The sequence below is a fragment of the Musca vetustissima genome, unplaced genomic scaffold (genome assembly GCF_032173495.1).
Source record: "Musca vetustissima isolate MV318-11 ecotype Yass unplaced genomic scaffold, APGP_CSIRO_Mvet_v1 utg2233, whole genome shotgun sequence".
Classification (NCBI taxonomy): domain Eukaryota; kingdom Metazoa; phylum Arthropoda; class Insecta; order Diptera; family Muscidae; genus Musca; species Musca vetustissima.
In genome coordinates, this window is record NW_026877127.1 from 148984 (window position 1) to 212838 (window position 63855).

At 34.2% G+C, this 63855-nt stretch overlaps 3 protein-coding genes across 3 annotated transcripts in view; 1 reads left to right on the forward strand and 2 right to left on the reverse strand.

Annotated features, from left to right (window-relative positions):
• The window catches only part of LOC133321714 (TM2 domain-containing protein CG10795-like), an 8669-nt gene extending 4302 nt beyond the window's left edge, over nucleotides 1-4367 (reverse strand). Inside the window, exons 1-2 of the mRNA XM_061530796.1 lie at nucleotides 4193-4367; nucleotides 4045-4126 (exon numbers count right to left, since the gene is read on the reverse strand). Of these exons, the coding sequence (XP_061386780.1) occupies nucleotides 4045-4126; nucleotides 4193-4364 (254 nt within the window). The 5' untranslated portion in view covers nucleotides 4365-4367. The remainder of the gene's footprint in view (nucleotides 1-4044; nucleotides 4127-4192) is intronic.
• Nucleotides 4368-4984: 617 nt separating this feature from the next.
• LOC133321711 (peroxisomal leader peptide-processing protease-like) lies at nucleotides 4985-8938 on the forward strand. Its single transcript, XM_061530795.1, has 5 exons — nucleotides 4985-5747; nucleotides 7795-7958; nucleotides 8050-8159; nucleotides 8322-8781; nucleotides 8850-8938. Exons 1-5 carry the CDS (start codon nucleotides 4987-4989, stop codon nucleotides 8936-8938), a joined length of 1584 nt encoding a protein of 527 aa, XP_061386779.1. The 5' UTR covers nucleotides 4985-4986.
• A 28654-nt stretch (nucleotides 8939-37592) lies between these two features.
• LOC133321715 (GTP-binding protein REM 2-like) lies at nucleotides 37593-60674 on the reverse strand. The gene is made up of 5 exons (XM_061530797.1): nucleotides 60632-60674; nucleotides 57793-57881; nucleotides 51972-52152; nucleotides 45837-45970; nucleotides 37593-37766 (listed from the first exon to the last, which is right to left on the reverse strand). Exons 1-5 carry the CDS (start codon nucleotides 60672-60674, stop codon nucleotides 37617-37619), a joined length of 597 nt encoding a protein of 198 aa, XP_061386781.1. The 3' UTR covers nucleotides 37593-37616.
• Between the last annotated feature and the right edge of the window lie 3181 nt (nucleotides 60675-63855).

Below are 63855 nucleotides of genomic sequence, written 5' to 3' on the forward strand. Positions count from 1 at the left end.
TCAATTAGGAATATAATGGTGTGTGTTAAGTTTCCTGAAAATCGGTCCAGATTTAGATATAGCTCCCATATATATTTTCATCCGATTTAATCTGAATGGTGCACCAATGTCCCTATATATCTTTCGATTTGCACCAAAGTTGGCACAGCGTAATGAATTAGTTATAGAATGGTGTGTGTCAAGTTTCCTGAAAATCGGTTCAGATTTAGATATAGCTCCTATATATATTTTCGTCCGATTTAATGTAAATGGTCTACCAAAGTCCCTATATATCTTTCGATTTGCACGAAATTTGGCACTGCGTTATGGATGAGGTCTGGAATGATGTGTGTTAAGTTTCCTGAAATCGTTGAAATCGGTTCAGATTTAGATATAGCTTCTATTTCATCTGTTGAATATGCTCAAAGTGGTGAAGGGTATCATATAGTCGGCCCCGTCCGACTTTACTACTTTCCTTACTGGTTTTTTTTTTTTCAATATACTTCAAAGGTATTAAAAATACCGAAAATCGCACCAAATGCTGGTCTATATATTTCATTCTCCAACCTGGCGTTCTAGTTTTTTTCTCAATATCCTCCGAAGGTAGAATGATTACAACAGATATCTAAAATGGAGAAATCGTTTTAGATTTTCATACCTGTAGGACATAAACTAACCAGTACAGAATATTCCCCCATACTATGGTGGAAGAAGACAACCTCAAAACGAGGAACAAAGCAGTTTATTATTTTAACATAAACAAGTGAAAAAGCGTTGAGTTCGGATAGTTACAAACGGAAAAACAAAAATAATATACGCTCCATACTATGGTGGAGGGTATAAAAGGTGGTCATACATATCAAATACTACTACAAAATATCAAATTACAGCGAAATCGGTAGAAAAACGGGTAAAAATACTGAAATTTTGGGGGTATCGTTATATGGGGCCTACCGCAAAAAGTGGATCTATATTCATTATTTTCAGTGGAGAGATTTAGTACACAATAAGATCCGAATGTTCCAAATACTGATAATTGGGGGTACACTTATATGGGGGCTATGCCTAAAAGTGGACCGATATATCCCATCTCCGAACTTCACCTGCCTGCAGACAAAAGACAACCCTATGTAAACTTTAAATACCCTATCTCAATTCCTTCAGAATATAGCGTTTATTAAAAAGTCTGCGTCAATTTGACCCGCTAAATATATTCATCAAAACAGTCATAATTATTCTATGGTCAGACCCCTTTCTAAGTCTAAAATATCGTTATGTTCGTGGCATAATTATGGTCTCTAGAGCGACCAGAGACACAGACAAGTTGTTGGTCAATTTCATCGTCTAGATTTTACCGTTCAAAAACAATAGTGGTCTTCTTTGGCCAGAAGCCGTACTAAACTTAAAATTTGGCGCTGATAGTTCCATAACCGTGGCCCTATCTTCTCATGTAGGTGATTCACACTCGACATCAAAACACATCCACTAAGGGACTACTTTTCGCAACTAGTAGCAATATTTTCCCGAAAAAGGAAGTCAAAACTGGAACAGACTGAGTGGCTGATGGCCTTGTATGTCGCTATTACGGTTTCTTTGTCTTTTCATTCGGAGGTTCTTGTCAGGGCTTTCAGAACTTTGTCTTTGGTTTGAATTTTGCCTTTAATGTACGCTTCATGTTTGGTGAAATTCAGTAACCAAACACAACACACAGAATCTTGGGGTGTTGGAAGTCGGTATAATCTAATTTTAATCTCTACTGAAGGGTCCAAGAGATCGAAATGGTAGTAGTTGATTTCGACGTCGATATAATTAATTTTCTTTCCTGCATAAAGGTTGAGATGGGAGTTAAGTAGATGTTTTATCTGGAACTGATATCATCGATGTCTAGTCCCGAGGACATAATTGTACCATCGTCTGCATTTGATACAATATTAACGCATTGTGGTGCTGAAGAATGTTTCTCAAGGTAGGGGTTAAAAAATGAATTGTGAGTACACTCCTCCTATTGTACCCTCCTTTTTACTTTAAGAAATTTTGACTTCTTGTCCTGGTATTCCAGGCCTTCAACTACCTATATTTTTATTGCTGATTTTCTGTACTTTCTTGTAGCTATGTGCTAGTAGGTTAGGACCTTGAACATGCCGAAAAATATGTGAGAAAAATATGTGTAATAGTGAGATTTGGCAGACAATGCAAATACAAAATGACAACAAATTCGGTTGAAAAACTTGTCCAAAATTCTCAAAATACCGACTTGGGTGAATAATAAAAATTTTTAGTGCTGCATCACCACAATGCCGTTATGAAAACGCAAAGTACAAAATTGCAACATATTTGATAGGCTAGCCTGAAACTGAGGTCCCTAATAATAATTCCTGACTTCCTTTTATTAACACTCTTCTGAATTACAACGTTTATAAAAAAGGCTCAATAAATTAAACCTTAAACCTTATTCAATAAGAACCAAACATACCAAATTACATCAATGCAGTTGGAAAACGTGTCCAAAATCATAATCAAACCAGTAAGGAAAGTTGTAAAGTCGGACGGGGCCGACTATATGATACCATTCACCACTATGGGTACATTAAACAGGACTATTAACAAGAAATTGGATGAAATAAAATATTTGATATTTATCTAAATGTGAATCTAGCTAGATCTATCCATAAACATCGGACGAAAATATATATGTGGGAGCTTTATCTAAATCTTGACCGATTTCCACGAAACTTGGCAGACATCACTCTAGGCTCAATTCAGTACGTTGTGCCAAATTTCGTGCAAATCGAAAGATATATAGGGACTTAGATGCACCATTTACATGAAATCGGACGAAACTATATATGGGAGCTATATCAAAATCTGGACCGACTTTCACGAAACTTGGCAGACATCAGTCTAGGCTCGATTTAGTACGTTATTCAAATTTCGTGCAAATCGAAAGATATATAGGAACTTTGGTGCACCATTTACATGAAATCGGACGAAACTACATATATGAGAGCTATATCTAAATCTGAACAGATTTTCACGAAACTTGGCAGACATCACTCAAGGCTCGATTTAGTACGTTATGTCAAATTTCGTACAAATCGAAAGATATATAGGGACTTTGGGGCACCATTTACATGAAATCGGACGAAACTATATATGGGAGCTATATCTAAATCTGGACCGATTTTCTTGAAACTTGGCAGACATCATTCTAGACCTAAATGATTAGGTTATACCAAATTTCTTGCAAATCGAAAGATATATAGGGACCGTTTACATTAAATCGGTTAAATATATATATATGGGAGCTATATCTAAATCTGAACCGATTTTTCCCAATTTCAATAGGGTTCGTCCTTGGGCCGAAAAAGTGACCTATGCCAAATTTCATCCAATTCGGATCATAAATGCGACCTGTACTTTGTTTACAATTTAACATGGACAGACAGACGGACGGACATGCATAAATCGACTTAGAAAGTGATTCTATGCATATTCTCAAAAGGAACCATGTGTCTATCTCGTTTCCTTTTGCCTGTTACAAACATATGCACAAAGACATAATACCCTGTACCACAGTGTGGTGAAGGGTATAAAAATACCGAATATTGAGGGATACTGTTATATTGGGCTACCCTGAAAAATATTTATAATTTTTGGTACGGAGATAGGCTATACCATTAGAACCCAAAATGAAAAAAAAAAAATACAGCCAAATAGGTTGGAAAACCTGTACAAAGTCCCCAAAATACTAAATATTGGGGGTACGGTTATATGGGGACTACACCAAAACTTACACCGATTTGCAGTACCAAACATCCTACGAGTACTAGCAATATCTGTGCAAAATTTCAGAACTCTATCTTACAGATTTTCATCTCTATCGTGATTTCAACATACGGACGGACATGCCTAAATCGACATAGAATTTTATTCTAATTATGAAAATGGTGTTACAAACGGAATGATACATTCAATACCGTCCACCTTGTGGTGCAAGGTATAACAAGAACAACCTCTTATTTCCAACACCCATTTTATATGTTCCCAGCACTTGGAGCTACTTACGTCCATTTACAGGGCATCTCCTTGGTAAATGTATTATTATTTGTTCCAATACATTCTATGCCATCTGCGGCTATACACCAAACTGAAAATATTATAGATCATTAATTAACAACAATGAAACCCCCTTTATTAGACATTACATACATACCTTTGGCCAAACCATTTCGTTCACATCCATAGTACTGCTGAGTCTTCGGATCAATTTGATTTCTACCGGGTTCCGGACATAAATATTGACCCATAAGCAGGGTGGTACAGTCATAGGCCACTCCTTGGACCAATGTTATTAATAAAAACACCAAGAATAATAATTTTAACATTTTTTTGTTTATAAAATGTTTCTGACGTTCTGGAACTTGGGTGAATAAATGACCGACCTAATCTAAAAACGTTTGGAACGCTACGAATGGAGTAGACAAGAGAGAATGGTTGGCGCTCGTAATGTTTAGAAATAAGGCATAAAAGAAAGTACAAAAATGGTAATCTCTGTTCAACAGCTGATTTAATTAGAATTGCCAACCTAATTTTATTCCTACAGTTTATTTCTTTGTTATGCTACTTTTTTTACAACACAGAACAAAAACAAAAAAGAAAAAGAAAATAAACAATAGAAAAACCTATTGGTGGACGAAGTGATAAATTAAACAATAATTTACCAACGGAAACAAGCAAAACGGTTCTTGATTAATGCAAAATCAATTCAGCAGATAAGCCAATAGAAAATTAAACGACAAATTCTTATCAAACTTGCGTGACAAGTATGCTGAAGATCGATATACCCCTAGCAGACGAAGTGAAGAAATAATTTTTTAGACTATGGACCTGCCAAATTGAGAGAGATTTGGTCAACATCAAATAATAGGTAAGTAAATGCAGATAAAATAGATAAATCGACAGAATTTACGTTTTCAAATATTTTCAGATACAATTAAGGATAACAAAATGCTTTTAAAAATACGACATGCCCTGCTGGAAGTGGCTAATCATCCGAATGCCAAACAATCTGCCGTGATCATAAATAATGAACTTATAATAACCTCGGGATGCATACTACAGCCCTATGTGCGTCCCATATTACCATTTGTCGCGGATCACAGCAACGAAAATGTTTGTGCCAGCACAAAAATCATACACAAATTACAGCAATGCCGTTTGGTTAATGCCCAAGACGTGGACACAGATGAGGCACAACATTTGAATGCCCTCAACTACCAGGTAACCTTTGATCGTCGTAAACTACCAGCGGCTGTAACAGATTCCAAACACAATTCCAATGTTCCACACATTCTCACCCGATATCGAGCAAAGCTTTTATATATATTTAGCTCGAAAGAGATATCCAGAAATCTACATAAAATGTTAAGTTCTATGAGTTTCCAGGATTCGCAAACAAAAGATCACAATGAAGTGCTACTAACAAGTTTCCTAGTTTTAACAATGCGTCCAACGAGTGTTACGACCACAGCACCGGAAAAATTTGAAAGATTTCTCGAACACATAGCCCATTATTTAAGATATATACATCCGATACGACCATTGGATGATGTCCTAACAATGTGTACCCCATTTGGTTTGGAAAATTTCTATAAAACCATAAGTATTGGAAAAGTGTCGAATGTTATTGGAAAGAGCGGTTCCTTGTTTGTGCTGTCCAATAATTTGCCGCTAGGATGTGAAGGTTCGGCTGTTTTTAATAATAAATTGTAAGTATAGAAATGGAAGAGAAAATACAATATGGAAAGAAATATCATTCAAGGTCAACTCTCTGAAAAATTTAAATTATACCTGTTATATCAAGATTAAGGATCGGACGCGTATTGTTTTGAAATATTTACTAAAAATAGTTTTAGAGGTCCTGACTATTGGAACAAACGAGGATAAATTCCAATTAAAAAATGTTTTGAAAATTTTAGTAAAACAAGCACTAGAGACTTTTATTCCAACAATACCAGAGGGTGGTGAAGGGTATAATAATGTATAAAAATTATTATACCCTTCACCACTCTGTGGTACAGGGTATTATGCCTTTGTGCATATGTTTGTAACAGGCAAAAGAAATCGAGATAGACCCATGGTTCCTTTTGAGAATATGCATAGAATCACTTTCTTAGTCGATTTCTGCATTTCCGTCTATCTGTCCGTCCGTTCGTTAATGTATTTTTGTGAGCAAAATACAGGTCACATTTTTTATCCGATTTGATAAAATGTGGCACAGGTCACTTGTTTGGCCCAAGGACAAAACCTATTGAAATTGGAGCAAATCGGTTTAGATTTAGATATAACTCCCATATATAGTTCTGTCCGCATAAAACTGTTAAGTTTTGTCCGATTGAGACAAAATTTAGCACAGCGTACTGACTTAGGTCCAGGTTGATGTCTGCAAAGTTTTGTTGAAATTGGTTCAGATTTTTTAACTTCGTCCGATTTTATGTAAGTGGTGCACCAAGCTGCCAAGTTTTGTCGGATTGATACAAAAGTTTGCACGGCGTATTTAATTAAGGTAAGATTGATTTATGCGAAGTTTTGTTGAAATCGGTTCAGATTTAGATATAGCTCCCATATATAGTTCCGATTTTATGTAAATGGTGCAATAAACTGCTAAGTCTTGTCCGATGGAGAGAAATTTTTGCAGTTTTGTTGAAATCGGTTCTGATTGTATGGATGGATATTCAAAATTTCAATGGGGCAAATTATTTCCCCTTCTTTTTAAAATTAACTATGCTAGAAAATGGACTTACAAACTTCTTTGAAGGTATTTCATATATTTTTTTTTTTTTTTGGACCAAATCCGACAATTTGAAGTCGATTTACAAATGTCCGCACGATAACTCTCGAAAGAAAGTAACTGATTTCATCCAAACTTTAAGTATCGTAATATTTCTTCCAAAGTTAGTTCAAGTTCGAAGATAAGGAATATTAGTCTACTCCTTCTGGTACTTCTCTCAAAATGTGGTCAAAATTTTGCTGAAAATTAATTTGAACCAAATTTTGCACAACCTTCAATCTTTACCACGCCTAGACCAAGTCCGAAGATGGAACCCATTGGTCCACTCCTTCTGGTACCTCCCCCAACAAAGCGTCAATATTTCAATATTTATAAATTCAATTTGAGACAAACTTTGCACAATCTATTATCTTTACCAATCCCTGATCAAGTCCGAAGATCGGGTCAATTGGTCCACTACTTCTGGTACCTCCTCCACGAATGACCAAAATTTTCAATAACAATAAATCAAATATCAGGCGAAAATAATAGCCGATTTAAAGCTAACTTTTCACAACCTATTATCTTTACCAAGCCTAGATCAGATTTAAAGATGGGACCCATTGGTCCACAAAATTTTTAATATTTGTAAATTCAATATTTGGCGTATGAAATATTCGCTTTGAACCAAACTTTGCACAACATATTGTCTTTACCTAGCCTAGATTCAATCTGAAGGTTAGACCCATTGATCCCCTAATTCTGGCACCTTTCACACTAATTTTATAAGCTTGTAAATTAAACTTGACTTTGCATCCACAGAAAAATTCTAAATTTGGCTATGAGCAGTAAATTGATTTATATTCCGTTCATCATTTTGGAACAGAATGTTTTGGGAAGTAGACATTTTCGACATCCCTCCAAAAAATAATGAGGTCTTCAGAATAAAAAGTCTTGGTAAATTTCTTCGAAATTGGCTTAGATTTGACCTCAAAGAAATCATTAAACCAAATTCTCTTTTTGTGTGCCTTTTCCTTTATTTGCAGACGTTTAATTGGTCTCATCATCAGTACGGCATTCCAGCGCAACAATGAAAATCTACAAATGACAATCGCTGCAAATTTTGCATTTTTATTGCGTGATTTTATGAATCAATTGGGTATAAAAATTACCACAATTACCATACCCCGAGAACCATCTAATTTTGCCTGTAAGTCCATATCATATTTTATGTTATCATAGTGGCTGCAATCTAGTTGCATTATTAATATTTGTTTCGTTTTTGTTTTATCTTATTGCAGGGGAACGTAGCTTGGTGGTAATCGAAGCTAATGGCAATCAGGGCACTGGAACGTTTGTTAAAGTGCAAAATAAAAAATTCATAATTACTTGTTCGCATGTTGTTTTTCAGGTAATAAACTAAGCTATGTATGAGTGTGTTTGTTTAGATATCATATAAATTATTTAAATATATATCTTAATGTCGGTGCGTAGTTTCTTCCACTGGTCATCGCCCTTACAGGCAAAACTCACATAAATAACAATAAAATTTAATCCTTTACCATTTTTCCAGGTCAACTCTACCGTATATTGTCGCGGTGTTGATGGTGAATTTGAATCCGATGTGTTGTGGCGTAATCCCAATTATGATACCGCCTTTGATGTTGCCCTCTTGTCGACACCCTCACACATTCCCTCCCGCTATTGTGTACGTTTGGCACAAACAAAACCCTGTTTGGGACAAACTGTTTACAATGCCGGATTTCCCTACTTTGTTAATTTCAATTTAAAATATGATTTCAATCCGTCAATATTTCAAGGACGTATTATAAAATATACGCCAGCGGCTATAATGTCCGATGGTTGTGTTCAAGCTGGACAAAGTGGTGGTCCTATGTTCGATGAACATGGCAATATAATGGGCGTTTGTGTGTCGAATATTAAAATGGATAATGTCGTTTATCCGAATATCAATAATGCAATACCGATTGTGACAATACGTTCCATATTGGAGGATTATGCGAAAACAAATGGTAGGAGTGTGTGTTTGTTTTATTTGGAGTTGTAATGAAATATATTGGTTTTTATTTGTCTTTTTTAGATATCCATATTTTAAATAATCTGGTGGCAAATCCTGATATACAAAGAGTGTGGGCTTTGAAGCCACCACCTATTATAAGTAAACTGTAATTGGCGTGTGATTTTTTATATAATTGGCGATTGCCGTTCGCCTATTTGCTTTTATAAAATATAAAGCTTGTTATTATAAAACATATTATATTTTTACATATATTTTATACATATTTTTACACCACAAAACTAAAAAATATATACATATGTAACTAAATAAATGTTAAAAAAATTCATTGATGTCAAAATTTCTATTTAAAGTCTCAAAGAAAATTATCGAATTTCCCACAAAATCAGACACCAGCGGGTGTTTGATGTTCTTCTGGGGGAGATACCAGAAGAAGTGGACCTATGGATATCATCTGCGGACTTGCTCTAGACTTTATAAAGATAATAGGTTGTGCAAAGTTTGGTTCAAATCGGACATTCCATTCGTCTAATATTAAAAGTTTTGACCCTTGGTGGAGGAGGTACCAGAAGGAGTGGACCAATGGGTCCCATAATGGACTTGATGTAGACTAGGTAAATATAATAGGTTGTGCAAAGTTTAAATCTAATCAAACATTCCATTCACATGATATTCGATTTAAAAATATTAAAAATGTTGTGGGGGAGATACCAGAAGGAGTGAAGCAATGGATCCCATCTTCGGACTTGATTTAGACTAGGTAAAGATTTTCTGCATCGTATTTGGTTCAAATAAACATGGGGTCTAAAACCAATATTTCGATGAGGCACAATTTTGCCATATTTAAATGTGTATATCCTCATTAGCCATAAGCCTGAGGGTATAAAAACTTTAAACTTTAAATCACCGTCAGGACGGGACACATCAGCATCAGGTAAGTTCCCAACTTAAATTTTTATATACCCCAAATATTCCATTTCCTTAATAGAATCTTACTTATTAAGGTGCCTCGAGGTATAATCCTGTAATAACTGGCAGAAAAATCCTTCATATTGTATCAAATTTAGTACAATTTAGCACCTTACGTGCCCGTGTTCTTCTCTTCACACAAATTCAACTAGTACCATATTTAGTACTTTTCATAACCATAAGTACGAATTTGCGAAACTACCTCAATCTCACACTCTAAAAGTAATTTTAATTTCATATTTCAGGATCTCAGCCATATCCATGCACACAAATTGAAATTGTATCATATTTATTTATTTATTTCAAACTTAACATGTATAACGAAGCCTTTAGGCCAATAAATGTAATACATTATGAAATATTTCATTATAAAAGAAAAGTACATATTCTAACATCCATCAATAAGTGCAATAGGAAGTGTTGTATGTCAAAGCTCAATACAGGTGGCGAACAATTTTTTTATAGAACGTTGTGGGAGCAACACTGAAATTTTTAAGTTCACTGGGTAAAGTGTTATATAACCGTGCCACACGAACAATAAATGAGTTAGCTAATAGATGGTGAACAAACGGAATTTGAAGTTGATTGCGTCTAGTAGATGAACAGAAAACCAATTTATCGACTAAAAACAAGGGACATTGTTGTCTAACTATCTTGAACAAACAAAGAAGCAAGCGAGAATCCACATACGACTTGAAGGAGCATCCAAAAAAATCAATAACATAGGCACTAATATGAACATGAGGATTTAACCTATATACAAAACGTATAATTCGGTTAACTGCAATTTGGACTAAAGGAAAATTACTCAAAGTAGAAGCCCAGTATACTTCAATACAATACAAGAACACAGGTAAGACTAATGCATGGACCAAACGCTTCCTTAAGAAAAACGGCAAGGATAGATCAGTCGCGTAAAGAGCACGAAGAGAAACATGCATTTTGGAAACAACCATATTTATATTGTTATCAAAACTAAGCTTGTTATCAAGCACAACGCCCAAGCAAAGAATCTCAGAGACAAACTCAATACTCGTATTATTGTACCTAACGAAAGCAAAGTCATTAACATATGTTGCAAAAAACATAGATTTCGTCTTGGACGGGTTAATGCTGAGCGAATTATTAGACATCCAAGTGTGCAAGACCCCCATAGCGCTATCAATCTTAGTACTTTTCGTACCCATAAGTACGAATTTCCTAATCAATCTCAATATTTTATGTTGTTTTTATTCCTAATTTCAGTATTTCTGCTCTCCTAACCCGTTTACACAAAAAAGGGAAATATTTGGTACAATTTAGTACTTTTTGTTTCCAAAATTAAGAATTTCCTAAACCATTTACACCAACGGTAATTTTATATCCAAAATTCTGGAGTCCAGCTCTTTCCGTTCACACAAAATCAAATTGTACCAAATTTAGTACCATTTAGTACACGTTAGTACGATGCCTCCCGCTGCAACCATTATTCGAAATTGTAGATTTCCAGGTCTCTCCGTTCACCCAAATCCAAATTGTTCGTATACATAAGTACGAATTTCCAAAGCTGTCTCTATAGCTCAATCCTCAACAGTAATCTTGATTCTAAATTTCAGGGTTTCAGCTGTATCTGTTCACACCAAATTCCAAAATGTACTATTATTTAGTACTATTTAGTACTTTCGCACCTATAAGTACGAAACACTATATTCAACAGTCATTTTTATTCCCAATCAACTATTATTCGAAATTTTAGGTTTCCAGCTCTCTCCGTTCACCCAAATTGTACCAAAAATATAGTGCTGTTTACTACTATTCGTAGCCATAAGTACGAATTTCCAAAACTGTCTCTTAGATCTCAGCAGTAATCTAATTATAAATTTCAGGTTTCTGTTTACTCAAAATCCAAATTGTACTAAATTTAGTGCCATTTCGCACACATAAGCACGACTTTTCTAAACATTCTTAACCCTACACTTCAACAGTCATTTTAATTCTCAATTTCAAGACTCCAGCTCTATCTGTTCACCTAAATCCAACTTGTACCATTTTGGTACTTTTCGCACACATAAGTACGATTTTTTAAGCTACCTCAATTCTGTACTCCAATGGTAATCCTAATTCCTATTTTCAGGATTCACGCTCAACTATATACAAATAGTACCAAATTTAGTACCAGTTAGTACTTTTCATAAACATAAGTATGAATTTCAAAATTCATTTCCATACATCAACATCACTTCCCAACCTTCAACAGCAATCTTAATTCCAAATTTCACGTTTTCAGCTCTGTTCTATTCACCAAAAATCCAAATTGTACTAAATTTAGTACTATTTACGAATTTTCTGAACTTTCTCAATCCTACACCCCAACAGTCATTTTAATTCCCAATTTCAAGGCTCCCGCTCTATCTGTTCATCTAAATCCAACTTGTACCAAATTTAGTACTTTTCGTATACATAAGTACGATTTTTTAAAGCTACCTCAATTCTATACTCCAATAGTAATCCTAATTCTTATTTTCAGGACTCACGCTCAAGTAAATGCAAATGGTGCCAAATTTAGTACCAGTTAGTACTTGTCATAGACATACTTATGAATTTCTAAAACCGTTTCCATACATCAACACCACTTTCCAACCCGTATTTCATAAAAAATGTCGAGATTCTTGCTATATATGTTCAATATACACAAAATTAGAACTAATTTTAGTACATTTTAGTACTTTTTGTACACATATTGGTCGAATTTCAAAAAACCGTTTTGTACATCTTTCTATCTTTCCATCAGCTCTTTCCGTTTGCCTAATACCATGGGTACCATATTTAGTAAATTTTGTTACTTTTGAAATTCGAACTACGAGGGTACGTTCTAGTTCAAATTTCCAGAAAACGCAGACTTATCTCATGCCTCACTCAAAATTTTAAGCTTCTCGCTTCAGCCGTTTCGTTTCTGGACGATGATCTGTCAGTCACTCACTTATCACTAAGCTCTTTTATATATTACTGTAGTCTCCTTCCGTATACTTTCTTGAGTACTTATTAAGGTTTCTTGCAGAATAGTCCCTCTGTATCCCGTTTTGAGTTTAGTTTAAGGTCCTTCGCCGTGGAATCCTTCCGTAGTCTCCCGCATCTTTTCGTATACTTGCTTAAGCACTTATTGAGGTCACTTGCTGTTTTTCCTTAGAATATCTTCACTTAACCAAAACCTTGGTGAAGCATCAATATCTTAGTCGTACGGAGAGTATTTATCCCGACCTTTAAGGTCTCAAAAGTAAAAGAACAATGTCTTTATCCTGATCATATTTTTTTGCATACACTTTTATTATTATTTATTTTTTATTGATAATGTTTTTATTTTCAACTATAAACTAAAATATATACGGATAATAGAAGAAGAAACAAAAAAAGAAAAAGCTTTTTATTATAAACAGAACTTGTATAGATTTCCATTTATATTCTGTTAAATATTATTTAATTTAAAATTTTGAATATTCAATTCACATATATAAACCCTGACATACGATAATGTGTCCCTTACAACTTATAATAGAAATATATATTTTCACTGTAAGACTAAAAAAAAAAAAACAAAATAAATGACTAAGTTCTATCTATGCAATCATTAGCATGACTCTGTAAGACCGATAATGATTTAAATGTTTTATTACAAATCGGGCAACTGAGCAGGGGTGGTGCCACCGATTGGCCAGCTGGTGAGGGAGGTGTTAATTCCTGCTAAAAGAAATCAAGAATTAAAAAGTTGTTTTTTATTTCAATTTAATTTATTTATTCTACTCACCCTAATCGGCCTTTGGGGATTGTTAATATACGCCTGGGCAGCTGCTGCAGCAGCCACCAAAGATGATGTTGATCCTCCACCAATTGATGATGATGACATTGTCGACACTCTACGTTCATAATTTTCAATTAGTTTTTGTCTCTCCTCTAGCAATTCTTGATTACGTTTTTGCAGCGCTCTTAAATCTTGTAAAACTTGTGCTTTTTCACCCACAGCTGTTTGACGACTTTCACGTTCCATTTCGAAATCTTTACGATGTACTTCATTTTGTTGTTCCAATAGCACAATACGTTCATTTTGTATGGTATTTTCGTGTAACAGTAATTCATTGTTTTTCTGTAGTTCTTCGATTTGTTTCTGTTTTGTCAGATCGGCAACTGTAAGTTCATCGATTCGATTCTGTTTTGTTATATCGGCTGCTTTAAGTTCAGCCAATTCGGCACGACTTTTAGCAATTAATTCTTCGGCTGCAGTAAAATTAACTCTTAGGCAATTCAATTCATCAATGTAGGTTTTTTCCTATTTAACAGAAGAAATTTGAAATTGAAATTAAAATAGAAATAAAAGAGAAAAATTCCAAGAAAAAGTTACCATATCTTGTTTATCAAGAGTTTGGGCCAATAATTCTGATAACTGTCGTTTAAGATCCTTAACTATTTTATCGTGTTCGGCTCGTGTTATATATAAATTATCAAAATTGCCATCGGTTTTGCTCGCAGTTTTCTTTGGTACAAATTCAAATGTCTGTAATAAAAATTGTGGTAGATATTAGATATTGTTATATAGGGTTATTCGATGAGTATAGTTATACATACCGTATTTTGCTCTTCCAATTTAACAATTTGTGCTCTCATATTTTCCACCAAAGAATTCTTTTCCGATATGGTCTTAATCATCTCCTCACGGTCATTTTGTCTGGCCAAATCCACAGCCTTGGTTTGTTCAATTTGTTCATCGATGGATTTCTTGAGTTGGAGATTTTCGGCACGTAACTGAAATGAAGAGGAATAGGACATTAAATAACATTTATGGAAAGTTTAAAAGTCGGACGGGGCCCTCTATATGATACCCTTTATAACTTTAGGATGCTCTAAGATTTTTATTGTGACAGTCCAAATATGTTTGAAGGACAAGACATGAAAACGTGTCGAAAATATATATGGGATCTATATAAAAATCTGAACCGATTTTTATAAAACTTCACAGATGTAGTTCTAAACAAACTTCAAACAATTAGACAAACTTTGGGTCTGTAGTGCTCCATATTCATCAAATCGGACGAAAATATATCTAAATCTAAATGGAAGCTATATCTAAATCTGAACTGATTTCAACGAAACTCCCTATACGTCAATCCGATATTAATTCTATACTCATGGCATAGTTTTGTCTCAATCGGTGCATGATTTATAGAGAATCGAACGAAAATAAATATTGGAGCTATATCGAAATCTAAACCGATTTCGATAACAATTTCACATACATCAATCTGCACGTCAATTCCGAACTCAGTGCATAGTTTTGTCTCTATAGGAAAACCCGGGGGAGTTTGGCACATCATTTACAATAAATCGGTCGAAAATATATATGGGAGATATATCTAAGTCTGAACCGATTTCAATGAAATTTAGCAGACATCATTCTAAGCTCAATATAATACCCCACGCAAAATATCGTGTAAATCGAAAGAAATATAGGGAGTTTGGTACACCATTTACATCAAATCGGACGGAAATATATATGGAAGCTATATTCAAATCGGAACCGATAACAACGAAACTTATCATACAACATTCTAAACTCAATTCAATATACAATAACTTATATATATCGAACTAAAACAAGGTTTTTAGTGTACCATTTACAAAAAATCGGAACAAAATATATATGGTTGCCATATCTAAATCTGAACCGATTTTCACGAAACTTAACACACATTATTCTAGACTCAATTCAGTACGCTACGCCAAATTTCGTTTAAATCGAAAGAAATATAGGGGCTTTGGTAACAAATCCGAGGGAAATATATATGGGAGCTATGTCTAAATCTGAACCGATTTCAACGAAACTTAGAACACGCAATTCTAGACTCAATATTTTACGCTTTGCTAAATTTCGTCTCAAACAGACACAGGTTGGGAGTTTTGGTGTATCATTTTCATCAATTTGGCCGAAATTATATATGGGAAATATCTAACCGATACAAAGTTTATACACGTCATTCTAGTTTCAATTTGGTACGATGTACAAATGTTTGCCTCAATTGGACAAACATTAGCACTATGGAATAAAAATCGGACGAATCTATATATATATATATATATATCCGAGGCGATTTTCTCCAATTCCTTAGACCAAATAGGTGGGCTGTTCCAAATTTTATTTCCTTCGGGTCATAAGTGCTGCTTTACTTTGTTTACAATTTTACGGGGACAGGTGGACGGACGGATGGACATGCATAAATCGCCCAGAAAGTGATTCTATATATTCCCAAAAAGAACTATGGGTTTATCTAGTTTCCTTTTGCATGTTACAAAAGGGTATACAAATAAGATATGATGAAGAGGTGTTTGTAACAACTACACTTTGCCGTACTGCTTTGTCTAATCAATACTTACAGCTTCAATTTGATTTTGACAATCAATCAATTGTTGTTTATAATGATCTTCCATATTATTCATTTTTTCCTTCCATTCAAGTGAGTTCTTATAGAATAACGACATTGTGTTATTCACTTTCTCGAGTGTTGCTATAAAAAGAAGAAGAAGAAAAGAAAGAAGACAAAGAATAAATTATGTGATATACAATGTTTTGGTTTATACATTTCGGGGAAGTACACATACATTTCAGTTGCATATATTCATTACACATGGTTTGCAATTTCATGACATCTTCTGCACTGGCCTGCATTGAAATACTGGGGAATTGGGAATAAACACTTGACTGAAAGCAAAATAATTGAATTATCAAAAATAAAAAAATATATTTTTAAAAATTAAAAAAAATTATTATACCTTCAAAGCATCTGCATTAACTTCACCCAATATAAAACTGCTTGCCAAACTTGCGCCTTTAGAAGATGTCGAAGCTTGTTGATTTGTCATCACTTGTGAGGTTACTAAATTTTTCTCGACGCCATTTGCTGCTGTAGATGGTTTTATATTTTCCTTATTATTCGACTGCATGGACACATTAAGTGGTGATGGCGGTGGTCGAGAATTTAATGATGTTTTTGGACTACGTTCCAATGGTGATTGCAAGGCGCAATCTTCCAAGCTGAGTGGCAAATAATCGCTATTTTTAACTTCAACTTGTGGTCGTGACCAAAGAATACTTTCAGCCGAACGTTGCATTGAACTCGATGCACTCGCCTTAGATGTTGTCAAAAGTGGTGAAACTTCAGATGAAATTACGGAAGTTTCATTTGCAATCATCGATGTAGATGCAGATGGTGTTGGTGTTTTATTGGATATTTGACTTGCATTTTGTAGCTCATTTATTTGACTACTTTTAAACGATGTGAAACAACTGCCAGGTGTATCCGATTGTATGGAGACATCAGCACCAGAATCGTTACGATCACCACCATCATGTTCCAATGACGGCATTGGTGATGATCCCAAGATAACAAATGATTCTTCTTCAGACATTTTGACAGGGATTTAGAAGGAGTTTGTGAGAGTGAGGAATACTGGAAAGGAAAAATAAGAAGAGATAGGTGATTATTTATACATTTTTTTTGGAGTAAATTAAAATTGAATTAAATAACAAAATTTCTGAAAACATCAATGTACATAACAAGTAGAAACGCCATTACGTTCGGTCGTTCCTAACCTTCAATAAAACAAAAACAAGTGAAAATGCTTTAAATTAGGTGTGTACGTAGGGATACAGTTTTAGGCCCACTGTTGGAATGTATGGTTAAAAATTCCGAAATAATGAAGAACGAATTGACTCCTGATATAGCTAATATATCAAAATGTTGGACTAATTGTTTCTGTATTAGCCCAATACTAAATTGGAGTCAAAATTGTAAGGTATTGTTATTAGGGACTATATTAAAAAATGTGCCTCTACCGAAATTATACATGGAAGCTATTATATATAAATCTTGTCTTAATAACTTCTTAGATCCGAAGATCCGTGGGCTGAAGTGGACATGAAAATAGATGACCTGTGTCAGGCCTTGCCTTGCCAAGTGGACCAAATGTCTTCGATCCCGGCGACTCTCGCTTGGTACACATTCAGAATTAATGACCATCTTGACGGAAGCTACGCTAATATAGCTCTTCTGGGCAGGGTCTTCTCAGCTTCGGCTATGGCTGGAGGTTGACAGTTAAGGACTAGATTTGGTTCATGCTCATTGACAGCTTGCTGGACTGTCTGAGTGTAAACAGTTCTAAGCGATGCAGCTAGTGACAATCGGTCGATGTCAGATGGAATGCCTTCCTGAATGTCGTTGCTGTATCGCTTGATGTTCTACCGAATGTGTCGAGGGGATGGTCAGATGGTATGCCAACAGGAACTGTCTGGTGAGTAACACATTATGTTGCTGCACTGACAGTATCCTTGCCTCCTGATGCAGATGATCCAAACTCGCCATCTCTACACATCCGGTTGCGATACGTAGGGCATTATTTTGTGTGGTTTGAAGTATTCTCCATTGCGAATCGCTGATGAACGAAGTAGTTGAGGACAGGTCTACTTACAGCCTTGTAAGTAGTCCTTGACTTTGCCTCATGTGGTTGTTGTTGTTGTAGCAGCCCTATTGCTTTTACACAATGGTACTCATGTGGTACTCGAGATGGGTGGGATCACCTTGGTTTGCTACTGGACTTCACCACTGCGGCGTTCCTGGAGTATGTCAGAAGACTATCAAAGGTGACGCCGAGTATTTTAAGATTCTGGACCATTGGAATGGCCTCTGATCGATATGTTTAGTTGCCACTTGGCCTCCTGTGTTCATGATGTGAATATAGTGGCAGTTGATTTAGATGTTTGGTGTATCTAAATGAAATTACAGATGAAGCTATAGTAGGAGAATGATATCCATAGCTTACCGATAGTAGAAAGTCTAATAACAAAAAAAGGTACCCTTAATACCACGACAGAGGGGTCTACGATCCGAAACAACGACTCAGCCCAATGTGTAAAAGCAATAGGACTGCTACAACAACAACAACGCTTAATACTTCTAATGCTTTCAATAAGGGTGCAAACAGCGTTCCAACTGGGCTTAATGTATCACTGGGGGTCTCCATCATCTCAGCCCCAGACTCTTCTAGTTCAAACTACCGTAGACAACGCGAAAGACCGAGCGATGACAAATCAGCGCTTTCGAGAAGGGCCGCAACTATTTTTATATAGTTAATGATCCCACGTATAAAGGATCCCATTATGAAAAATTCCATAATCTACAAAGTATCGGACAGGAACACGTATGGTAGGGTGATAAAGAGTGCAAGAACATAATCAAGGATAAGGAATTATTCCTGATCAAGATGAAACTGAAGTTTACGAGGAAGTTCGGAACAAACTATGAAAAGAATTCTTGATCGATATGATTCTGATACGAAGTCAATTCTAATGAAACTCCTCTAATGGTAGAAGATTAAGGGAAACCCAAGTTCAGTTGGGAAAAAGACCTCCAACAAATATGTAACCTTTTCTTCTCATTAATTAATTGCAAATATTTCAGCATTATTCGTACATTTCCGGAGGAATGAATATTTCTCCTCATCATTGTGGTCTCCAATCATTTGAAGCTACCACAAAAAAGGGAAACTATTAGCTTGACATACATACAGTGGCGAGCAGAAACGAGTACATGTTTGCATTTTGGACACCTTTTGCGTCATAAAAATAAAACTAAAAAAGCCAATTCAAAAATGTTGGTTGCATTTTATTGGGTATTTTGTACTTAATAAAACAACCTAAATTTAAAAATCAAAATTTTAAAAATAACTAAGAAAAAATAAAGAAAACGAAATCAACCCCAATGTACTCACTTTTGCACGTCTGCATTGTTTTTAATAATGTGCAGAAAAGGAATGTAAAATCACGTTTTTTTAATCCCTTTTGGGTTTCATTCGTTTTTTTAAGAAAATATATAAGTTTTACATCATTTTAATTCCGTTTACTAAAAAATTGTACAAAGTTTTGAACAAAAATCAAATAAATAACTTATAATAAATCAAGAAGAAATGTATATATATATAATAACCACTGAAAAGGCCATTCGGAAAAAGCTGAAAAATCTGTTCTACCCTGGAAATTGCAAAGGGACTTAAATTTTGTCAATTATTGGTCATATGGGTACAAAAACGGTGTTCCGTTGTTGCCAAACCTCAAATTAGAGGTAGTACACCGCTTATAAGTTGTGTGGACCCACGTATAATGATGAGGAAAATGTAATTTGATAAGTTTTAACACTATAATATGCTTCGTAAGTACTCGTCAAACCTGTTAGTCATTGAACGGCGTGAAGAGCCCTTCCCGACATTGGATATACCAGCATTAAAAAAAGACTAAAAACCTGTATTATAGGAAAAAACTGCAAAATAAGGGTAAAGACTTTTCAACTAGACCAAAAGTTGAACTGTGGTCGACTGGAAACGTGCGATCGGGTCCGACGAATCCAAATTCAACCGTTTTCAATCCGACGGCCCAATGTGAAGCACGGTTGAGGAATTGCCATGGTATGCGTAGGCATTAACTTGTGGGTCCTGGACCGATGTTAAAAAATTGACAAAATAATAATGAAAGAAGTCCATTTAGATCATTGTAGAGTCATATCAGTCAGTTTAGGTAGCTAAGAACGCATATTCTGTAGAAGAAAATTCGTGAGAGAATATCTTCGTGAACAAAATTGTGAATTAACACAGTGGTCAGCACAAAGTTTCGACATCAATCCGAACGCTAATTTGGGGCCAATCGCAAAGAGAGAGATTAGACAGTACCAATCAGTCCCTAATAGTTTAGACGAACTTTGGCAGTGGATCTGAGGTGATTGGAAGAATAATTCCAATAAAATTGTACTAGAATTGGTTAAAAATATGCCAAATTTCATAAATGATACATTAAAAATATAAAACTACGGTATAATTAATAAAAATATTCGAATTCTGCAAATTTGTTCAAAAGTGCAAAATTGAGTACATTGGAGTTGATTTACTTTTCTCAGTTTTTTTTTTCTTAGAAATTAAAGAGTTAAATTCTTTAACTTTAGTTGATTTGTTAGGTCCGAAATACGTTATAAAATACAACCAATATTTTTATACCCTACACAACTATGTTGTCAGGGTATTATAGCTTTGTGCAGCCCCAAATGTTTGTAACGCCGCGAAATATTGGTCCTAGACCCACCTTTAAGTATACCGATCTCCATGAATTTTTGCATGGAGAAGGGGATCGGGCCAGAGAATAAGCATGCATGTTTTGATAAAGATCGGTCAATATTTAGCGGGTCAAATGGACCCTGGCATATATATTTACTTCTGGAGGATGTAGTCCCCAGGATTTGATAGCATATCCAAGAGGAGTGGTTGGCCTTTAAATTGATACCAAATATAGTGATGTATCTACTCAGATGTGGGAGTTACAGTCAAATATTTACAGGTGCTTACGTATTCAGATATTATTTAGTAACCCATTACCACATTAGAGGGAGAAATATCGCGCTGATGGCTTTGAAATTTTTCATGAAGTTCCAGTTATGGTCAAGAACAACGCCTACAATTTTCGGTGATGATCAGATTAAAATTTTGGGATGAAATGGACCGAAAACATAATTTTTTGTGTGTTTTCGAGTAGAGTATAATCCGAAAATCACAACACAACCAACCGTGAAGGTAATCTGGACAAGTAATTAGAAGGACTGTACTGAATATTCGAAAAAAGTAAGGAAGAGGTGTTGTTAACCTCTAATCGGACAAGAGGGGGCAAATATCACGAAATATTACTCAGACTCGGAATAAACATCCTCTGAATGTTAGAGTTCGTGGTAGTTGTGTAGGGTATCGCATGGTCGGCCCCGTCCGACTATACTGCTCCGCTCACTGGCTTAATTTGCTTTTATATTTTTATTTTTATGACGTAAAAAGTGTCCAATATACAAACATGTACTCATTTCTGCTCGTCACTGTATATGTTAATACTTCTTATCAGAAATATACGCACCAAATATTTTTTAGTACAAACAATGGTCTGCAAATACAAAGTCGGGGAATCCCCTAACAGATGCATGGTTTCACATACAATAACAGAACATATCAACGACATATTTCGGCAAATGACTCACATTGATTTTATTGTTGTTGTTGTTGTTTCCTACCTTATGGCTTTACAATTTTCGAAATAAAATGAATAATACTTTCCAAAGGCAATTCCAAAGAACAAATCGATAATAACGACTTGCAAGTATTGTTTTGTTTGCACTTTCCTTTGTTGTTGTTAGTAGTATAAATATTAAATGACATACACACACTCACTATATGATAGTTCTATCTTACCTTCCACTGCCACAAAATAAAATACTCCAATTTTCACACAATTTTGTGAAATATCCACAGATTGGTGTTATCTATTTGTGTGTGCAACGACGAAACAAAGATTCTAATTTATCATTTATATAGATGTATGTTGCACATACATATATATAAATGATGAAGAATATTTTTAGTTAACGTTTTTTGGGGCGAGAGGACTCCACAGAGCAAACAGTTCCCGTCTAATAGTTTGATACGAATGAATGGAAAAAAATAAATATGAGGCAATACGAACGACGACATAAAAGGGAATAAACCAAAATAAAAAATAATTGTAGGGATCTATAGTTCGATGTTGGACATGATGAATTAGTCGACGACGTAATGGTATGTGTATGTAACGCACACATGTGATGATACATAAAAACAATGAAGGTCAAAGAACGTTTATACCATGGTACAATAATACAAGTTATAGCAGTTTGAAGTGAAAAAAAAAACATCTCCTTAAAAATCGAAAATGGTATCATTCCGAAAAAACCGTTTTTTATTTTCTGAAGGAGTTAAATACGGAATTATTTCCACTTTCGAGAGCGTTAGATTTTGCTAACCCACATAACGCACGTTATTCACCAAACCTATGATTGTCAAATGTTTGGGTTATCAACTTCATCCCACACATTTCCCTTTATTACTTTATTGACATGAGAAAGATGTGGCAATTTTTGAAGAAGGAAATGGGAAGAAATAAAAAACCTATGAGAGAAATAGTTGATGGTGATGGTAATATCCTTCTTATAGATGCTGACAAGGCGGATAAATTTAATAGACATATCATAGACTCTGTGCATGCATTGAGAAATTCCATCCAACGATATCGAAATGATGATATTAATTCATTTGCAACGCTGTTGTTTGAGCGGAGTCGGTTTGGTTTGTTGAAAGTATCAAAGGATCTAGTCATTAAGGAGCTTAAGGCATTGGAGAGAAAAAAAGTTGTGGTTCAGTTGGGATTAAACCAAAGATGTTGCTAATGAAACTATCTGGTGTTGCTGAAGTATTGACAAAAATTTTTAACAATATGATTAGAGAAGGAAAATATCCCGACTGTTTGAAGATCCATAGAGTGCCACAAGTACCTAAGAAAGCTTACTCGAAGAGTATTGATGAGTTCAGACCTGTTGCAGTATTATCAGTGATCGATAAAGTATTCGAGAAGATTATTTACGAGCAAATGTCGTCATACCTTGAGGAGAACAAATTTATATATGAGAACCAGTTTGTATTTAAGAAGGGTTCCGGATCAGACGAATCAGTTTTTAACATAACTAAGTACATATGCAAGGGATTGGATATTGGCAGCAAAGGAGTAGCTGGAGTATTTTTTTAAATAATCGGTACCAATATGTGCAAATTGGAAAAGAAGAAAGTAGTAGGCTACCGGTCAATCATGGCATTCCTCAGGAAAGTGTGTTGGGTCCACTATTGTTAAAACTTTATACCAAAGATTTAAAAAATGTTCCATTTTACGGGAACTGTTTATGTTTGCAGACGATGTGTGTCTTCTTATAAATACACGGATGGAAAAGTGCTTCGTACACAATAGAGTATGACAACCTGGCGGAATATGCAAGGTTGAACTTTTTAATACTAAACTCCGGAAAAACTAAATTCGTGAAATTTAAACCCGATCAAACTGGAGAATCTATGTCGGTCCACATAAATGGTGTCCCCGTTCCAGAGACTAAATCGATAACATATCTTGGCCTAATTATACAGAATAATCTGTTATGGAACTCACATATTGAAAAATTAAAGACGAAAGTTTCATCGTTTGTATTAACACCATTAGTAACATTTCTTCATTTAAATATAAATTAAAGAATTACTTATTGGATCGAATTGATACACGTAACTGTTTGGCATAATCCCTACACTGTTAAGTAATGTAAATTGTATATAAATGTGATGTATAGTTGTCAGGTTCTGTCCCTATAATGCCTGAAGGCGCTGGGGCTTTATATTACAATGAATAAAGCAACAATTTGATTGTGAAAAAAGTGTCAGCGCGCGTTATTGAGTGCAGCCAAAAGGAATTTCACATTGTTTGTTTCGTGTACGAACGAAACAAACAATGTGTGTCAGCTGACAAAATATAGGAATAAGTTGCGCAAAATTTCAACAAGTGGCACATTTGGTATCAAAATAAAAAAATGTGTCAAGGCCGAAAAAAGTATCAAAATTGCTACCATGATGCAATAATAAGGTGATGTATACCAACAAAAACCTTTGTTTTTGTCTCGATTATCTGTCAAAATTTTCCATGTAATATTTCACAAGGTTGGCAACACTGCACATCGAATTCAAGTAAAAATTACCCACTTTGACAGTTAATCAAGACATCAGCTGCGCTAAATGGACTACCTATTTATTGTGCCGTGGTCTCAACTATCTGTCAAATTTTTCCATATAATATTTTACAAGGTTGGCAACACTGCACATCGAATTCAAGAAAAAAATTACCCACTTTAATTCAACTGCGCTAAATGGATTACCTATTCATTGTACCATTTACCATATGTAAACAAATATCAGCTGATTGGCTATATCCAATTAATAATAATCTAAATAATCTAAAAAGTAAGGATTTTGTACCTACTTTCTGAAATGGTGGCGATGTAGAAATGATAATAAAAAACGCGCATTAAGATGATGATTTAAAATAAATCGAAGTGCAAAGTGATATATTTTTTATTGGTAAACCCATGTCATAATTATGGACGGCAGTCTCATTTGAGATATTTATAATGGCAAACCTTTTTTAATTTGCAATTCATATATCAATTTCAAATAAAACGAAAAACTGATTTTCCATAATTGTTATTTGGTATACTAACAAACATAAGCGGATCGACATTTATATTATGATTAAAAGTATGTGTAAACAATTAAATGTATTTTTACTAGATTTACGATCACAAAATGACATTTGGTATTTGATTAGTTCTGATTTATTGTGAAACTCTTAAAACCAGTTTAAGTATTAATTTATAAATCAATAGTGCAATTTTGGGAAAACCGTTTCCACTGAATTGTGACGTTTAATTCCAAATACGCTAATTATTACACTTCCCTATTGAACTGCGCATTAATTTATAAATAAAAGTCATATATCTATCAATAATTTCGACTATTTTTAGTAATATTTACAAAATTTATTTGCAGTTCTATCGTCCGGCTACAGTCGATTGCGATTAATTGCCAATTAAGTGTGTATAACTAAGTGGGAATACATGAGATCAGCTGATTTACTAAACAATACAAACTTCTAATTTTTTAAGCGTTTGAAGCCACTACGTAGACATTCCTGTTTAAATTTTTTTTGAATATTTTACTAGTTTTGTGGGCTCAGGAATGTGTTTCGAGTAAAAAGTTGCAAAACTTGTAAAATTATTAGTATCTTTTTTCTTCTTTAAAATGTGTTTCTTAACTTATACGGCATTTACATTAGAACTTTTTACCGGGTTAACCTACTTTATGAGGATTTATTTGGAATATATTCAAAGGAATTGACAATTTAAACCCACTGGGTTAACCAAATCCGGTACAATGTAAACGTACTTTAAAGTAGAATTTAGTCATCCGTATTATTTGTTTTTTATTCCTACTGCAAAAATCTGGATTCGATTGTTCGAATGCAACATCATGATCGATATTTTGCGTATGTGTTAATTATTCAATGTCAATATTATGGAGAATACAAAAAACGACAATATATTTTGGATAAAGTGATCGTTTGTTATTGATGCTGCTCACCTGATTGAATTCGTGCAATAACATTTATTCCGGGAGAAATAGGCACACGCTTTTCAATTTACATGCTTGATAGATTTGGATGACGAACAACGTGCATGTGTTGTGAATAATATGAATACGTCAACAATCTGGAGTCAGGAGATTTGTTATGGTACTATACCCTACAAATTTCAAACTATTCTCAAAGAATGTAAACAGGGAACCAATTCCCAAAACATTTCAATGTTGGGACTTAAACTCCTTGTACATTAGAACTTTTAACCTACTTTATGAGGATTTATTTGACATATTACAATGGAATTGACAATTGAAACCCATTGGGTTAACGAAATCCGGTTAAATGTAAACGTACTGTTAGACCACATAAAAATAAAATTCTATGTCGATTTAAACGACATCTACATTAGAACTTTTTACAGGGGTTAACCTTCTTTATGAGGATTTATTTGACATATATTCAAAGGAATTGACAATTGAAACCCACTGGGTTAACGAAATCCAGTTAAATGTAAACGTACTATTAGCCTTATTATTTTGTAGTAGTACGTTTTAACCGGATTTCGTTAATCCAGTGGGTTTTAATTGTCAATTCCGGTAGAAAGTTCTAATGTATATGGCGTTTTACTCTGGGTCATTGGAGGCCGAAAATGATAAATATAGGTCCATGATTTGACATAGGCCCGCTTAAAAAGATTCTGTCAAATTTCTCGTCGCATTGGAAAGTAGATGGAAGTGGACGTAATTTGCAATTCCGTGTTTTTGGTGGGTAAAATATTTTAGAGCAGAAAATTGTCAACATATGTTCATTTTTTTTAAAGGACCCATCCCAATTAAGTTATTTTATCCCAAAATGTCTCTAATTTAGATTTTGTCGCATTTTGGACCCATATAAGGATTCAGCCACATTGTCGGTATTTTGAGAGTTTTAGCGGCATTTTCCACTAATATTGGTCCAGATCATGGCACAATAAATAGATAGTCCATTTAGCGCAGCTGATGACTCGATTAACTGTCAATGTGCGTAATTTCTACTTGAATTCGATGTGCAATGTTGCCAACCATGTGAAATATTATAAGGGAAATTTTGACAGATTTTCGAGACAAAAAGAAGTTTTTGTATTGATTATTATTGCATCATGATCGAGACCTTGATGCAATAATAAGGTGATGTATCAAAACAAAAACATTTTTTGTCTTGATTATCTGTCAAAATTTTCCTTATAATATTTCAAAAAGTTGGCAGCATTGCACATCGAATTCAAGTAAAATTGACCACTTTGACAGTTAATCAAGACATCAGCTGCTCTAAATGGACTACCTATTCATTGTGCCATGATCCAGACCATGCAGTGTTGCCAACCATTTGAAATATTATATGGAAAAATTTGACAGATAATCGAGACAAAAACATAGGTTTTTGTTGTGATACATCAACTTATTATTGCATCTTGGTCCAGACCATAGCCTATTAAAAAGGTCCCCCAGGGAGACCAGCTGCAAATCAGATGTTTCTCAAGTTTGCTGTCAAAATGCATTCTTGTGAATAGACTTCACACTATGAACACGTAAATCAAGGCCTATTAATAAGGCCATCCAGAGAAAACATATGGATATCACTTGCTTCTCAAGTTTGCTGCCAAAATCCATTATTGTGAGTTGACTTCCATTACGAACAAAGTCGAAATCAAGGCCTATAAATAACGTCAACCAGGGATACCAGCTGGATGTCAGCTGCCTCCCAAGTTTGCTGTTAAAATCCATTATTGTAAATTGGCTTCCATTATGAAAACGTAAACAAAGTATAAATTATTGACGTTAGACTTGAGAAAAAACAGCTGACTTCGCTAGCTGGGTGACCTTATTATTAGATATTGGTCCAATTTTATTGACATTAGACCTGTGAAAAAAAATTTAAGGCATTCTGAATGCCCATAACATTGTATTAAAAGTTCGGCCCGGCCGATCTAAAAATCTTTATACCCTCATTTTTTATTTATTATTATTTACAATTGTAGGACACTCTTTTAAATTCATAGAAAAAAGCGCGGAAATATTTTGACGTGTTTGAGTGTCAGTAAAAGTGCACAATTAATTAGAACATTTTACAGAAAACAAAAACGTGAGAAAAAGTGCGTCAGTCAGATAGATCAGTATGAGTCGGTGATGTTACGAAAGTGTTAAGGTGTTACTCGTCTAACAATTCGTTTCTAAAGATTAGCTAGTAAAATTACAAAATCCATATAAAAACAAAATGCAGCTGACCTAAAATGCAATAATAAGTTCTAATCAGTTGTGTGAAAACAGTTCGTCGCGATAATAAACAATTTTTATTTGTGCGATTAAAATAAAAAATAGTAAGTTTATAAAAATATTACCTATTGTATTGAAACTAAATTTTATTATTCATTTTTCCCCACCAGAAATGTATTCAAAGACTGTTATATTCGTGTGCCTTTTCGTCGTCATTTTACCTTCAATCTTTTCACATCCTTTAACTTCGTCCGACTCAGAGGATTATGTTTTACTGAAGGCGAATGATTTACGAACAATTTTACGTTCCAAACGTGATGTGTCACTTCAAATTGATGCTGCTGTAGAAGCTAATGAACCTGTTGACAAGGATTATGATATGGAATTAGCTGAAGTTAATGTGTTCCGTCCAGTTTTTCGTATTCGTTCGTCATACTTGAGAAGAGGTGGATAATTGTTTTTTTTATGAATAAGACTATACATTATATATTATATAAGTATTAACTAGAATTAAGAGAATTATTTTGTATTGCTTAGAATAATAATAAAACAAGTTTTCAAATCATAAACAATTTAAATGAAATCGAGGCCTAGGAACCATTAATTTTCTTTTTTATGTTAATTTGATTCTACATTTGTTGTTTCGGAATTATCAGGAGGTCCTGGTTGTTGAAAAAATCTCAGATCCGTCATTGTCTTCCACTTGAAATACTCTCCATCGAAGAAATCAACGTGGACCTACAAAAGCAAATTCATGGGAACTGTAGCAATGAAAATATAAATATGCATCAACTGTCGTCTGAACAACATCGAAGGTTAAATGAAATCATATATACATTTCCAACATTTAAAAAAATGAACTAGGTTGCACAAAACTTGAAAAACACGCTATTAAATTAGAAGAAGGTGTAAATCCAGAAATAGATAATAAGCTCGATCTGAAAGTTATTGAAGAGAGTGATTCGCCGTGGAGAAATCGCACCACAGCCGTGAGAAAGCCGAACAAAAATAGCTTCTGCTTCGATGCCTGAAAAATAAATGCGTATCACTTACAGAATATCGATGGAATATTAAGCAGAATCGATCAAACCCATTATATCAGTAGTGTCGACCTGAGGTATGCCTTCTGGCATATAGCGTTAGAAGGAGCAAATCCATATACCGCCTTCACAGTACCAGGTCGACCACTGTATCAATTCAGGGCCATGCCGTTCGGCCTTTGCAATGCGACACAAAGTTTATGCAGATTGATGGAGAAAGTTATTCCCGGACGCATCAACACCATAGTGCCGAAGTAGGTGGCACGTAACAGACTTTGTATGGACCTGGGCCGAATTCTATACGTATATGTAGTCCTTTAAAAATTATTTTTTTATACACGCCTGAATGATGTCCCTGAAAAGAATATGTTTTAAAAATCCACGCCTATATGTGGTTCCTACATATCGGTCTTAAAAACATTTACTTTCAAAAAAATCTCGGCTATACTTTTCCATGTGGAATTTTATTATGATGATATTTTTATCAGGGGTGGCGTAGGGGATAATAGGTACCAAGCAACGGCTCTGATTGGCTTTAACGTGGCAAAGCCCAGGTTTATCATGGTCCCTCTTTCATCTCAATTGTGGACACTGACTTGCTCCATGTGTCACCTGCGGTAGCTATTATCACCCCTTGAAATAGTGAGCTGACACTCGGAAAACCCCTTCTACTATGAAAAAGCAACGGAAACCAAATCCTTATTGTTGACGACCCCCGTAAACATATAAGGGACAACGAACGTGCGGACGTTGTACAGAAAAGGCGAAGTTTTCGCTTTAGCAGATTTACTCAAGAAGTACAAAGCCGACATTATTGCCTTACAGGAAATGCGATGGAAAGGGACAGGCGCAAGTAAATCAAAAACGAGACATGCATTCTGCTAGGAGATTTTATTGTAAAAATCGGAAGGAAAAATATTTGTGGACCCACTGTCGGAAACTTCAGCCTCCATGAAGAAAGAAACGGCATGAGAAGTCAACCAAATTCGCGGCAGCAGAAAAACATGGTAGTTAGCAGCACCAAATTCAAGCATCTCGATCAAACAACGAGAAATCAAATCGAGCATGTTGTGATAGAAGGAAGACATTCATCCAGTGCTTAAGACGTTAGATAGATCCGAGGAACAAATATCGATTTGAACGAATTGATAAGGAGTCTGGCAAAGTGGGATTGGTAGTAATTATTAAATGACCCAGCTGACGGTATCAACGCGCAAGACGTCCCGTAGACTCGGACAAACTGTGGAACTTGAGAACTACTAGCTTCGTGGTAGTAAAATCTTTTATATACATTGTTGCCGCCATAAATAAAACTAATGACATCAGTTTTGAAATTCGGAGAAGGATTGTGCTGGCCAACAGATGCTACTATGGTTTAAGCAAACAGTTAAGAAATAAGTTCACCTCTCGACAAACCAACCTCACACTCTACAAGGCGCTTATACCCCCGTGCTGGTGTATGGATCTGAAGCATGGGTACTTGCGCAATCAGATGAGGCAGCTCTTGAAGTTTTTTAGAGAAAAATTGTCCAAAAGATCTAGGGGCCAATCTGCATCGATGAAGAATATCGGCGACGAATGAACCCCCGAGCTGTACTATCTATACACGGACATCGACATAGTCAGTCGTATCGAGCTGCAACGAATACGGTGGCTAGGCGAATGGATAAGGATGACCCAGCTCAAAAGGCCTATAAAAGCGAGCATACTGATGGTTCACACAGATGGGAAAGGTAAGTAAAATTAAGTAACTAAATGCGTGAGGCCTTTATTCGGGGGCTATGTTCAAAAGTCCTGAATATCAAATAACAAATACTTCGGTGAGAAAAAGCGGCTAAGCCCTTAAAAATATCGGACGATACTGTTAAACTATCATCCGATATTTAAATTTTTTTATTTTCAGTTACGTGATTGGTCTGTTGTAGCCAGTCCTAAAAGATCGGGCTGCAACCTATCGTTGCCTAGAAACCACGCCACCTTTTTGTGCAGGGTTCAGTGGTGGTGGTCTTTGCGCTGTCCTGATATGGCTATTTATACCCTTCACCACACCGTGGTACAGGGTATTATGTCTTTGTGCACATGTTTGTAACAGGCAAAAGGAAACGAGGTACACACATGGTTCCTTTTTAGAATATGCAAAGAATCACTTCTTAAGTCGATTTATTCATGTCCGTCCGTCCGTCAGTCTGTCTGTCCATGTTAAATTGTAAACAAAGTACAGGTCGAATTTATGATCCAAATTGGATTAAATTTGGCATAGGTCACTTATTTGACCCAAGGACGAACTCTATTGAAATTGAGAAAAATCGGTTCAGATTTAGATATAGCTCATATATAAATTTTCGTCCGATTTTATGTAAATGGTGTACCAATGTCCCTATATATCTTTCGATGTGCACGAAATTTGGCATAGCGTAATGAATTAAGTCTAGACTGATGTGTGTCAAGTTTCCTGAAAATCGGTTCAGATTTAAATATAGCTCCCATATATATTTCCGATTTAATGTAAATGGTGTACCAAAGTCCCTATATATCTTTCGATATGAACGAAATTTGTTACAGCGTACTGAATTTGTTCTACAATGATGTGTGTCAAGTTTCCTGAAAATCGGTCCAGATTTAGATAAAACTCCTATATATATTTTCGTCCGATTTAATGTAAATGGTGTACCAATGTACCTATATATCTTTCGATTTGCACGAAATTCGGCATAGAGTAATGAATTAGGTCTAGACTGATGTGTGTCAGGTTTCCTGAAAATCGGTCCAGATTTAGATATAGCTCCTATATATATTTTCGTCCGATTTTATGTAAATGGTGTACACATGTTCCTATATATCTTTCGATTTGCACGAAATTTGGCTCAGCGTACAGAATTAGGTCCAGAATGATGTGTGTCAAGTTTCCTGAAAATCGGTCCAGATTTAGATATAGCTCCTATATATATTTTCGTCCGATTCAATGTAAATGGTGTACCAAAGTCCCTATATATCTTTCGATTTGCACGAAATTTGGCATAGCTTGATGAATTATATATAGAATGATGTGTGTTGAGTTTCCTGAAAATCGGTCCAGATTCAGATATAGCTCCCATATATATTTTCGTCCGAGTTAATGTAATATATCTTTCGATTTGAACGAAATTTGGTACAGCGTACTAAATTTGTTCTACAATGAAGTGTGTTAAGTTTCCTGAAAATCGGTTCAGATTTAGATATAGCTCACATATATATTTTCGTCCGATTTAATGTAAATGGTGTACCAAAGTCCCTATATATCTTTCGATTTGGCAATTTGGCACAGCGTGCTGAATTAGGTCTAGAATGATGTGTGTTAAGTTTCGTGAAAATCGGTTCTGATTTAGATATAGCTCCTATATATCGTTTCTTCCGATTTTATGTAAACTGTGCACTAAAGACCCACCGTTTGTCCGATTGCCACTCAATTTGGTGCAATGAACTGTAGTTAATATAAGTCTCTATCAAGTATCATTGAAATCAGTTCAGATTTTGATATAGGTTATATATATATATATATATATGTCCCATTATAAGAAGCAACCCTATATCTGACCAAATGAAAAATTTAGTATAGGTTACAGAATGACATGTTTATTCATCTGTTGAATATACCCAAAGTGGTGAAGGGTATCATATAGTCGGCCCCGTCCGACTTTACTTCTTTCCTTACTGGTTTAGCTTTCAAAAGCCCGGAATACCAAATAACAAAAACTTCGTTGGGAAAAAGCGACTAAGCCCTTAAAAATATCGGACTGTGCCGTTATATGGGGGCTACGCCTGTTATATGGGTGGCGCTGTCCTGATAATACTATTTTCTTGCTATCCTCAAGTGTTCATGCTGAGTTTGGTTATTATAGAACGTAAGGGGGGTTCCTATAAATTTCACCTGTGGGAAGGAGGTGTAAACCTCTGTTTACAAATACCAAACATCTTAAGGGTAGCGAAGCCAACGAATGTGCAAAATATTATAGCTGTATCATAAATATTGCGATATCTATCTTTATTCCTATAGACGGACGGATGGGTATGCCAAAATCGATAAAGAATTTTTTTCTTATCGAGATTTCAACAAGTATACAAATATATGTGTTCGTTAAGTATTCGAAAGAAATAAATGAAAATCGATTTTCTATTTTTCAAAAAATTTTTATTCAATAAATTATAGTTCTTGTTCTTGTGATTTCTCTTCATTAGATTTTGTTTTTGGATTGGTTACAAACACAGTTTTCTTTTATTTTTGGTAAGTATCTACATACATATTAAATACATTCAAAATATAGTAATAATAATAACTTATATGAAAAAAATAATTTGATTATCATGTATTTATTTTGTTGTATATTTGTGGCATTAATAATAATATTGTTTATTATTTTGTTATTTTTTTAATTAAAAAATATACATAGAAAAGTAGGATATAAACAGAAAACAAAAGTCAAATCCAATAAATAGAAACAACGTATGCACTTAAGGAAGACTTTGGAAATTCTGTTTTGATGAGTAATCGGCTTTTTATATTTTTTTTTATACAAAGAAAATATAAAAAATATTCACATTCAAAAATAATATATATATATATATATATATATTTGCAATCAACTGAAAAAAGGAAATACATTCAATATATATTTATAAATAAAAAAATATATATAAATATGTAAACCAAATCAAGTTTGTATACATGTATTTCTTTTTGGAAGCAATTTTTTGTGTGGGTGTGTTTATTACGTATATATAAAAAAAGGAGAAAATACATATGTACATACATATTCACTTTCATGGGACTTCAGTTTAATTGAGCGTATTGACTTTGTATTTTTTAATGAGAAAGGAAAGTTACGAAACCTCTTTATATTAAAAAAAAAAAAAAAACAGTTTTGTGTTAAAAAATCATTTAAAATTTTTAAACATTTTTTAATATTTGAAAATATTTTACAGGCAAGGATACAAGACTACACATAGTACTGAATTCAATATCAAGCGAATGGAATGTCCGATTTAATCCAAATTGTACACATCGTAACATTTCATTCAAACTTAAATTATGTTTGAAGATGAGGAAAATCGGTCCTCTCCTTCTGGTACCTTCTCCACAAAATTGTCAAAATTGTGCTGAAAACAAATAACATGGATTAAAATTGCTCAACCTATTTTGACGCAATAAAATGTCAAATTTTGAATATTTATAGAAGACCTTAACAAAGGCGTAGATTTTTTTTTAAATATTTTTAGAAGCCCTCAACTTCGGGGTGTATTATTATGTCTTTGTGCAACAGGCAAAAGGAAACGATATAGACACCGAGTTCCTTTTGAGAATATCCATAGAATCACTTTCTGAAACGATTTATGTATGTCCTTCCGTCCGCCTGTAGGTCGCATTTATGTTCCGATTTGGATGAAATTTGACACAAGTTACTTATTTGGCCCAAAGACGAACCGTATTGAATTTGGTGAATATCGGTTCAGATTTAGATATAGCTCTCATATATATTTTCGTCCGATATAGACATCAAGGTCCCTATATATCTTTCGATTTGCACGAAATTTGGCATAGCGTACTGAATTAGGTCCAAAATGATGTGTTCTAAGTTTCGTGAAAATTGGTTCAGATATAACTCCCATATATATTTTCGTCCGATTTTAGGTAAATGGGGCACCAAAGTCCCCATATATCTTTCAATTTGCACGAAATTTGGGATAGCGTACCGAATTAGGTCCAGAATGATGTGTGCTAAGTTTGGAGAAAATCGAGTCAGATTTAGATGTAGCTCACGTATATATTTTCGTCCGATTTTAGGTAAATGGGGCACCAAAGTCCCCATATATCTTTTGATTTGCACGAAATTTGGCACAGGGTACTGAATTAGGTCCAGAATTATGTGTGCTAAGTTTCGTGAAAATCGGTTCAGATATAGATATAGCTCCCATATATATTTTCGTCCGATTTTATGGAAATGGTGCACCAAAGTCCCGATATATCTTTCGATTTGTCTGAAATTTGGTATAGCGCACTGTATTGAGCCTTGAATTACATATATTAGGTTTCGTTGAAAATCGGTTCAGATTTAGATATTGCTCCCAATATATATATATATATATATTTTATGTAAATGGTTCACCAAAGTCCCCATATATCTTTCGATTTGCACGAAATTTGGCATATTGTATTGAATTAAGCCTAGAATGTTGTGTGTTAAGTTTCGTGAAAATCGGTTCAGATTTAGATATTGCTTCCAATATATATTTTCGTCCGATTTTATGTAAATGGTGCACCAAAGTCCCTATATATCATTCGATTTTCACAAAATTGAGCATGGCGTACTAAATTAAGTCTAGAATGATGTGTGTTAAGTTTCGAGAATATCGGTTCAGATATAGATATAGGTCACACATATATATTTTCGTCCGATTTTAGGTAAATGGTGCAACAAACTCCTAATGTTTGTCCGATTGGCAAAAAAAAATTGCACAACGAACCATATATATTTCGAACGGGTGTCTGATTGAGCAATCCATTTTGCTATAAATCGATTTCCATAAATTTGTCCCATTGTACGCAAACGATTCTAAATCTCCCCGATTGAAATTAACTTAGCGGTGTTAGAAAAAGTACATGTTTGGCTCTCGTATGAACTAGGATTATTGACTTCGCTCTAAAATTAACAAAATGGCGGACCTTTGAAAAAATATTTTTGGAAAATCGCCGATTTTTTACCAAAAACCAAGTTAAAAAATAAGGAAGATATTCACCGATTGGCTTTATCCTAGTTCATACGATAGCTATACACTCACAGAGAAACGTGTAAAAATTTGAACATTAACGTGCCCATAGCAAAAGAGAAAACGCGTTTAAAGTTTGAGAAGCCCTTTAGCCGTCACTTGATGCTGACACAATAAATCGGCTATATCTTCAAGAGTTCTCGAGATTTTCAATTAAAATTTTGTAGAGACATTCTTGAATTAGTGTAGAATCGAATTAAATCAAAAAAAAAAAAAAATTTTGACACAAGTTGATACAATATACATAAAGTGGTGAAGGGTATCATATAGTCGACCCAGTCCGACTTTACTACTTTCCTTACTGGTTAAATATATTTGTTAGAGGACCTTGGCAAAACCGATTTAAATCATTATTTGTACAGTGGGTGTAGACATTGTTCCTTGTCTAAAAAAGTATCCATCTCACCGTTTTAACACAAAACATGTCTTAATATTTTTTTTTTAAGAACATTTAAAAAATATATTTGAAATTAAAAAAAAATATATTTTGAAAATTTGTACATTTCTAGAAAAACTGTACTGTACGAAATTTAGTAGAAATAGTTTATATGTTTCTTTTTTTCCCTTTTCAATGTATATGTATAAGTTACATACTAAATATATATTTTTTTAATTTTTTTTTCATTTAATTATTTGACATTATTTAAATTAAGCTTTGTTTTGTTATTAATAACATAAATACTTTGTTCGTTTAACTTTGGTATTGTTATTTTTTTAATTTTTATTATATATATTATATTTTTTTATTGTTATACTTAATAATATTATAGCAAGTAAAAACTATATCGTTTTTATATGATTGAAAAAATTTTATTGATTTTGTTTTTAAATATTTGCAGTAAAATTTAATTTATTTTTTTGGATCCACAATGTTGCATAGTTTTTTTGTTTGTTTGTATGTTGTATAATTAATTATTTATTTTTGTTTAACAATAATGATACAATTGAATAATTATTGTTTCTGTTTTTGTATAATTATAGTTTCATATTTTATTTTTTAAATGGCATTATAAACATAAAAATATATATAAATGTATAATTTAACTAAGGGGTCAGAGGCCAACAAATGACGGCATTTGAGAGGCCAACATATTTTATTCAACCCATTAAACACCTCATTGTTTGTCTTCCCCATGCATTGTTTTTTTTTCAAATCATTTAGCATTTAATTCAATTTTTTTATATTGTTTATATTTAATTGATTAATTATTCATATTACCAATTTCAATTTATTTTATATTTTTTGGTTTTAAATTAAATTTGATTTAATTTTTGATTATCAGGCTTAATGTTCAATATATTATTTTTACAACTTTATAAGATTTTGTTTTGTAATTTTTTTTAATAATATTAAATTTTTTTATATAAATTAAGCAAAAAAATCAAATATTTTGTAAAAATTATTTTACAAAAAAATAATTACTTTATTTATTATTTTGGGGCTATGTTTTTTCTTGGAAACCTTATTTTATATAAAAAAATTAACATTTGTGTATTTCTTACAGCAAGGCCTACTTTCCTTAATAATTGTTTGTTCCATTTCTTTGTTGTTGTTGTTAGTTGTTTGGTTCCTGTATTCATACTTTCTTTAATTTTTGTTCCATAATTATATATTTATTATTGTTGTTTTTATTGTGGGGCTTTTTCGGTTCATCTCTTCCTGTTTTGCTTTTGTTTTCTTTTTTATTTACAAAACTTGCAGATTTTCACAATTTTTAAATTTGGAATCCTCTTTGCCCAGCAGCCATGTTAACATTTGACGCGCCTTCATGCTGGCCATCATCACACTGCGACTCTTATACCAATGGGCCGGTGAGGGGGAGGTGTCACGATTACCCTAAGGGAATAGGGAAAAAGGGAGAGAAAAACAAAATATATTAATTTTAGAATTTAAATGTATATAAATAAAATAAAAAGTAAATATTTTAGAGAGGTCGTTCAAAGCCCCATCGGAACCATTTTTATCTAAACAATCATCAGTCTAAGGACAGATATTTTTCTATAAACATAGCAATAAGGTGATCCATTAATAAACAACATTTTTTTTATAAAAAACAAATTCCAATCCCATCTACCGATTTTTTGTTAAACCTTTCAGTGTCAAAAAAAATTTTTGCCGGAATAAAAATTTCATCTGTCTTTCAGCAAAAACAAAAACATCAATAGTAACGGTACATAGGATAACCGAAAAATCGCCCCCATTCTCGTGGTCAAATTTTTATTTTTTTCGATTCTACACTAATTCAAGAATGTCTCTACAAAATTTCAAGTGAAAATCTCAAGAACTCTTGAAGATATAGCCGATTTATTGTGTCAGCATCAAGTGACGGCTAAAAACTTTTAACGCGTTTTTCTCTTTTGCGAATGGCGGGCACGATAACTCAAAAACTAATAACCCAATCGATTTCAAATTTTTACACGTTTCTCTGTGAGTGTAGAGCTATCGTATGAACTAGGATAAAGCCAATCGGTGAAGATCTTCCTTATTTTTTAACTTGATTTTTGGTAAAAAATCGGCGATTTTTCAAAAATATTTTTTCAAAGGTCCGCCATTTTGTTAATTTTAGAGCGAAGTCAATAATCCTAGTTCATACGAGAAACATGTACTCTCTCTAACACCGTTGGAATTTTCGGATTCCGATGTTCAAGTGAGGAGTTATCATGCCCGCCATCAAAAATAAGGACTTTTCTTTAATTACAAAAAACAACAACATAACAAAATTTTTTTGTAAATTATTTACAAACCTTAATAACCATTGGTATTGATTTACCAGCCCATTGAAAATCTTGAAAAATTAAAATCGAGAATGGGTGGGGTTCCCTTAAATGTCGGATATATTCGACAAAAACACTGAAAGGGTTAAAAAGATCTCATCCTCTATGGCTGAGCCATTTTTCTATAAAAATCGATTTTTAGTCACTGTGGTCTTTTTTATATAGAAAATAAATTCCCAACAGGGCGTGGGTTTTAAAAAAATATATATTTCTCGGAGGCCTCAGCAAAGGCGTGGATTTAAAAAAAAATTAGAAGACCTCAGAAAATGCGTAATTTTTGGAGGTATATTTTTCTATAGAAACAAATCAGACTATAAGGGCAGAGGTATTTTTTGTAGAATCTCAAAGATTCAGGTATATTTTTTTTAAATGAAAAAAAAAACGGACTTCAATTACAGGTATTTTCTTCCAAAGGAGAAAATCGGGCTCAGTTTCTGAGGTATCTTCTCAGCGACTAATTTTTTTTCTATAGCAAAATTGGTCTATAGAAAAATATCAAATCTCAGTTTTTCAATGGAAAAAAATCAGACCTCAGTTACTGAGGTATTTTTTCAATAGAAACCAGTAGGGAATGTAGTAAAGTCGGACGAGGTCGACTGTATGTAAATCGAAATCGACTGTATGTGAATCGATTTCAAACAAATATCAATAGGACATCCGTTGGGCTATGTCTGTAATTCTAGTAAACGAATCTACGATATTCTATGATAAATATTGTACGTTGTGCAGAATTTCATGTCAATCTGACAAACATGAGGAGTTTGGAAAATCGGACAAAAATATATATGGAAGCTAAACCCAAATATGAACCGATTTCAACGAAACTTGTCACAGGTTATGTTATACTAATTTCAGTACGTTTTGTTCCTATCAGCCACATATTGGTTCCTTATTGCGTGAATTACTTAAAATCAATCGATAGAGTGCTATATCTGAATCTCAACCGATTTTCATGAAACTTGGCATACATCATTCTGGACTAAATTCAGCACGATATATGAAATTTCGTGCAAATCGAAAGATATATAGGGACTTTGGTTCACCTTTTACATAAAATCGGACGAAACTTTATATGGGAGCTATATCTAAATCTGGACAAATGTTCACGAAACTTGGCAGATGTCCCTCAATTCAGTACGTTTTGCCAAATATCGTGCAAATCGAAAGAGATATAGGTACTTCGGTGCACCATTTACACTAAATTGGACGAAATTATATATGGGAGCTATATCTAAATCTGAACCGATTTCCATGAAACTTAGCACACATCATTCTATATGTAAAGTATTACGCTATACCAAGTATCGTGCAAATCGACACATATATGGGGACTTTGGTACACAATTTACATTAAAATCTGTATCTAAATCTGAACCGATTTTTCCGAAACTTAGCAATCATCATTATATACTCAATTCATTACGTTATGCCAAATTTCGTGCAAATCGAAAGATATATAGGGACTTTGGTGCACAATTTACCTTAAATCGGACGACATTAAATATGGGACCTATATGAAAATCTGAACCGATTTTTCCCAATTTCAATAGGGTTCGTCCTTGGACCAAATAAATGAGCTGTGCCAAATTTCATATAATTCGAATCATAAATGCGACCTGTAATTTATTTACAAGTTGTCATGGACAGACTGACGGACATGCATAAATCAACTCAGAATGTGATTCTATGCATATTCTCAAAAGGAACCCTGTGTCTATCTCGTTTCCGTTTGCCTGTTACAAACATATGCACAAAGACATAATACCCTGTACTACAGTGTGGTGGATGGTATAAAAATCAGACCTCAGTCACTGATTTTTTTTGCAGAAAAAATGTGAAGCATATAGAAAAATCACTTGTTACAGATATCCAATATCCTCAAATGATATTGTGGGAAACCCCCTCTGTTACAGAGGACAACTATTTTTCAGTGGCATTAAAATATTCTCAGCTATTGAGGAACCATGTTTTCTATGGAAATTCTCAGTTGTTAGAAAGAATTTTTTTATAGAAAAATTGTTTTTTTTTACAATGACAATTTTTCCTTCGTGGAAAAAGTTGTCATGATACTGATGACAATTTTTTAAAGAAAAAATCGGCTACTGTAGGTAATTTTCTGCTACTGAGGACCATTTTTCTTAAAAAAAAAACCGTGACAATTTATTTCTATAGACAAATATATCCTCAATGGCTCGGAGTTTTTATGAAAAATATAAGTACTAAGGATATTTTCAATAGATTTTTTTTGATGCAATGGAAAAACTAATCCTTTTTCTTCAATACAAAAAAATCTGTAGAGGAATTTTCTGTAAGAAAAAAATTTGCTAAGAAAAAATTGTTATTCAAGAATTAATAGTGGCTTTCTCGACCTCTGTATATATTAAAGTTAAAAAAATTATAATTTTCTTCTATATTATTGTATAATTAGTCAAATTAAATTCAAATCTATTTTTTTCAATAAAAATACAACTAATTAAATTTATAAAAAATGTAAACATATAATTTATGTACAGCGGAGTGGGGAAAAACATTGTGTGCTCAATTTACTCAATATATGTATGCATGAATATAATTGAATATATAATTTAATTAAAAATACATTACTCAAACTACATACAATGAGATGCCTAATAATAAAAATGGAAAAAAGAAACGTAGTGGACTACATATATTTATATTCAATACAAAAAAATCTCAAAAAAAAAAAAAAAAAATAATTGTGAAATTGAAAAAAAATTATAACTGTTCTTTTTTTATTCAATCAATCGAAAGTGAAAAAAAATTGATAAGTACGCATATCAAGTGCTATTGACCTGAATTATGAACGCTTATGAGGGTAGATAAACTGCTGACTTGCAAATACAAAAATAAAAAAGTAATAGAAAGGTTATGGTGCCAAAGGTTGAATGTCTTGCAGGAAAGTGTGCGTTCGGTGTGTGTGTGTGTGAGTGCGAGTGTTTGAGAACAACACTTAGAATGCCATTAACCAGATATTCAAGTAGGACTGACCATTTCAATGATGACCTGACATTTGAGAACATTTTTTCCTATTGTTTATTTTTCGTTTTTTTTTTATTTGCCTAAGGATAGATTCTTTATGTGGGTGAAATGAAATGTTTAAGAATAATATTTGCAAACAAAAAATTAAATAAGGAAACTGATTTAGGGAATTTAGAAAGGGTCTTAAAGGATATGAAATCGAAGCTTCTAAGACTTAGAAATTTCGCCTTAAAAAAACTTGACATTGTGGATCGCTTTATTTCCTATGGTATCACAATAGACGAAGTTTTTTTTACAGAAAAAATAATTGTTAGTGATGGTAATTTTTCGACAGGGAACATTTACTGCTAAAAATTCCCCAGTCCACTAGGACTGAATGAGAATTTTTTGTATTAAACAAATTCTCATGTGGCGAGCACCATTTTTAATAGGAACAAATGCTAATGATTTTTACAGAGGACAAGTGTTTTTAATGTTTTTATATAGGGAAAAATATGTCTTTTCATTTTCAATAGTAAAAAATTCTTTGTCAGTGACTCTATATTTCTTCAATGAATAAAAAATGTCCTAGTCTGTCAGGATGATTTTTTTTGTCCATAAGGTCATGGCAAGGATACCAATTTTTTAATGTAAATGATAATTTTTATACCCTTCACCACACTGTGGTACAGGGTATTATGTATGTTATGTTTCTTACAGGCAAAAATAATCGAGTTAGACCCATGGTTCCTTTTGAGAATAGGCATAGAATCACTTTTTGAGTCGATTTATGCATGTCCGTCTGTCCGTCCGTCCATGTATTTTTGTGAACAAAGTACAGGTCACATTTATGATCCGATTTAGATGAAATTTGGCACAGGTCACTTATTTGGCCCAAGGAAGAACCCTATTGAAATTGGGAAAAATCGGTTCAGATTTAGATATAGCTCCCAAATATATTTTCGTCCGATTTTAGGTAAATGGTGTACTAAAGTCCACATATATATTCTTCGATTTGCACGAAATTTGGCACAGCGTACTGAATTAAGCCTAGAACGATGTGTGTTAAATTTCCTGAAAATCGGTTCAGATGTAGATTTAGCTGCCATATATAATTTCGTCCGATTTCAGGTAAATAGTGCAACAAGGACCTATATATCCTTCGATTTGCACAAAATTTTGCATAGCGTACCGAATTAAGTCTATAATGATGTATGCTAAGTTTCGTGAAAATCAGTTCAGATTTAGATATAGCTCCCATATATTTTCTCGTCCGATTTAAGGTAAATGGGACCCCAAAGTCCCTATATTTTCGATTTGCATGAAATTTGACATTGCGTACTGAATTAAGCCTAGAACGACGTGTGTTAAATTTCCTGGAAATCGGTCCAGATTTAGATATAGCTCCCATATATATTTTCGTCTGATTTAAGGTAAATGGTGCGCCAAAGTCCCTAAATATCTTTCGATCTGAACGAAATTTGGCACAGCGTAATTAATTAGGTCTAGAATGATGTGTGTTAAGTTTCCTGAAAATCGGTTCAGATTTAGATATAGCTCCCATATATATTTTCGTCCGATTTTATGTAAATGGTGCACCAAAGTCCCTATATATCTTTCGATTTGCATAAATTTTGGTATAGGGTACTGAATTAAGTCTAGAATGATGTTGCTAAGTTTTGTGAAAAGATCCATAGCTAGGCCGATTGGCACAACGTACTGAGGTAATATAAACCAGTGAGCGAAGCAGTATAGTCGGACGGGGCCGACCATATGATACCCTACACAACTTCCACGAAAATCTAACTTTCTGTGGCACTACATTCTGAGCTATGGTAATATTTCGCAATATTTGTACCCTTTTGACCGACTAGAGGTCAACAAATCACCGTGGGTTGTGTTGTGATGTTCGGCTTTCAATTAAGTTTTCGGTCCATTTCATCTCAATATTATTATCTGATCATCGACGAAAATTATAGACGTTGTCCTTGACCATACCTGGATACTAATGGAAAATTTCAAAGCGATGAGCGCTATATTTCCGCCCTCTAGTGTGGTAATGGGTTACTAAATAATATATTAATACCTAAGCACATGTACATATTTAAGTGTAACTCCCACATCCGAGTACATAAGACATTATAATTGGTATCAATTTAAAGGATACCACGCCTCTTGGATATACTATCAACCTCTCAGGTCTATGTCCGACAGGGGTAAATCTATACGCTATATGATACAAAATTTGTAATTTTTCACACAAAAGTCAGGGTCCATTTGACCCGCTAAATATTGACCAATCTTTATCAAAACAGACATGCTTATTCTTCGGCCCGATCCCCTTCTCCATGCAAAAAATACGCTGTGTTTGGGTCATAATTTCGGCCTCTGGGGTGACCAGAAATACCGACAAGAATAAAGTTTTGGTCCATTTCATCCCCTAAATATTAACCGATCTTTACCAAAAACAATAGGGGTCTTCATTGGCCAGAAGCAATCCTACATGCAAAATTTCGTGAAGATTGGTCCATAACTGTGGCCTGTATCGTGTTTACAAATTATAATGGACAGACGGACGGACGGACACACATGTCTAGATCTACTCAGCTAGTAGAGATATGACGATCGGTATACTTAAAGGTGGGTGGGTCTAGGACCAATATTTCGCGGCGTTACAAACTCTTGGGGCTGCACAACGCTATAATACCCTGACAACATGGTTGTGTAGGGTATAATTAGTCTCTGGCAAGTTTCCCTGAAATCGGTTCAGATATATTCTACATATGTTAGGATATATATGTAGAATATACCCCAAGTGGTGACGGGTATCGTATACTCGGCCCAGTCCGACTTTATTACTTTTCTTACTGGTTTTCTATAGAAAAATGTTCTTCGTTGTATAAAAAAATTCACTTTTCTAAAAAAATCTCGGTTACTAAGGACCAGTCTTTTATGAAAATAATCCTCGACTACTTCATTAGTTTTTTTCATGGCAAAAACATTAATTTTATGAGGATCTTATGAAAAAATCTCCGGCTTGGAATAAAATAAAAAATTGTTGCATTTTTTTAATAAATTAATAAAATAAATAAAATAATAAGTAAATTAAAGTGATACACATATTTTTTACATAAATAAAATTAATACATAATGAACATGAAGAGTATAATAAAAAGTTCGAATAAAACCATCTATGGATTTGGGGATCAATAAATACACTCATTTAAGTGGGGTTGTATCATTTTTTTTTTTATAAATATATTATCATAAGGGATATCGTTATATTGCAATAAATATATTTGTATTAAATATTTTACATAGTATTTTACAATTGTAGGGAATAATACTTTTAAATGAATTCCGTGGAGGAAAATCTTTTAAAACTTTCGAAAAGTAACTATTTAAAATTAGTGATTTCATTTGGGGAAATTAAAGGTTATAATAAACAAAATTGTGGCATACTTTTAGGGGTGTCAATTAAAAAAATACGTTCTTGGAGGAGAAGTAAATATTTGGATTGACATCAATATATCATGAGGGAATAAACTATGTATCTTTAAAATTTGGGGAATTTTTAATATATATGTAAATAGGAAACAATCTCTTTGTTATTATATATCAGGGACCATCTATTTTTGTTGTTGTTGTATTTCTCATTTACTCACCATATTTACTTCAGAATTTTTATCATTCAATGATTTTTCGCCTTGGTCATTATTTTCATGATTATTTCTATTGTCACAATTCGTGTTATTGTGTTTATCTTTTGATTTATTTTTGGATTTTTTCGATTTTGGCTAAAGTGATAAAGTAATGTGGATGGAGAAATTAAAAATTAAAAACGATGATATTTTTAATATATAAAAAAATAATAGTTTTAAAAAATCAAGAAAAATTGAACAAAAGAAATAAAAATCAAAATCATTTTTTTAACATTTAAAGCCAATTCAACTACTTGATGGGTGAAATGTGATTATTTTTTGTTAAGTTTTTTTAAGCACAATGAAATAATGCATTTTTTATAGCACGTTTTGTGTGTGTTAGATTTTGTCTTTTGTTTTTTTTTTTATAGAATTTTGAAACAATTTTTTAAAATCCTCTTTGAAAGCAACTGAAAATCCATTTGACATTTAAGTTTTTTAGATTATCTTACCTGTATGCGATTTTGTTCCTTTTTCAAGCGTATCTGAGTCAGTGTACCCGCCAGTAATTCATCACAGTTGTGATTAATGCCCACCGAAACTTCAATGAATTTCGCTCCATACGTACAGGCCACACATTTACCATCTGAAAGGGGAAGAGGTATGGTGAATTAATTCAAAAGTGAACAATAAGAAAATTACAAAAGTCGGACATAGTCCCCCGTCCGATGATATCCTTTATCATTTTGGGTATAAACAAGAAATTCTCCTAAAATTGTAACAGACGGACGTAGCTTAACATTAAAAAAAGTAATTTTTCCAAGTAATTATACCCTACACAACTATGTTGTCAGGGTATTATAGCTTTGGGCAGCCCCAAAAGTTTGTAACGCCGCGAAATATTGGTCCTAGACCCACCTTTAAGTATACCGATCGTCATATCTCGACTATCTGAGTCGATCTAGACATGTGTGTCCGTCCGCCCGTCCGTCCATTATAATTTGTAAACACGATACAGGCCACAGTTATGGACCAATCTTCATGTTTTTCATGTAGGATGGGTTCTGGCTAATGAAGACCCCTATTGTAAAGATCGGTTAATATTTAGGGGATGAAATGGACCAAATACTAAATTTTTGTCTATTTTTCTGGCCGCTCCAGAGGCCGCAATTATGGCCCGAACATCATGAAATTTTACATGGAGAAGGCGATCGGGGCAAAGAACAAGCCTGCATGTTTTGATAAAGATCGGTCAACATTTAGCGGGTCAAATGGACCCCGACTTTTGTGTGAAAAATGACAAAATTTGTATTCTATAGCGTATATAATTACTCCTGAAGGACATAGACCCGATATGTTGATAGTATATCCATGAGGAGGGGCTGACCTTTAAATTGGTACCAATTATGTTGTCGTATGTACTCGGATGTGGGAGTTACATTTAAATATTTACAGGTGCTTACGTACTCAGATATTATTTAGTAACCCATTATCACACTAAAGGGTGGAAATATAGCGCTGATCGCTTATAAATTTTCTATGAGGTTCCAGTTATGGTCAAGGACGACGCCTTTAACTTCCGGTGATGATCAGATTATAATTATGGGATGAAGTGGACCGAATACTTATTTTTTTATGTTTTCCCACGGTGAAGGGAATCTGGACAATTAATTAAAAGCGCTGTACTGAATATTGGTAATATTCGGAAAATATGTCAGTGTAAGGAAGAAGTGCTATTGACCTCTAATCGCTACCAAAATTCGTGCAAATCGAAAGACATATAGGGACTTTGGTACACCAATTACATAAAATCGGACGAAAATATATATGGGAGCTATATCTAAATCTTAAGGGAACCCCCCCATTCTCGATTTTAATTTTTCAAGATTTTCAATGGGCTGGTAAATGAATACAAATGCTTGTTAAGGTTTGTAACTTTGCACATATATAATTGAAGATTTAAAAGAGAAGAAAAATAATTTACAAAAAAATTTTGTTATTGTTTTGTTGTTGTTTTTTGTAATTAAAGAAAAATCCTTATTTTTGATGGCGGGCACGATAACTCCTCACTGGAACATCGGAATCCGAAAATTCCAACCGCGTTAGAAAGAGTACATGTCTGGCTCTCGTATGAACTAGGATTATTGACATCGCTCTAAAATTAACAAAATGGTGGACCTTTGAAAAAATATTTTTGGAAAATCGCCGATTTTTTACCAAATACCAAGTTAAAAAATAAGGAAGATCTTCACCGATTGGCTTTATCCTAGTTCATACGAGAGCTATACACTCCCAGAGAAACGTTGCAAAATTTGGAACCGATTGGATTATTAGTTTTTGAGTTATCGTGCCCGCCATTCGCAAAAAAATGTTTAGAGAAAAACGCGTTTAAAGTTTGAGAAGCCCTTCAGCCGTCACTTGATGCTGACACAATAAATCGGCTATATCTTCAAGAGTTCTTGAGATTTTCACTTGAAATTTTGTAGAGACATTCTTTAATCAGTGTAGATTCGAATTATATCAACAAAAATTTTGACCCCGAGAATGGGGGGTCCCCTTAAGCAATTTTCACGAAACTTAGTGCACGTCATTCTAGCCTTAATTAATTACGCTGTGCCAAATTTCGTGCAGATCGAAAGATATTTAGGGACTTTTGCGCACCATTTACCTTAAATCGGACGAAAATATATATGGAAGCTATATCTAAATCTGAACCGATTTTCACGAAACTTTGCACACATTCTTATAGACGCAATTCAGTACGCTATGCCAAATTTCGTGTAAATCGAAAGATACATAGGGTCTTTGGTGCACCATTTACATAAAATCGGACGAAAATATATATGGGAGCTATATCTAAATCTGAACCGATTTTCAGGAAACTTAACACACATCATTATATACCTAATTAATTACGCTGTGCCAAATTTCGTGCAGATCGAAATATATTTAGGGACTTTGGCTCACCATTTACCTTAAATCGGACGAAAATATATATGTGGGAGCTTTATCTAAATCTGGACCGATTTCCAGGAAACTTAACACACATCATTCTAGACATATTTCATTACGCTATGCCAAATGTCGTACAAATTGAAATATATATAGGGACATTGGTACACTATTTACATTAAATCGGACGAAAAGATATATGGGAGCTATATCTAAATCTGAACCGATTTTTCCCAATTTCAATAGGGTTCGTCCTTAGACCAAATAAGTGACCTATTCCAAATTTCATCCATAAATATTCATAAATGCGACCTGTACTTTGTTTACAATTTAACATGGTCAGGCAGACGGGCGGACGGACGGACGGACATACATAAATCGACTTAAAAAGTGATTCTTAATCGACTTAAAAAGTGATTCGTTTCCTTTTGCCTGTTACAAACATATGCACAAAGACATAATACCCTGTACCAGTGTGGTGCAGGGTATAAAAAAATCCGAAAATGCGGGACAAATTCAAAGATACCGCTTCTACAATCGGAATATCTGACTAAAAACTAAACAATATACTGACGATTAGGCGCTACCCTTGTATGGACATGGACCACATTGATAATGTTATGTAAATATGTATGTCAGCCTTCAAGATAATTTCTGATAATGTTATATGGGTTCTACCCATAACAAGTGGACCAATATTGATAATTTTTATACCCTCAGCCTTATGGCTAATGATACAAGTTGATACGACAAACAAATGTGCTTCATCGAAGTAATGGTGTTAGACCCCATGTTTCTTTGGACCAGATCCGTTTTTTCGGGTAGCCCCATATAGAGGCACCCTCATTATTTGGGGGAGGGTTTGCGTGCCTTTTTCAACCGAATCCTGCCACAGCTCATCTGTTTAGCCCAAGAACGAACCCTATTGAAATTGTGACTTTACTACTTTCATTACTGGTTTATATTAAAATAGTTAACTGATTTCTTACGCGTTTTGGGATTGTCTGTCTATAGACGTATTCCACCATAGTGTAGGCGATATATTATACCCTACAAAGTATGGAATTTTAAGACGATTTAGCCATATGTTCTAATCATTCTACTTACAGAGGGTATCGAGATAAAAACATTGTTAGGTTCCTTATATAATGATACCTACCGGTTTTCGGTATTTTTAATATTTAGCGTGAAATTACAGTATTTTGAGGATTTTATACACATGTTCCGCCCTACCATGCGTTGTCAATATCGACCTGTGTTTTGGGGTTTTGAAATTTGTATGGTTTACAACAATCACTTGGTACAATTGTCGGTATATTTTTATGGTATGTTCCCTATATTTTCATTTCAAGTAACTATCCGTGTAACTATGGTGGAGGGTATACAAAGTTCGGCCCGGTAGAAATTAAGGCATTCTATACCCTTCACCACACTGTGGTACTGGGTATTATGTCTTTGTGCATATGTTTGTAACAGGAAAAAGGAAACGAGATAGACACACGGTTCCTTTTGAGAATATGCATAGAATCACTTTCTGAGTCGATTTATGTATGTCCGTCCGTCCGTCTGTCCGTCTGTAGATGTTAAATTCTAAACAAACTACAGGTCGCATTTATAATCCGATTTGGATGAAATTTGGCACAAGTCACTTATTTGGCCCAAGGACGAACCCTATTGAAATTGGGAAAAATCGGTTCAGATTTAGATATAGCTCCGATATATATTTTCGTCCGATTTAAGGTAAAAGGGCACCAAAGTCCCTCTATATATTTCGATTTGCATGAAATTTGGCACAGAGTACTGAATTAAGTCTAGAATGATGTCTGCCAAATTTCGAGAAAATCGGTTCAGATTTAGATATAGCTCCCATATATAGTTTCGTCCGATTTAAGGTAAATGGGGCACCATAGTCCCTCTATATCTTTCGATTTGCATGAAATTTGGCACAGCGTACTGAATTAGGTCTAGAAAGATGTGTGTTAAATTTCCTGAAAATCGGTCCAGATTTAGATATAGCTCCCATATATATTTTCGTCCGATTTAATGAAAATGGTGTACCAAAGTCCCCATATATCTTTCGGTTTGTACGAAATTTGGCATAGCATAATGAATCAGGTCGAGAATGATGTGTGTTAAGTTTCCAGAAAATCGGTCCAGATTTATATATAGCTCCCAAATATAGTTTCGCCCGATTTAATGTAAATGGTCCACCAAATACCTTATATATCTTTCGATTTGCACGAAATTTGGCACAGCGTAATGAATTAAGTCTAGAATGATGTGTGTTAAGTTTCCTGAAAATCGGTCCAGATTTGGATATAGCTTCCATATATATTTTCCTCCGATTTAATGTAAATGTTGCACCAAAGTCCCTACATATCTTTCGATTTGCATGAAATTTGGCACAAATTTGGTACTGAATTAAATCTAGAATGATGTCTGCCAAATTTGTGAAAATCGGCCCAGATTTAGATATAGCTCCCATATATAGTCTCTTCCGATTTCATGTAAATGGCGCACCAAAGTCCTTACATATCTTTCGATTTGTACGAAATTTTGCATAACGCACTGAATTGAGCCTAGAATGATGTCTGCCAAGTTTCATGAAAATCGGTCCAGATTTAGATATAGCTCACATATATAGTTTCGTCCGATTTCATGTAAATGGTGCACCAAAGTTCCTATATATCTTTCCATTTGCACGAAATATGACATGACGTATTGATTTGAGCGTAGAGCGATGTCTGCCAAGTTTCAGATATATATATATATATATATATATATATATATATATATTTTCGTCCGATTTAATTTAAATAATGTGCCAAAGTTCTTATGTTGCATGGCGTACTGAATTTAGTCCAAAATTTTTTGTGCCAAGTTTCGTAAAAATCGGTTGGGATTTAGATATAGCTGATATGAAGTAATTGACGCACCAAGAAACCAATATATGGCTAATAGGAACTAAACGTACCGAAATTAGTATAACTTAACCTGTGACCTTAACCTGTGTATAGCTTCTATATATATTTTCGTCCGATTTTAAGTAAATTGTACATCAAACTCCTCATGTTTGTCAGATTGACATACAATTTTGCACAACGTACAAAATTGAGTCTAGAACAACGTAGTTACGTTTTCTAGAAGTACAGACATAGCCCAACGGATGACCTATTGTTATTTGTTTGAAGTCGATTTTCATACTTTTGTCCCGAACGAATGACATGTTTATGGATAGATCTAGTCCGATTCACATTTAGATAAATATCACATATTTTATTTCATCCAACTTCATGTTAATAATGCTATTTTATGTACCCATAGTGGTGAAGGGTATCATATAGTCGGCCCCGTCCGCTTTTACTACTTTCCTTACTGGTTTAACTTGTTTTTATTCTTTTGGTAGTCCATTCGAAGTTCTCCATTCCTAATTCTCATAATTAATTCAGTATATTTATTATTCCCTCCCAAACAAAAAATCTGCACACAATTATATATATTTATTAGTCTAATTATTTCATAATTAATAATTATTTTCTTGGCTCATTATGCATAACCAAAAAAATGTTGTCTCCTCTCTTCACTTCATTGAAGAATACCAATGGAATATTCTGAGATTTATTTATTATCTTAAATAATTCAAGCATCTTTTTTCAACATTCTTCCTCCTGCTTCTTCTTCTTCTTTTGACTTACCTTGGGCTGATACGGCACGTGACCGCGCCAAATCAATTTTATTTGCCACCAATATAATTGGCCGGGTCCTAATTAAATCCATGTCTTGCAGATGGGCAAGAATATTTTTGGCGCGTGTAAATGATTCCTTATCGACACAGGAGTAGACAACCAAGAAGGCATCGGCTTTTTCCAATTCGTCCTTTTTGGATTGTTGCATAATATGTTGGTGTTGTCGTTGTAGTTGTTTGTGGTGATGGTGTCGAAGGCGGAGGTGATTTTCGTCAACGGAAATGATTTTGGGGAAAAGAAATTTTTTTGTAAGAAAACAAAGAAAAATACAAGAAGAGAAATTAGAAAATAATTAAGTTATTGTCAACAAAAGCATTTTTCGGCAGGATATTAATTTGCAGCCAGCTCCCCCTAAGGATAAATCGTTTTGTGCCTTTTCTTTGGGCTATTCGCGTGCAATTGTCATTTGCGGAGATGTTCAGGGCTCAGTTGTTATTTTCGTGGCCAGTCATTTGTCTTTCGATTTTATATCGGGTTTGTGGTTTGGGTTGCAATTTGTTAATGGTAATAAATTATGTGGGGTTCTTTTTGAATTAAATTTACAAGTTTTTGGTCATTTAGATGAAAAAAGTATTGGGAAAAGGAAATTTTGGTGGTTGCCAAAGGACAAGAATTCGGGAAAGTGCAAAAAAATAGTTTTTAAAGAATGCAGACTTGTGTTGATCTTTGAAAAATATGCTTTTAAAAAAACCACGTCACTAATGGTCTCGGAAAAAATATTTTTTAAAAATCTACACCTGAAACAAATATTTGTTTTCAAAAAAACACCCCTTTTTAAAACCCATATCTGTTTGGTACTTAAAAAAATATTTTCGTTAAGAAACAAACCTTTTTGGTACTTGAAAAAAATATTTTTGTTTTATAAAATCCGTTTAATCCACGCAAGTTTGTTACTTTAAAAATATTTTTTTTTTAAATTCACCCTTCTATCGATTCGTGAAAAATATTTTTTTTTAAATTCACCCTTCTATCGATCCTGAAAAATATTTTTTAAAAAAGTGTATCCTACCATTCTGCAGTGACACTTTGGTTTTACGTGTCGCCAACTATTTTCATATTCATGTTCTATGATTTTTCATTTATTTTGATTACCGGTAAACGAAAAAAACCAAATGGATTCATGAACAAAAAATTGAAATTATTATTATTTTCTTTCCGATTATATGGTCACGATTTAATTTTGTGTGCGTGTGTGTGTTTGCTGTTCTTTTGCGAGCAATGAACAGAGAGACAATCCCCCATGAAGAAAAATTACAATTGGCTATGAGCCAAATGCGAAAAATGTTCACAGAAAAACAAATAATGGACATCAGAGGACGATAGCTGACAACGAAAACACAACACACAAAAAAAAAAAAAAAATTAAAATAAAAACCAGTAAGGAAAGTAGTAAAATCGGACTGGGCCGATTATTTGATACCCTTCACAACTTTGGGTATATTCTACATATGTATCCTAACAGATGTCGCGTGTTTGTTATATATGTATATCTGAACCGATTTCAGGGAAACTTGCAGAGACTAATTTATATTACTTCAGTACGTTGTGTCAATCGGCCTAGCTATAGATCATTTCACGAAGCTTTGCAACATCATTCTTGACTTAATTCAGTACCCTATACCAACATTCGAGCAAATCGAAATATATATAGGGACTTTTGTGCACCGATTACTTAAAATCGGATGAAAATATATATGGGAGCTATATCTACATCTGAACCGATTTTCACGAAAATTAGCGCACATTATAATAGTCTTAATTCAGTACGCTGTGCCAAATTTCTTGAAAATCTAAAGATATATAGGGACATTGGTGCATCATTTACCTGAAATCGGATGAAAAGATATATGGGAGCTATATCTAAATCTTAATTCAGTACGTTGTGCCAAATTTAGTGCAAATCGAAAGATTTATAGGGACATTGGTGCACCATTTACATAAAATCGGACGAAAATATATATAGGAGCTATATTTAAATCTGGACCGATTTTCAGGAAACTTGACACACATCATTCTAGACTTATTTCATTACGGTATGCCGAATTTCGTGCAAATCGAAAGGTATATAGGGACTTTAGTACACCATTTACATTAAATCGGCCAAATTTCAAAGCAAATATATATATGGGAGCTATATCTAAATCTGAACCGATTTTCACGAAACTTTGCACACATTATTATAGGCTTAATTCAGTACGCTGTTTGACATTGGTGCACTATTTACCTCAAATCGGATGACACTATATATGGGAGCTTTATCGAAATCTCAACCGATTTTCACGAAACTTAATACACATCACTATAGACTTAATTCAATACGCTATGTCAAATTTCGTGCAAATCGAAAGATTTGTAGGCACTTTGGTGCACCAATCTAAATCTGAACCGATTTTTCCCAATTTCAATAGGGTTCGTCCTTGGGCCGAATAAGTAACCTGTGCCAAATTTCACCCAATTCGGATTATAAATGCGGCCTGTACTTTGTTTACAATTTAACATGGACAGACAGACGGACGGACGGACGGACATGCATATATCGACTTAAAAAGTGATTCTATGCATATTCTCAAAAGCAACCATGTGTCTATCTCGTTTCCTATTGCCTGTTACAAAGACATAACACCCTGTACCACAGTGTGGTGAAGGGTATAAAAAAATAGCCTTTGGTTTTGTACAAAATATTTTTTAAGTCTTGAATTTTGTATTATATTTCAAATAATTACAAACATTTTAGAAAACTTAATATACTCAGTCCATTCTCTGTTAGTGTATAGAACAATTGAAATCTTTCTTCTCCACTGCAAACCTGGACAATTTGCAGCACTTAGAGAATTATGAATATTTTAACAACAACAACTACTAAAACAAATAGAGACATGCAAACATTATAAAATAATGTGCACAACAAAGTCATCACAACAACAACAAATGAAATGACAAATGGCATGTCCGTCCACCCCATCCATTTGGATATTAATTTAAAATGCAAGATGATTGTCGGATGAAAACTATGCCTGTTATGGGACCAGAAAACAATGTATGGGTGTAGTAGTTGCCTACACGAACAAGAGCTTAGGGGGAGAATAGACTATTTTTTAAGAAATAAATTTTATTCGCGTGGGTACTTTTTTTCGAAGGGGGGTGTTTCCAATTTGTTTGACAATTTTAGAATAAAGACGTCATTAAGATGTTTGTGTGTGCGTTTTTTTGGGGTCCATGTTGCAGGTTACCAAATAAAAATGGGGTTTCCAAAAAATAAAAACAATAAAATGCATGATGGAATCAATCGGTCCGCCCCTTCTGGTACCTCCCCCATAAAATATCAAATTATTTGATATCCGATATGGTCCATTAAATAGTCATCGTAATATTTTTACAATTCCTGTCAGTATCCAGGTCCACCATCTGTGGTACCTTCTCCCCACAATTTTATTTTTCATACAAAAACATATTTTTGGAATAAAAACGTTTTTATTGGAGCAAAAATTCCGAATAAATTATTGCAAATGATTTTATTGGAAAACTAATTAAGAATTTGTTTAAAAAAAAATTGTACGATTTTTTTTAAGGAAAGTAGTAAAGTCGAACAGGGCCGACTATATGATACCCTTCACCACTATGGGTATATTAAACAGGACCATTAACATGAAATTGGATGAACTAAAATATGTAATACTTATCTAAATGTGAATCGACTAAGATTAATCCATAAACATGTCATTCGTTTGTTACGCTATTCTATGCTAAATTTTGTACGATGAGCAAAATTTCATGTCAATCTGAAAAACATGAGGAGTTTAATGCACCATTTACCGGATGAAAATATATATCCAAATATGAACCGATTTCTTGTCACAGGTTAGGTTATACTAATTTCAGTACGTTTAGTTCCTACCAGCCATATATTGGTTCCTTGGTGCATCAATTACTTAAAATCAATCGATAATATATAAGGGAGCTATATATAAATCTGGACCGATTTTCACGAAACTTGGCAAACATCACTCTAGGCTCAATTCAGTACGCTATGCCAAATTTTGTGCAATTCGAAAGATATATAGGGACTTTGGTGTACCATTTACATAAAATCGAACGAAATTATATATGGGATCTATATCTAAATCTGGACCGATTTTCACGAAACTTGGCAAACATCACTCTAGGCTCAATTCAGTATGCTATGCCAAATTTCGTGCAATTCGAAAGATATATAGGGACTTTGGTGTACCATTTACATAAAATCGAACGAAATTATATATGGGATCTATATCTAAATCTGGACCGATTTTAACGAAACATGGCAGACGTCACTCTAGGCTCAATTCAGTACGTCATGCCAAATTTCGTACAAATCGAAAGGCATATAGGGACTTTGGTGTACCATTTACATAAAATCGGATGAAACTATATATGGAAGATATATGGGGCCTTTGGTGCAGAATTTAAATAAAATCGGACGAAACTATATATGGGAGCTATATCTAAATCTGGACCGATTTTCAGGGAACATCTTTCTAGGCTCAATTTAGTACTTCATGCCAATCTTCGTGCAAATCGGAAGGCATATAGGGTCTCTGGTGTACCATTTACATAAAATCGGACGAAACTATATATGGGAGCTATATCTAAATCTGGACCGATTTTCATGAAACTTAGCAGATGTCACTCTAGGTTCAATTCAGTACGCTACGCCAAATTTAGTGCAAATCGAAAGATATATAAAAATTTTGGTGCACCATTTACCTTAAATCGGGCAAAATTATATATGGGAGCTATATCTAAATCTGAATCGTTTTTTTCCAATTTCAATAGGGTTCGTCCTTGGGCCAAATAAATGAGCTGTGCCAAATTTCATCCAATTCGAATCAAAACTGCGATCTGTACTTTGTTTACAATTTAAAATGGACAGACACACGGACGGACATACATAAATCGACTCAGAAAGTGATTCTATGCATATTCTGAAAGGTCTATCTGGATTATTTTTGCCTGTTTCAAACATATGCAGAAATATATAATACCCTGTACCACAGTGTGGTGAAGGGTATAAAAATAGATTTGGAGGTCACCCAATTTTAATTTCCAATGCCCCATGGGAATCAAAAGAAAAGTTTAAGGTCATTAGGGGTTAACAACTTTGAAATTATGCAATTATATGTGTTTTATGATTTTTCAGTTTTCGCGTGGTACAAATTGTAAACAAATCAAAGTGATAAAACTATTTTCCATTTCGTTTTTTTTTTAGTTTTTATGAAATCCATAAATTTTAATTTATTGCTAAATACAAATTCGACGAATTTATTTAAAGCTATTTTAACAATTATTTTTTTGTATTTTTTTTAAATTCGCTGTCATCATAAATTTATTGATAGTTTTGTTTTCACTTTGCAGATGCCTGCGAGAGTGTGTGTGTAGAAAACACAGTAATTAAAAATAGATTAATACTGACACACATTTGTTTGTGAGTCTGTGTGTGTGTTTCACAAATTCGAAATGGCAAAGATGTTTGTCTGCCAGTCTATGTATGCATGTCAATCACATAAAATTAGCATCTGAGAAAAAAACAAATGGAGAAAAATATTGAAGAACGAAGAACACAACTAGGAAATATTTTGATGGCGACAAACTTTTCAAATTTTCTGTTTTTATTGTTGACAAATTTGTGTTTTTTTTGTGCAATTTTTTTATTATATTGCCGCTTTAAACAAATGAGGGGGTTGACTGCAAAGACTCATAGTATTTTTTTGTAATTTTTTTTTAATAAACTTACCTTTGTTTCACGTTGATTTATTCTAAATTTCAATTCGGATTCAATATTATTTAATATAATTGAAATGTTTTGTTCATTTTCGTCACATTCTGTAAGAGAGAAAAAGGAAGAGGAAGAAGATAATTATTATTCGAATCAATAAAAAGATACATTTGAAGTTATCGGTTTACATATTTTGTATAGTAAATATTGTCAATAAAATATTTTGTATAACATTTTTGATAAGAGATTTTCTATAACCTTCACATGAGATGGAGTGAATATAAAATTAAAGATTATTTTGCAACATCTCGAAATATTCGTTTGAAAAAGAACCGAGACAGTACCGTTCACTTGCTATGTGTTGGAGGGTTTATTCGCAATTTTTAATCGATCCAATATGGGGCCAATGGCAAATTTCTATGGCAAAAAGTCATTCAAAACCCTGTCATTGAGCCATAATGTAATGCGACTAAAATTTGACATAACTTCCACTTGCAGAACTCGTCCAATTTTAGATAATTCTATGGTCCTAGGGTTATTTTCCTACCGATGTGACTATTATTTGAGATTATTGTTTTTCTTCGCAAAAAAAAAAAATGTTCTTTATAGGTCTACATTTCGGTTAATGCTTACCTCTACCATTATTTTTTGAATGTAGACCCAGGCTGAGGGTCTATAATTTGATATGATTTCTTTCACAGAGATATTGTCATAGTCAGTGACTAAAATTTGGTAATCCGGGTTTTTGGAGGCTATGCAGAAAAATATCAATATAGATAAAGGTTTTGCCTTAACCGTCAGATAAAGGCCTTATCCCATTCTCGGAATTTTGAATATTTTTGCACAGTTCCCAACAAAGCAACTGTAATTTGACATTCCGTTTTTTGGAGGTTAACAAAATTTCAATATGACCCATACTTTTATACCGTTCATCATACTGTGGTGCAGGGTATTATGTCTTTGTGCATATGTTGGTAACAGAAAAAGGATTTATACATTTCTGTCTGCCCGTCCGTCCATGTATTTTTGGATAAAATTTGGCACGGTTCAGATTTAGATATAGCTCCGATATATAGTATCGTCCCATTTTATGCAAATGGTGCACCGAGGAGCCTATGTTTTTATGCCTACCATGAAGCATAGCATAGCGTATTGGATTGAAATCGGTTCAGGATAGCTTCCATATATTTTTCATCTGATTTCTTCTAAATGGTGTAACAAATAAATAAAATTTTTTCAAACCTAGAATAGGTGTACTGAATTTTGTAAAATATATATAATGCAAATATTGCTGCAGCATACCAATGGTTGCTTGCATATAGCTCCCATACATAATATTGCTCGATTTTATATAAATGGTACACCCAAGTTTGTCCGATTGACATGTCATTTTTCATAGGTTTCAGAATGCTATGTGTATGGGTTGTTTTAAATTTGTTCAATATCTGTGTTGTTCACACATTTAATTTCGTCCGATTCTAATTCAATGGTCCCATGTCTGTACTAACAACTGGATATTGTACATATGAGCATCTCTTGTATGTATACGTACAAAGTGCTTAGGGCATCATATTGGCCGACCGTCCGACTTTTAAATTTTCCTTACATTTTTAAAATAATTTTTTTACTGATTTGACTGAAATTTGACATTCCGGACAGGATGATAAATATTTCTGCAGAATATTTTCTATACATATTGATATATCCTCCATAAAAATTTACAGTCCCGTTTTCGATATTTAAAAACAGTGAGCGGAGCAGTATAGTCGGACGGGCCGACCATATGATACCCTACACAACTACCACGGAACTCTAACTTTTGCGTATGTTTATTTCGAGCCTGGTCAATATTTCGTGATATTTGCACCCTTTTGACCGATTAGAGATCAACAGCACATCTTCCTTACACCGACATATTTTCCGAACATCCCAATATTAAATACATCCCTTTAATTACTTGTCCAGATTCCCTTCACCGTGGGTTGTGTTGTGGTTTTCGGCTTGTGGCCTATATATTGACTCGAAAAAATTTAGTTTTCGGTCAACTTCATCCCAAAATTTTAATCTGATCATCACCGAAAATTACATGCGTTGTCCATGACCATTCCTGGATCCTCAAGGAAAATTTCAAAGCGATTTCCGACCTCTAGTATGGTAATGGTTTATTAAATAATATCTAAATACGTAAGCAGCTGTAAATATTTATGTGTAACTCCCACAGGCAATAACTCCTCTTGGATATACTATCAATTTATGAGTCCATTTGGTCCACTAAATATTGACCGATCTTTATCAAAACATGCAATGTTTAGGCCATAATTGTGGCCTCTGGAGCGCCCAGAAAATCAGACAAAAATAATGTTTTTGGTCCATTTCATCCCCTAAATATTAACCGATCTTTAAAAAAAAACAATAGGGGTCTTCACTGACCAGAACCCATCCTACATGCAAAATTTCTTGACGATTGGTCCATAACTGTGGCTTGTATCGTGTTTACAAATTATAATGGACAGATGGACGGACACACATGTCTAGATCGATTCAGCTCTCATAAAGGCCTTTACTGATATAAGGAATATTGAATGAACATCGCCGCTGAACTTATCGACAGAAATATACATAGTAACCCTCGTATCGCACCCTTATGTCATGGTTCATGGTTCACATATAAAGGTCCTTATCGTTTTAAGGAATTTTGAATCGGCTCAACTTATCGAAGTTTCTAATTGTTGACGATAAATATTCGCATATTAATTCGTACCCAACTACCACGGAACACTATCTTTCTGCGAATATATATTCCCTGCCTGGAGAATATTTCTTGACCGATGAGAGGACAACAGCTCGTCTTTCTTACTCTGATTTATATTTTCCGAATCTTGTTTTCCCGTGGTGAACATTTACGCCTTAGCATTAAAATTTTGTAATTTTGTCACAGATAGGTCTTGGACCTGCTGAATATGGCCACAATTTTGTTGTAATGTTCGACTTATAATTGTGGCCTCTAGAGTGACTAGTAAAATAGACAAAAATTAACTTATAATTCCCTAAAAAAATCATTCCATCACCATCGAAAAATATAGTTGCCGTCCTTGACTATAATTGGAACGGCATGTAAATATGACGATCAGCGTTATATTTACCCCTTCTAATGTGCTAATGGTGATACTAAACAATTTCAGAATACGTAGATCCCCTTTAAATAGTTACGTATAATACACACACATCCTAGTACAGGTGTAAATAAATACGACCTAAAATGACATTTTTGCCATTTTCCACACACAACTATATGTCCATTTGATCCTTCAAATATTGACTGATTTCTTCTTTGGCCTGATTCCTTTCTCCTTATAAAATGTCGCGATGTTCGGGTAATAATTGGGATATCATATAGTCAGACCGTTCGCTTTACTGAATATAATATAATTTCAAAATTTCGAAATGCATTGCTCTTCAAACCATTTGCCTATATGGTTTTTCCTAGTTATTAAAAAACTCCCTCCTTTGTGTCTCGTGTATTTTCACTTGAAATCTAAAAACAAACATCGTTAGTTTTTTTATTTCCCCTCATATTCGTTTCTCTGCATATCTTTTACCCACCCATTATGAAATGTGAATAATTTAACATGTTTCCTCTTTAATCACCGAGACGCATTTACACTTGTATATAAAAAATATTAATATAATACTTTCCCTTCTTTTCTCTAGCCCATACCGAACCAAGCACTACCTATAATTTACCGTACTACCGCCTCCAGCAACCAGATTATTATGATTATGCCATTTCCTTTCATTTCGAGAGAATAGCCTCTCAGCATTTTTTGCATTGCCTAGGAGGCTGTGTAAATGGAAATACACGTAACTTTGTCTGTATGTTTGTGTCTCTTTTCAAGGGCCACGCCAACTGAGGCGTGGATTTATTAAAGAATATTTTTCATTTTCAAGGGCCACGCCAACTGAGGCGTGGATTTATTAAAGAATATTTTTCAAGGGCCACGCCAACTGAGGCGTGGATTTATTAAAGAATATTTTTCAAGGGCCACGCCAACTGAGGCGTGGATTTATTAAAGAATATTTTTCAAGGGCCACGCCAACTGAGGCGTGGATTTATTAAAGAATATTTTTCAAGGGCCACGCCAACTGAGGCGTGGATTTATTAAAGAATATTTTTCATTTACCAGGGCCACGCCAACTGAGGCGTGGATTTATTAAAGAATATTTTTCAAGGGCCACGCCAACTGAGGCGTGGATTTATTAAAGAATATTTTTCAAGGGCCACGCCAACTGAGGCGTGGATTTATTAAAGAATATTTTTCAAGGGCCACGCCAACTGAGGCGTGGATTTATTAAAGAATATTTTTCAAGGGCCACGCCAACTAAAGAATATTTTTCAAGGGCCACGCCAACTGAGGCGTGGATTTATTAAAGAATATTTTTCAAGGGCCACGCCAACTGAGGCGTGGATTTATTAAAGAATATTTTTCAAGGGCCACGCCAACTGAGGCGTGGATTTATTAAAGAATATTTTTCAAGGGCCACGCCAACTGAGGCGTGGATTTATTAAAGAATATTTTTCAAGGGCCACGCCAACTGAGGCGTGGATTTATTAAAGAATATTTTTCAAGGGCCACGCCAACTGAGGCGTGGATTTATTAAAGAATATTAAAGAATATTTTTCAAGGGCCACGCCAACTGAGGCGTGGATTTATTAAAGAATATTTTTCAAGGGCCACGCCAACTGAGGCGTGGATTTATTAAAGAATATTTTTCAAGGGCCACGCCAACTGAGGCGTGGATTTATTAAAGAATATTTTTCAAGGGCCACGCCAACTGAGGCGTGGATTTATTAAAGAATATTTTTCAAGGGCCACGCCAACTGAGGCGTGGATTTATTAAAGAATATTTTTCAAGGGCCACGCCAACTGAGGCGTGGATTTATTAAAGAATATTTTTCAAGGGCCACGCCAACTGAGGCGTGGATTTATTAAAGAATATTTTTCAAGGGCCACGCCAACTGAGGCGTGGATTTATTAAAGAATATTTTTCAAGGGCCACGCCAACTGAGGCGTGGATTTATTAAAGAATATTTTTCAAGGGCCACGCCAACTGAGGCGTGGATTTATTAAAGAATATTTTTCAAGGGCCACGCCAACTGAGGCGTGGATTTATTAAAGAATATTTTTCAAGGGCCACGCCAACTGAGGCGTGGATTTATTAAAGAATATTTTTCAAGGGCCACGCCAACTGAGGCGTGGATTTATTAAAGAATATTTTTCAAGGGCCACGCCAACTGAGGCGTGGATTTATTAAAGAATATTTTTCAAGGGCCACGCCAACTGAGGCGTGGATTTATTAAAGAATATTTTTCAAGGGCCACGCCAACTGAGGCGTGGATTTATTAAAGAATATTTTTCAAGGGCCACGCCAACTGAGGCGTGGATTTATTAAAGAATATTTTTCAAGGGCCACGCCAACTGAGGCGTGGATTTATTAAAGAATATTTTTCAAGGGCCACGCCAACTGAGGCGTGGATTTATTAAAGAATATTTTTCAAGGGCCACGCCAACTGAGGCGTGGATTTATTAAAGAATATTTTTCAAGGGCCACGCCAACTGAGGCGTGGATTTATTAAAGAATATTTTTCAAGGGCCACGCCAACTGAGGCGTGGATATATTAAAGAATATTTTTCAAGGGCCACGCCAACTGAGGCGTGGATTTATTAAAGAATATTTTTCAAGGGCCACGCCAACTGAGGCGTGGATTTATTAAAGAATATTTTTCAAGGGCCACGCCAACTGAGGCGTGGATTTATTAAAGAATATTTTTCAAGGGCCACGCCAACTGAGGCGTGGATTTATTAAAGAATATTTTTCAAGGGCCACGCCAACTGAGGCGTGGATTTATTAAAGAATATTTTTCAAGGGCCACGCCAACTGAGGCGTGGATTTATTAAAGAATATTTTTCAAGGGCCACGCCAACTGAGGCGTGGATTTATTAAAGAATATTTTTCAAGGGCCACGCCAACTGAGGCGTGGATTTATTAAAGAATATTTTTCAAGGGCCACGCCAACTGAGG

Bases quoted from the DNA above. Each gene is read 5' to 3' on its own strand.
- LOC133321715 (XM_061530797.1), bottom strand. From the start codon at position 60,674: ATGTTCACCACGGGAAAACAAGATTCGGAAAATATAAATCAGA. The intron at 57,882-60,631 runs GTAAGAAAGACG...TCTCTCTTACAG, and splicing joins TTCGGAAAATATAAATCAGA to AATGTGACGAAAATGAACAA. The intron at 45,971-51,971 runs GTAAGTCAAAAG...TTCCCCTTTCAG, and splicing joins ACGTGCCGTATCAGCCCAAG to ATGGTAAATGTGTGGCCTGT.
- LOC133321711 (XM_061530795.1), top strand. From the start codon at position 4,987: ATGCTTTTAAAAATACGACATGCCCTGCTGGAAGTGGCTAATCATCCG. The intron at 5,748-7,794 runs GTAAGTATAGAA...CTTTATTTGCAG, and splicing joins GCTGTTTTTAATAATAAATT to ACGTTTAATTGGTCTCATCA. The intron at 7,959-8,049 runs GTAAGTCCATAT...ATCTTATTGCAG, and splicing joins AGAACCATCTAATTTTGCCT to GGGAACGTAGCTTGGTGGTA.